The 72,089-nt window shown below is 35.0% G+C and overlaps 3 protein-coding genes across 3 annotated transcripts; all 3 read right to left on the bottom strand.

The window, feature by feature from the left end:
• Positions 1–15,843: 15,843 nt before the first annotated feature.
• LOC149177971 (uncharacterized) lies at positions 15,844–16,437 on the bottom strand. The gene has a single exon (XM_089423508.1). The coding sequence runs from the start codon at positions 16,435–16,437 to the stop codon at positions 15,844–15,846; it is 594 nt and encodes a 197-aa protein (XP_089279634.1).
• A 9,607-nt stretch (positions 16,438–26,044) lies between these two features.
• On the bottom strand, positions 26,045–33,254 carry LOC149177970 (uncharacterized). The gene is made up of 5 exons (XM_089421936.1): positions 33,066–33,254; positions 31,253–31,465; positions 30,890–31,011; positions 30,140–30,344; positions 26,045–29,653 (listed from the first exon to the last, which is right to left on the bottom strand). Exons 1-5 carry the CDS (start codon positions 33,252–33,254, stop codon positions 26,045–26,047), a joined length of 4,338 nt encoding a protein of 1,445 aa, XP_089278062.1.
• An 18,359-nt stretch (positions 33,255–51,613) lies between these two features.
• LOC149177969 (uncharacterized) lies at positions 51,614–52,662 on the bottom strand. The gene has a single exon (XM_089423507.1). The coding sequence runs from the start codon at positions 52,482–52,484 to the stop codon at positions 51,891–51,893; it is 594 nt and encodes a 197-aa protein (XP_089279633.1). The 5' UTR covers positions 52,485–52,662; the 3' UTR covers positions 51,614–51,890.
• Positions 52,663–72,089: the final 19,427 nt, after the last annotated feature.

Raw genomic sequence — 72,089 nt, 5'->3', positions numbered from 1 at the left:
TACCTGCCACAATGTTAAACATAACTTTTCTTTGGCACCATCCCGCCATCGTTTCCTGTCATTGTTGTCATCAACAAGCTTTGGCAACAAGATTAGATATAATATTAATTAATCAATAATCAACCTCTAGAAGTGATCTTTTAACATCTACTCATATGCATGAGCAAGCATGTCATACTAATTAACTACTACTTATGTTCAAGTAAATACTTGTTTTACTTCCACAATGTTTATTCACACTAATGCATAATTCTCTTCAAGAGATCTAACCCCTTAGTTCTACTAAAATGTATAACACAATCATTATATCTTCATACATGTAATAAACTGTTGTTCCTATGCTTATGCACATGTGTTCTTTTCACATAGTTATTTTTCACGAACTCAACATAGTTTCTCTAACATACAAAGAACTTATCTCAATATCACATTGACTATTCTTTGTGCATACAATAGCTTATCATCATAGCCCTTCTTTAATGTATGTATCACATATTCTCTTCTCTAGAATGCTACCATCATTTCATGTAACAAATTACTTAATTCTTTCTTAAAGGAAGTCATTATAATCTCATTTCTCTATCTTCCTATATGTAAGTTTCTCATGCTTCCCTTCCAAGAAATTGATATTGATATCCATATTTATGCTTAAAGAATCAAGAGACAATAACAAGGTTAACTTAACCACTTTCTCTATGTACACACAAAATCATATTTCCAATGTCACAAAGGCTACCCTTTGGGTATGCAACATGTGTTTTTTCCTAACACAATTACTCTTACTTCATTGCACATACTCTTTTCATGAAACAAGTATGGATTCTGGTTCTTATATGAACCCTATTCATATGTGTCTTTTAAGGAAAGAATCTCTATTTTTGTTTTCAAGAGATCTCTCGTAAAAGCCATCATTTTCATACATGAAGTATGCACACTTTTTCTAAAAAGAAACTATATTTATGTGTATATAAAGCATACGCTTTCTTCACGAAAGTTAGAAATGAATATCTATGTGCCTAGAAGCACATCATTAGTTATTTCTATCATGCATGCAATGCATAATTATTTCACAAGAAACTTAGAAATTAGCTAGTATCACAATGCAATTAAGCATATATCCCTTTTTCAAGAAACTTTAATTAAATAGAATTACATATTTTAATTCAAAGAAACCTTGTCCACTTAGGTCGAAGTCAGCGTAACCACTTAGGTCATCATGCAATTCACCCATCAGATTGTCGATGTCGGTATAAATATTAAGACAATATTCAGTGTTGTTGCCCACAACACTGGATTCATTCTCACGCATGGAGAACTCACTGCCTTGAGTCTTGTTCATATTTTCATCGTCACACATTCTCGATCATGTCATCGGGGAGGTAATCGACGAGGTTTTCGACGTTTAACCCCGCCAAGCTTGTTGTCCAGTCCAAGTCGAACGGGGAAACTCTATCTTTGTTGCTCTGTGCATCTTTGTCACCTGCCATTTCCAGCGTTCGCTCGATGTCGACGACAAGGGCTTCAACAGACGGCACAACATCCATTGGCATAAAGAAAATGAAGAACGCGAAAATAAAGCAAAGAAAGAAAATGTGCAACTAGAGCAATTGCATGAGGCTGCGAGTCGAGAAATGGAATGGAAGTCTGGTGATTTATGGGGAATGGAAGGTCACGGGAGTCGAGGAAAAAGCAGGGCTGGTCAGACCCGTTTTAAAGAAGCTAATGAGGTTCAGATTCTAACTCTGAAACCGAACCACACAAATATGTTGAAAATATGTTATCCAACATCCTCATCCGTACTTATTGACCTCGTTGGTAGCTGCACGCTTACCGTTTTCCGCTTTCCTTTCGATGCCCCACACAAACTCAATGCATGATCTTTTAAATGCATGCTCAGGCATCCAAAGTTACCAGATGACAACGAATACATCTAGCAGAATGCTTTCTTACTGCAACCTTCCCTAAACTTTGCAGACATTCATGAGGTGTAGTGTATCCTGGGAGCATAGCTATACATTAATTGAAAAGTGTGATATTTGGAGGAATAAGTTTGTAGAGGCTTCCCTCTATTACTTGAGTTTTTACACATATCAAAAATCAGTTTTGTAACTGATATGTAACTCTTAAAATTACTATACGTAACTGATTAATTTTACCTTGAATTATTATGGTAGGGGTATTACAAACTCTAAACCCTTTTAATATCGAGATTAACGTAAAACTCAAAGATACATGAATCCCCCCAATCTCTCATTTTTAATGGTTACTTTATTGTAGGTGTGGAATATGGGCCACGGAGGAGAAATCTTATCAAAAGGCATACACGATTTGCAAATTGAGAAAATACCGAAGTAAAGTCAATATGCAAGTCAAGTAATTAATTGTGTCCATTCAAGTAAATTACTTTATAAAATATAAATTATTTTAATTTTTAAAAAATGTTTTATTTGGTTAAAGTCAATAGCCTTTTCCATCAATATATTTAATTAAAATAAAATATAATATTAAATATCTTAATATATTATATTAAATTAAAATTAATAAATATTTATTAATATCTTTCAAGTTATTATATAAAGTACGGAAGTGTTAAGTCAGTATCAAGTCAATCAATGAGCCATGTCCATTCAAATAAATTATTTTATTAAATGTAATTTTTTTCACTTTTTTATTTGTTATTGGGTTAAAGTTAACATCCTTTCACATAAATGAACTATATTTATTTAAATATATTTTGTTTTTCATACGTTTTAGTTTGTTAAATTCAACTTATCCTTCGTTTTATTTAGTAAATATTTTTTAAATAATTATTTATTTATATATAATTAGTTTTAATTAAATTAATTTATTTTTAATTAGTTTGTAATTTTTTAAGAACATTTATAAAATCTATTAAATTTTTTAAGAGAATTTATTATTTTTATTTAGTTTTAAATAAATTTACTGAAAAAAAAGATTATTAAAAAAAATAATATTTACAATTGTTTTAGAATTGATTTAGGGTTCATATATCTATGGTTGTTAAAATTATAAAAAATCATAAGAATTAACTAAATTGTAATTTTTTTAATATTATAATTAATGATGAAATATAAAAATAAATAAATTAAATGTATATACATTTAAAGAAAAACACAACAATATTATTAAGTATAAAGATTCACTTCTACTTTATCATGATATTTTTAATCTCTAAATATACTATGTTACAATAACATTGACCAATAGTATGGCTTTTCAATATTACATGCCTAGAAAATTGTAACTTATTTGATGTGAATAGCTTTTTTTTAATTAAAAAACAAAAAAAAACATAATTACTTTGAAGATAAATCTGAACCTTTGATTTTGTTTTATGTATATTATTAAGAAAATTCTAAAATATTCTATAAAAATGAAATCCCTATTATCTACCTAACCACTCTTGAAAATAAAATTATAATTATAAAAATTTTATTTTAAAATAAACAATCTTATAGAAATTAATTCATATATATTCCATCAATAAACCCAAATAATTAAAAACAAAAACAAAAACTGAACCATATAACTTTTACTACCGTGGTTCTTTGAACCGTTATAGCACAGATGATTCCAAATTGATTTTTATTGGTTGCTTTGAAGCTGCTCTTTATATAATGTTTAATGTAAACCTATCTATTCACGAAAGAGTGATAACACGATGCCTCTGACAGTCTGGTAGTGGAAACCCACGGGAAGAGACATAGGTGGTAGTTGGTGTTGTGTGAGAAACTGAGTTGTTAGATGTACATCTGAAAAGAAGCCGTCAACGATCAAAATGGTTGCGGAAATCGCAATGATAGACTTTATACGCAGATGCATAATAGTCAATCCACTGAATGCCCTCTGTCCATGGGAACTAAAGTAAATGCTGGTTGATATGCTAGGTATTTATTTTTTGTCTTTTCTCTCACAGCACGGAGAAAGAGGAAGAAAGTAAAAGCCTGGCATATCAACCAGCATTTACTTTTCTATAGTTTATGAAATAGGAATCGCCCTATGCCCACTATATCACCCTCGTTTGTCCAATATCCCAGCGTTTACTTCTCTATAATCTACTAAATAAAAACCCCCTGTGCCCACTATACATGACCCTCGTTCGTGCAATGTCCACGTTATCTAGACGCTTCCTCCACCATGGTGGTAGGTCCGCACGAAAAGTATATATGGAGCTCGGAGGCAGAAGCATACGGAACTGACAGTTCGTTTCCGAATTTTGTAATGGTTTATAGGTAAAAATTGATTTTTTCTGATTTAATTTGTCCCATTAAAATTAATTGAACTTACAAGTTTGACGGTGAACTTTAAATTATAAAAATTCTTAGGTTTTTCAAAATGTTAATTTCATATATGATCATAAGTGTTTTGGCCATATTCTAATTAATCCACGAAACTAAAAGTTTTTACTTAGAAACAACTCTTTTATAAATAATTATACAGTCGCACATTGTTTTCAATTAGTTAACCAAGTTGTTTCTCATATTTGTGTTTGCTTATCTTGAAATGTAGATATTTTTGTTAATTAAAATAATTATAAATTATAAATTAAAATTTATATAATTTTAATATTTCAAAAACAATGAATATTCCTTAGCCATCAAATTTATTTATTAACAATATATTTTAAATAATTAAAAAACAAATTTATTTGTCTATCTATATATTTCAAATAAATATTAAACCTAAGATTCAACGAAAGATTATATTCCCCTTCCAATAAAAAGCAGAAAAAATATATTTATTATATTAAACGGCAAAAAAAACTGCAACAAAACATTTAAACTCTTTCGTTACAGAGCGGAACTTCCCAATTGCCTGATACCGTAACTACATACCTTTGTTCGTCTACTGAGGGATATAATAATGCTTTTGCAGAATTGCCTTGTAACATATATCAAGACATCATAAGTTGTTTTTACTAAGTTTAATTTTATTTATATTATTTAACTATTAAAATTATTGGGCTTAAAAAAGCTAGAACAAACACTTTAAATTCTTATTTAAAAGACTTTGAACCAGACTATTAAAAGAATAAAAAGAACACTTACAAGTGCTCTTTCACCCTTTTTCCTTGAAGGGAAAAGAGGGCAGAACCTTCACCCTTTTCCCTTAAAGGGAAAAGAGGGCAGAACCTGGGGGGTTGGGGAAGAGTACTGTGTTGCATTCTTCCTTGAGCTCGCAAACATAACCAGTGGGAAAGAAAGTTGAGGTAACAAGTTGTGAGTTATGGGACTTGAGGCTAGATAGAGTCATGATGCCCAAGGTACCCAGTTGTTCCTTATTGGCAAAAGTGGAAGGGCTCGAAAGGGGAACTTGGCCGTAATTTTCAGTTCCAAGGCTGGGTGGTGAGATCTTCTAATTATTTAATGTATACGTAATGAAACACAAATAAGTGATACTAACACAGTAATCGTTATCAATAGAATAGTTTGCATGTTTACTATAAATTGAAATAACATAGTAATAGTGAATGACCTGTTTAATGTAAGTAGATAGTTTGGAAATGGTTTAGCTTAGATAATGATCATTCACTAATTTCTGAGTAAAATATTAAGGCAAATAGATGATACATGCTTTCCTAATGGATATTGATACACATCTAGAGAACTGTACAACTATCAGTTAGCAATCAATGTTGAACTAATAAGAAAAATAACATTACAGATGAATGTCGATTTACCCTGGAAACACATAAGTATATAAACTGTAAAGGAGATGCCTATCAGTTCACTGCTAGAGATAAATAAATAAATTATACGAATTATAAACATATTCATATATAAATATATATGTCTAAATATCAGACCTCCATCATACACAGGAATTTCCTTAAAATTTAGAAAGAAGTCAACTCCGCAAACCCTTCCCCATGATTCCGGTTAATTAAACGATTTCTTTACAGTTCCTTACATACCTAGGGTTTGAGCTGCAAACGAGTTTGTAAAGAATCCATCATAGCCATGTACCCCAGTTTCTTAAAACTAAACCATGAATTCTAATCATATTGATCATAAATATGTACATAAAGCACTTTAAACAAAAATGAATGCCATAGCCTGCACAACGACTGAGAAGAAAATCATGCACAACAAATAACCCTCGATAATCAACCAAATCCCAAAGCTCAGCAACTGACTATACGACAATAAGGTTTTACATAAATAAACACAAAAAAATCATTAATAAGTCTAATGTAATTATATTCTGACGAATCCATTCCAGTCGAAAAACATTTCACAAAATTACAATAAGTTTTGTCATATGCTCAACAGAGAATTGAACTATATTAATTATGGGTGGCTAGTATGAGCATAAATAAACCCAAAACCTTAATTAATATTACAATTCATAGTGTAGAACTCATCTTGGCTGAAGCCGCAACATCAAACAAATTACAACTCTTGAAATCGTCTCTCTCAAAAATTGATTCTCTAAATCAAGGCACAATAAACGAGTTTTCAAACACACCTAGAAGGAGTAGGGAGAAGTGGATATTAGCACTGGAATCGTCCTCCACAATGCACAAACTAAACAAGGGTTTTGAAGCAGACCCTGAGGTAATACCTGCACGACAAGCAACCATGAGAAAAAGACCACCTCCGTAATAACTCGACAACAACACCAACCGTGAAATGTAAGTAGGCTTACCTGTATGTGAGCTGGGAAGCCATTGAAACTACGCCCATAGCTGTATGGAACCGGACCACCTCAGCGAGGAAAGAATTGGAGAATGATTGCAAGAAGACTCAACGACATTATCATAGTGGAACAGATGTTACCTCGGAATGTCGGAGCAATGATCCTTTCTTCAAGACCGCTAAGGACCAGGTCGGGCTCTCCATTGCTGCCCAAAATGCCAATAACCCATTAAACAACTCCAGAACTATCATAACCCAACCTCAGTGGAAGAAACAAGGCATAACAACATAATACGAGCAGAATGGGGATGAGGATGGCACCTGGAGTCTCAGAGGTGAATTGGCCGAAGAGTTTCATAAGTTCGCCATGACAGAGCAGAGCATCGAAGCAAAGACTAACCAAATGAATTATCCCTTCTGCCAAAATAGTCGATAGACCCTTCAGCCAGACTTGAACAATCAAGACCGTCAATCAATGTCGATCGGACAACAAACAGACAACCAACCCAACCTCGAGATAACACCGTTGTAGGTGGCAAGGACTAGCACGTGTAATCCATGCAGGAGGAAACCTCAGGACTCTGCAACTATAATGGAGGGCAGCCTACCTGAGGACGATGAAGGAGCACGGGAAAAATAACGGCAGCGGTGGAATGTACCACGTAGGCTACTAGCATGGTGATCCCTTTTTTACTCCGCAGCTCCAACTCTAACCCAAATCGCAAACGTTAACCCAATTCATTACCATAGCAATCATACCAGTCCACGTTATGATGGACCAAGGGGTAGACAAGGCATAATTTAGTATTGTAATGATTAATGCTTGTTAGATTAACAAAATATTCTTTATATATATATATATATATATATATATATATATATATATATATATATATATATATATATATATATATATATATATATATATATATATATATATATATATACATAGGTAGGATGATACAAATTGTATCAGATCCCAGACTCGCATACTGAGACCTCTGGGTTGTTCTAACAGTCAATTAAGTTGTGATATTCCTATATATATATATGAAGCAAAATAAACTAAGTTTTGACTAATTGTGAACACAAAAGGTGAATTAGCATCAAGGATAAAATGCATAGGAGCCCCAAATCATCGAACCACCAGAGGTGTATTATGTAAAGGCCAACCCAAAATTATGGGCGCAGTTGGGAGAAGAATCAAGGTAGGGTAACGTTGCCTTACTTGAGAAAGTACAACAGTTTCGAGCAAAAATGATGAACCTCAGAATAGATAACGAACGATTAAGACAGGAGTAGGAGAAGATTCTCAAAAGTTTGTCAGATCAGCAAAATCAGAGAGGACCAGATCCAAGTATAGAAAATAGAGAAAAGACCCCAACTGCTCATAATGAGGAAGATCATGTAGAATCCGTAGAAGGTCACAAAGAAGAAGATGAAGGGCATTCAAATAATTTTTTTGACCAAAGAAAACCAAAAATACCAATGATAAAATTACAAGGGGAGCTCAAAAAAAATCAGACCCTCATTGTTTGAAGGAGAGTTAGAAGAAGCAGCAGAAGCTTGGATGATAGACATGCGTAAATACTTCTAGATTTATGAATATATTGAAAAACTTAAAGCAAGGTTGATAGTTTACCAATTACAAGGAAAAGCCACCCTCTGGTGGGAAGAAATTAAAACTGTAAGGAAGATTGATGAAGAACAAGTAACATGGCAAGAATTTCAGAAACACTTTAAAGATAAATATTTAACAGAATGTTATTATGACAAAAAAGAAAAAGAATTCCATGAATTAAGATTTGGAGCCTTGACCATGGATGAATATGTAGCACGCTTTACTTTACTGTTGCCATACGTCCCATATATGTAAGAAGAAAAAGCTAAGATCCAATGGTTTATTATCAATTTGCCCGACTTCATGAAGGAGAAATTAGAATTCAACTATCCCAAAACCATGAACGATGCAGTCTGAAAGGGTCGCATCCATTATCAGCAGATGAAGCAAAAAAATGAAGGATCTAAAGGAGTTGTTGCCAAGAAAATGAGGAATTTTCCACCAAACAGACATAAAAAAACCATGCATCATAGAAACAATCAGTAAAGGGCTTTTGGAGAGTTTGCAAGAAACCCACCAAGAACTCAGACATTCAATGAGAATAGACAACCTGAAGGAATTACCAGAACTGTTACTGAACAACCAGAAAAACCACCACTACAATGTTGGGGATGCGGAGAAGCACATTATTACAAAAACTGCCCACAAAAAGCTCAGAATGAGAAACTTTCTAACATGCAAGAAGCCTCTACGATAGGGGATATCACGAGGAGCATGCCTAGGATTAATGCGACTTTGGACGATCATTAGGCGGAATATCAACCCACCATGATCGAATGCGAAGGTATGATTGTTGTTCAATCTGTTTCTATTTTATTTGATCCAGGCGCTAGCTTGAGTTACATTAGTCCTAAAGTGGTAGAAATATGTCAACTGCAAAGCAGTAAATACAAATAGTCGTGGCTAGTTCAACTAGCTACTGGTACCAAAAGAAAGGTGCCAACCAAAATAGAAAACTGCCCTATAATAGTTTCAGGACAACCTATCTAGGTCAATTTGAATATTCTTCCCCTAAGCTCATATGATGTATTAATAGAGATGGACTGGTTAGAATGTCGCTTGTCCCTGGTAGATTGCAAATAAAAGTCCATAAGTTATCTTACCAAGTCACGACAGTAGAAGGAAATTCAAGGAATTAAGAAAAATATCAAGTTGCACCCTATTACAGCGAATCAACTCGGAAAGTGTATAAGAAAAGGGTGTCAGATTTATGTTGTTCAGGTAGAGTACAACAATGATAAAAATAAAATGACCTCTTTAGAGAATATTCTTGTAATCCATGATTTCTTAGACGTATTCCCTGAATCTATTCCAGGATTACTGCCAAGGCAAGACATTGATTTTACAATTGAACTAATTCCTGGAGTAGCCCCTATTTTGAAAACCCCTTATTGTATGAGTGTTCCAAATTGACTAAACTTAAAATGCAACTATAGGAGCTATTAGATAAAGGATACATATGCCCAAGTGTGTCTCCTTGGGGAGCCCTGGTGCTATTTGTATGCAAAAAGGACGAAACCCTATGATTATGCATTGGCTATCGTCAGCTGAATAAGCTTACCATAAAGAACAAATACCTGTTACCTTGCATTAATGACTTATTTGACCAAGTACATGGAGCTAGTGTGTTCTCAAAAATCTATTTAAGGTCCGGATACCACCAAATTAGAATAAAGGATGAAGACATATGTAAAACCACATTCCGAACTCATTACGGACATTACGAATTCGTGGTACTTCCTCTTGGCCTTACCAATGCACCAGCCGCATTCATGAGCCTAATGAACGGTATTTTCTAGCCCTTTTTGGATAAGTTTGTATTGATTTTTATCAACGATATACTAATATACTCTAAAAACCAAGTGGAACATGAGCAACACTTGAGAACAATATTACAGATTCTACGAGAAAACTAGTTGTATGCAAAGTTCAACAAATGCGATTTTTACAAAGATCAAATCCAGTACCTAGGTCATGTTATATTAGCAGAAGGGATAGCAGTGGATCTAGAGAAAATAAAAACTATTATGGAATGGACCACATCGAAAAATGTGGTCGACATAAGATCCTTCTTAGGCTTGACAGGGTATTACCACCGATTTATAAAGGACTTTTTGAAAATTGTCTTCCCAATGACTTCACTTCAGAAAAAGGGACGAGATGTCCACTGGTCAGCGGAATGCCAACAAAGTTTTAAGCAGCTAAAAAAACTGCTTACAACCGCTCTGGTCAGATCCAGAAAAATCCATTGTAGTATGTACTGATGCAAGTAAAGAAGGCATCGATGGAGTACTAACTCAAGAAGGAAAAATCATTGCTTATGAGTCACGAAAGCTGAAGGATTATGAAAAGATGTGGCTGAATATTTATCCAAGTGCTTAGAGTGCCAATTGGTGAAAACAGAACATCAACATCCTGCGGGTCTGTTGCAACTGTTACCCATTCCGAAATGGAAATGGGAGACCATAACTCTAGATTTTATTATGGGGTTACCTTGTACTAGAAATCAACACGAATCAATCATGGTGGTCGTAGACAAGCTGAGTAAGACTGTTCATTTCATCCCTATAAAATCCACGTATAAAACAGTAGAGATAGCAGAAATATTTATGAGATAAATCTTTCGCCTACACGGGATACCCCGAGTGGTGATCTCTGATAGGGATGTAAAATTTACATCCGCTTTCTGGAAAAACCTCTTTGCAGGACTAGGTAACCAAATCCATTTCATTACTGCTTGCCATTCGTAGATAAATGGTCAGATACAGCGAGTAAATCAAGTTTTGGAGGATATGTTGCGCATGTTTGTAATGCAACAACCACAGAAATGGGAAGATTACCTCCACTTGGTAGAGTTCGCCTACAATAACGGGCATCACGAATCTTTGGGTATGAGTCCGTTTGAGATACTTTACGAGAGAAAGTGTTGGGTACCCATAGATTGGAATAGTCTGGAAAATAAATTAGCATTGGGTCCCAACATGCTAGCAAAAATGGAGGCTACCATTAACAAGGTTCTCCAGAACTTAAAGACAACACAGGATAGGCAAAAAGTGTATGCAAATAAGAGGAGAACTCATAAAGAATTCCAGATGGATGATCACATGTATCTAAAGGTGAAACCTCGGAAGAGCACCTTGCAGTGGAAAGGTTGTGCAAAATTGGCACCACGATACTGTGGGCCTTTCCAAATTTTCGATCGAATTGAGCCTGTGGCATATAAACTAGCACTACCAAGCCACATCCAAGTACACAACATCTTTCATGTGTCCTTGTTAAAAAAGTATATTTATGACCCTCGACATATTATTAACTGGGAGTGTATTCAGGTAATGATAAATGTAAAGAAATATGATTAAAAGATTGTTGTTTTGAAATGTTTTGACAACATAATATGAATGTGTAGGTAGAACCCGAGGGAGAATTTCTAGCAGAGCCTCTTCATATCCTCAATTGGAGAGAAACCACTTTGTGGAGGTGAGCCATCATCCAAGTTAAAGTGCACTGGAAGCACTTTGGCCCAAATGAGGCTACCTGGGAAGAAGAGGAGGTCATGCGAAAAGCTTATCCTGCACTGTTTACGTAGAGAAAGAACACCATGAATGGTGTTCCTCTCGAGGGGAGGGAGCTCTAACATACAACGAGACATCATGAGTTATTTTTACCAAGCTTAATTTCATTTATGTTATCTAACTATTAAAACTATTGGGCTTAAAATAGCCAGAACAAATACTGTTAATTATTATTTAAAAGACTTTGGACTAGATTACTAAAAGAGTCAAAGAAACAGTTGGACAAAATTCTGGGAAAATTTACAACTTCTCCTTCACCCTTTTTCCATAAAGGGAAAAGAGGGCAGAACCCTGAGGGTTGGAGGAGGAGGACTGTGTTGTATTCTTCCTTGAGCTGGCAAACATAACCAGTGGGAAAGAAAGTTAAGGTAACAAGCTATGAGATATGGGACTTGAGGCTGGACAGAGTCTTGACACCCAAGGTACCCAGTTGTTCCTTGTTGGCAGAAGTGGAAGGGCTCGGAGGGGGAACCTGGACGTAATTATCAGTTTTGAGGCTGCGTAGTGAGATCTTCCAATTATTTAATATATACGTAACTAAATATAGATAAGTGATACGGACATGGTAATCATTATCAGTAGAATAGTTTGAATATTTACTGTAAATTGAAATAACATAGTAATAATGAATGACTTATTTATTGTAAGTTGATAGTTTGGAAATGGTTTAGCATAGATAATGGTCATTCAGTAATTTCTGAGTAGAATAATAAGGAAAATAGATGATGCATGCTTTCCTAATGGATACTGATACACATCTAGAGAACTGTACAACTGTCAGTTAGCAATCAATGTTGAACTAATAAGAAAAATAGCATTACAGACGAATGTCGATTTAACTTGGAAACACATAAGTATATAAACTGTAAAGCAGATGCCTATCAGTTTTCTGCTAGAAATAAATAAATAAATGATACGAATTGTAAACATATTCATATAGCAATATATATGTCTAAATATCAGACCTCTGTCATACATAGGAATTTCCTTAAACTATAGAAATAAATCAACTCGGCAGACCCTTCCCCATGCTTTCAGTTAATTAAACGATTTCTTTACAGTTCTTTACATACCTAGGGTTTTAGCCGTAGACAAGTTCATAAAGAACCCATCCATAGCCATGTACCTCGGTTTCCTAAAACTAAACCATGAATTCTAAAAATACTGATCACAAATATGTACATAAAGCACTTTAAACAAAAATGAATGCCATAGCCTGCACAACAACTGGGAAGAAAATCATGCACAACAAATAACCCTCGGTAATCAACCAAATCCCAAAGCTCAGCAATTGATTATACACAATGAGGGTTTACATAAATAAACACCAAAAAATCATTAATAAGTGTGATATGATTATATTCCGTCGAATCCAGTCCAATTGAAAAACATTTCACAAAATTACAAAAATTTCTCTCATATGCTCAACAAATAATTGAACCATATTAATTCTAGGTGGCTATTATGAGCATAAATAAACCCAAAACCTTAATTAATATTATAATTCATAGTCTAGAACTCATCTTGGTCGAAGCCACAACATCAAACAAATTACAACTCTTGAAACCGTCTGTCTCAGAGAGTGATGCTCTAAACCAAGGCACAATAAACGAGTTTTCCAACACACGTGGAAGGAGTAGGAAGAAGTGGAGATTAGCACTGGAATTGTCCTCAACAATGCACAAACTAAACAAGGGTTTCGAACTAGACCCTGAGGTAACAGCTTCACAACAAGAAACCATGAGCAAAAGACAACCTCTGTAATAACTTGACAACAACATCAACCATGAAATGTAAGTAGGCTTACCTGTATGTGAGCTGGGAAGCCATTGAAGCTACGACTAGACCTGTATGGAACCACCTCAGCAAGGAAAGAATTGGAATATAATTGCAAGAATACTCAACGACATTATCACAGTGGAACATATGTTACCTCGAAATGTCGGAGCAATGATCCTTTTTTCAAGACCACTAAGGACCATCTCGGGCTCTGCATCACTGCCCAAAATACCAATAACCCGTTAAACAACTCCAAAACTGTCATAACCCAACCTAAGTGGAAGGAACAACACATAACAACATAATACGAGTAGAATAGGGACAAGGATGGCACGTGGAGTCCCAGAGGAAAATTGGCCAAAGAGTTTCATAAGTTCGCCATGATAGAGCAAAGCGCCAAAGCAAAGACTAACCAAATGAATTATCCCTTCCACAAAAACAGTTAATAAACCCCTCAGCTAGGCTTGAACAATCAAAACCATCAATCAACGTTGATCGGATGACAAACAAACAACCAACCCAACCTCGGGATCCATCCACGGTAAGTTAGGTAAGGGCATTAACACCATTGCAGGTGGCAAGGACGAGCACACACAATCTAGGCAAGAGGACACCTTGGGGCTCTGCGACTGTAATGGAAGGCAGCCTACCCGAGGATGATGAAGGAGCGCGAAAACAATACTGGCAATGATGGAATGTACCACATAGGCTGCCAACGTGGGGATCCCTTTCCGACTCCACAGCTCCAACGCTAACCCAAATCACAAACATTAACCCAATTCATTACCCAATCATACCAGTCCACATTATGATGGACCAAAAGGTAGACAAGGCATTAGTATTATAATCATTAATGCTTGTTAGATTATAATAATTAATGCTAGTTAGATTAACCAATTTTTTTTTTTAATATACACATAGGTAGGGTGTTACATGCCCACCCATGTCCGTCTACGGTAGACGATCCACACCGAAGGGAAATGAATAAACTCGTAAATTTGTAATATGAAAAATAGATCTTTAAAAGATAGGGATATGAATAAACTCGTAAATTTGTAACATGAAAAAGAGATATTTAAAAGAGAGTCAATGAATATAAATGATATTACAAAGTTAGTCCAAGATACAATATAAAATGGGTATAAATGGAAAAAAGTGGGGTAGATTTGTTGAATTAAGTTATATTTTATTAAAATAAAAAATGAAAAGTGAGAAATTACTGATAAAGAGAAAGACTAAAAAACTTATAGGGATGTGTAGAATTTAGAATTTTCCCACTTTAAAATTTATCATTTTTTTAAATAAATTTGAATTGCATTGAAATTAATATTATTATATAGTTAAAAATTATATATATTATAATTAATTTTAAAAAAATTATTAAATAAAAATTTCACCAATAAAACTTATCAGATAATAAACAATTTTACTTCGTCTATCAAATTTTGAATGAAATTCAATTGAATCATGGATACATAATTCAAGCATCAATATTTACCTACATTCTTATGAAAATTTGTTAGTTACCGAATTAACTAACATTTTTATTTATTAATATGAAATAATATATAATGCTTTATCAAAATGATCGAAAAAAAATAATACAATGAAATGAGACGTAGTTATAATGTGAGATTTGACATTATAAGGAAATCGAAAAGAAGTAAGCAATTAAGAAATATGGTTTGCCTGCGAATTGTCAAAAATAATACCACAAAAATATAATACAATGAAATGAGTTGTATTTATAATGTGAGGTTTGACATTATAAGGAAATCGGGAAGAAGTAAGCAATTAAGAAATATGGTTTCCGCGCAAGTTGTATGTTTGAAAAGAATATATAATCCTTATAGTTTAAATGTTGGAAAATAATACATAATGAAAAAATTTCTGTTAAAAGAAAAAAATCGATTATCATTAAAAGTGAAAAAAATAAATAATGTATTAAGTGAAAAAAATAAATAATGTATTAAAAAAACAAATAAAATATATTTAAATAGAAGAAGATTATCATTCAAAGTGAAAAAAAATAATTTAATAAAAAAATATATATTTAAATAGGAAGTAAATTATCCTCGAGGAAACAATTATGAAATTAAAAAGAATAATCATTTTTAGTTTGTAGAGTTTCCAGTGTGGGTCAACTCCATCTGAAACTGGAACTTCAATTCCCAAAATTCTCAAAAAATGTTCTGAGGGATCTTCCGCGATTTTAAGGTTTGCGAACGCGTGGGGATTCCTTGATCGTCTCCAGCACTGGTTTCCAATACCTAAAACCGCGTATCTTGTGCTGCCTCAACCCCAAACCCAACTCTGTCGGTTTGTCTTCATCTTCATTTAACTCCAACTTTGGCACCACAAACCCATCTTTCAATTTTGTTTGCAATTGATTTGTCTTCTCGGCACTGTCATTGTTTGAAGAAAATTCAGATAAATGGCGAGTGCCAACGGCTGGAAAGATTCTAGAGGTACAGGAGTGCTTTCTATGGATAGAGTTGCATTGGGTTGCTAACAAATTAAACGAGGCCATGTCAGAAGACGATAGTACACACCGCAAATGTTTTTGCATTGGGAGAAGAACATAGACGCCCCCCAACGCCAAATCCTCCTCAGGACGGAGGGCTGCGATGCGACGCCCTGCTTGGAGATCGCTGAAATTGCATACGAATTGTTGAGGATTCTCCACCATCAGCTCTCCCACTGTAATTGCCTCCCCAAATTTTTGAATGCCACCATCGCTGCACCGTATAACTTTCGCTGCCGCGGTGGTTCTGAACGATTTAGCACAGCATAGATGATTCCCCATTGATTCCTATTCCTTGATTTCAAGCTTTAGTTAATCCACTGTTCTCTACTTATCGTTATCTTTATTTCCACTTAGCGTCCGCCTCACTGAAGATAATACTAACGAATTAATGTCCGAAAGAGCGATAACAGGAAGCCTGTGAGAGTATGCGAGGGGAAACCCTGAAGATAGGGGATGATGGGTAGTTGGTGTGATCTGAAAAGATGAGGATGAGGTCTATCCTTGTAATATAATAACACATTTAGGAAGAAGCCGTCCACAATCGAAATGGTTGCGGAAAACGCAATGAAAGACTCAAAAAATGGCCAGCAAAAATTGCACATTACAAATATTATATATAGATTATTCAAAAATTTTGTTGGATTTAAGTAGTGTTGATATTTACTTCCAGATTCGGGACAGTTTCCAAACTTATGGTACAGAAAAATTAGAAGCTAAATACCGAAACGCGTAGAAGATGATGCATGACATGCTATTTTATCGTGCCGTCTTTGACGAAGTCTGCGTGTCAAGTTGTCACCAAGATTTCTATTTGCAATGGGTTGTACACGAAAGTCAATTTATCGAGAGGATCAACAATATTGCAGTGATTTCGTTGCACGTTTTTCACCGTTCCACTAAAACTAAAATCGGGAAAAACAAAATTGTGCACACATTTTGCATTGGGTAGTAATTGTATTGCACGTTTTAATAACGAAACGGGTAGAAGATGATCCCATGGCATGCTATTTTATGTGCCGTCTTTGTCGGAGTCTGCGTATGTCGGAGTCTGCGTACAATGGGTTGTACACTACAGTCAATTTACCGAGAGGGTCAACAATATTGCAGTGATTTCGTTGCACGTTTTTCACCGTTCCACTAAAACTAAAACTAAAACCGGGAAAAACAAATTGTGCACACATTTTGCATTTGGGAGTGATTGTTTTTTAAGTACGAAAAAATTATCTAGGTTAAAAACAGTAATGAAAATAAACTGTTCTCATAAGCCTTGTGGTATCCACAATATGACTATAGGGAGTAGAAAATATTCTACATACATACAACTGAACTGTATATTACAATTTGCGAAAATTGTGCAACTAAATTTTTTCTGGCATAATTGCCAATATATCACAGAATTTCAAAGAGATGCTATAATTTCGAGATATGTCTCTGGACATTTACATATTCTAGAAATCACCACCATACAGTACGCATTCCTCATGTGTTTTCTTTACAGCAGCTGAAACAAAAATTGTACATAATTTTAAACAAAAACAAAAAGAAACAAGGTTTTCTATGAACTTATCTGCATTGGAATTCTGCTCTTTTTATAATCCCGGCAACTTTAGACTTTCTACTACTATCCCGTATCATTCCATTTTGATCATGATATACATATCTTCTTCTGTGGCTATTAATCCTTTCTTCGATAAATCATTTGCTATTTTGTTATGTGTTCTGTTGATGTGCTGAATGGATAAATTCTGAAAAAAATTCTATATATTGTTTATCTATATCATCCAGCTTGAAAAACGTGTTGGATATTGTTCTTTCCATTTACATAATCTATTAAACATTTAGTAATGATTATATTGCACGTCTTTTGCTCTTCGCATACAACCGGCAGAAAATTGTGAACATATTTACCATTTTGATGCATTTAGTGTTCTGCGATCCAGCTTCATTGGTAGGAGTGAGTGTTCCCTAAGTACATAAATCGTTGGAAGTGACGATTATTAAAGTATAACAATGTTACTTAACTACTCCATAAATTGTAAAAGTGAAGATTATTAAAGTGTAGCGACATTTTTTGTTTTTGTTAAATTACATTGGAAAAAAAATTGAAATTGTTCATTTTTTCCTCGATATATTTCTAAATAAATTTTGTGTGACTGAACTTCTTATGAATTTGCTAAATAGAATTATTTACAACGTTGTATAATACTGATGAGCCAAAGCGGTTAAATCAGCTATCTTGAAAAGTAGATGTATTCTCATATGTAGAACTCAATTTAATTTGAATATTTTATTTTGTTTTCTAAGATGCTTAATGATGATGTTTAGTTATATCGAAGTCTTTTTAATTTTTAAAGTTGTTTATTTATTTTTATTAAAGCAAGTTTTTTCGAATGATAAAAAGGTTATATTTTAATAGCTTGAGTTCTTTTTTTTAAAGTTATATTTTTAAAATAAAATCATATATATATAAAATCTAGTGTATGATAGTTCTGAGGGTTAGTTCAATTGGTTGAGTATGTCTAGTTAAGTATTCTTACTATTGGGAGATTACTGGTTTAATTCTCTCTATACCTTTTAAGGTTAGGCTCCGTGTTTGAATCAAGGAGAAGTGATCTCTTTAGGTAGATTTACTTAGAACAATACTCCATGAATGTAACAAGTGAACAAGAACCACATATCAAAAAAAATGCATGATGCAGAAAAAACATGGAAGGTTGAATCAAACCACTTACAATGTTGTCAAGAAGAAGTTAGAACTTGGAACACTCAATCGAGCCATTTACAATGTTATCATGAAGAAGTTAGAAACATAAAATGTTATACAATGTTATCATGAAGAAGTTAGAAACATAAAATGTTATACATAAAGAGTTTAAAATAAAACTGATCAAGAAAATTGAATAGAAAAGTGTTACATCAACCATGTAATATTAAATGTCACTAAACATTGCACACAAAGATAAGTGTTATAGCTAAAACCATAAATATAGATGTAAAGTTGTAAATGAAATAGAATAAAATAAAAGTCAAAGAAAATCCATATGCTTGTGCATTTACTCATCATAAATGTGTATACATCTATAAAATAAAATTTTGTTTTGGTCATTAACATATGCTTTTCTAATCACAAAACACAATATGTTTAATTGAAAGGAATACTTTTCTATCTGTATTTATTTTCATCTATTATTTTTAATCTATGAATATGCGAAATAATGTTGAAAGGATAGGACATCTTTTTTTTACCTCAACATTGTTATTAATTTCAACTTTCATTTTTTTTGTTTTTATTATTTATCAAGAACATTGATTTTCTACTAAACTATTCATATAAACGAAAATTAGCTTCTCTTCACTCCACTAGAATTCCAAATTTATTAAACAGTTTCTAAAGTTTTATTTGAGGTACTACATGAAAGGATTCACAGAAATCAACAAAGAAAAGATATATTACTATCACCTTTTCGTTAAGCTTTCTCGAACAACTCTAAGAGTTACTAGGTGGTAAATGGCTGAATGAATAGGAAAAACATAATTGACATAATACTATGATATTTTTTTCATGGAAATAAAATTTATAAAGGATTAGGAATATGAAAATAAATTGACTCTTGGGTAATGAACCGAATAGTAATTTAAGTTGTATAAATCCAATTGTACTCTAATAGAAAAAACATTCAATTTAGGACTAACCTTTCATAGTTTTATCAAAGGAATATTAACTCCTTTATTGTCTCCTCCAAATTGAAATGGGCCATGTTATTTTTGAGCTTCGTAGTTGGTATCTCATCTTTGACATCAAGGAAAATTTTAAGGATAGAAAATTTTCTTGAAGTTTAGAAACATTGGCGAATCTCACTAATCCCTAATATGCAAACTATAAAATGTTTATTGATATAAATGTAAAATTATTCAAATTTATAATGGTTTTATATATAACCTCTATATAATGTTGGCGATTTTTAAGGTAAAATAATTTTGTATTCTAAAATTTGGGCGAATCGTCTTTTATAAAATTGGAAATTAGCGAATCTTTTTTGTGGAAAAATCATGGAAAATTAGCCCACTGGGCGAACATTAGCCCCTAAAATTTTCCATGTTTGACATCATATCACTAAGTATTGTTTATCTCTTCATCATGCATCTATTACAAATTACTTGACCACTTGAGTATCCCCATGAGTCTATTAAGAGTCCTTGTCCTCTTCTTCATCATTGAGATGTTCAAAATACTACTCTTCCCTATTTCACATCATGCTCTACTCCCTTGTTACCTTCTTCCTTAAACTCATTGTTCTCCAATACCCATTGTTCATGCAATAAATACATGTATATTTCCTCTCTACTAAAGGCTTCCTTGCTCATTAAATGAAATCCCAATTCCCCTTCGTCTTATGCCATATGATCAAAGCCTTAGTGGTTGTTAAGTCTCTGGTGTACAAAAGTATGAAATGTTGGGTGACGAGATGCATAGAGGTATCATAAGTTCATTGTGGGAGAGGTTCAATGATTTTTTGCCAACGAATGATTTTGATTTGATCTCATGTCCAAACTTAAACTCTTGACCTTAACTTGAAGTAGCGAGAGAATCATGATGCCAATGGGATCAATTTGTCATTTTCATGATTCTACAGAATATAGTTGTTGGGTTCTTTACATAGAATGTTGTCATGATAATTGGAATTGAGTACAGTATAGAAATGTGGCACCCATCATAGGGTCCATCAAGCTATCCCAAAAAAAAAAAAAAAATTGATTATTGTTACTACATTCAATAGTTTTACAAGTTTTTTTTATGATTTCTCTTGTCCACAATGGAGATTGATTTTCCATTTATAAATTTTAATATTTGAATTTCTTATGTGCAATTATGCTAGTCCTCATTCTCATGAGGATGTTGCAACATACTAGAAAAGAACCAATAATACATTCTCTCATATCCATTATAGATACAGTTCTAATTGTTAAGGAGAACCACAACGAATGTTCCCAAAAGACCAAGAACATCCTCATTCTAAATAACTTATAACAATGGTAGCTACAAAGGAGAAGCTTCCACTAAAAAGGAAAATTATAACACACCTACCAAGCGTACATTAGATAAGGAACTAGCCATATGGAAGTATAAGGACAATAAACCTTATGCCTTTTACTACATTAATAAATGAATAGGGGAGCCATCATACAATTTTTATTACATATTCTTATGCTCCATTAAGTAGGATGAAAGACCTGTATGACTCAAAAACATAATTAGATATTATACAATTGATGGTCAAACTCTTCAACTTTAAGTTGTAATATGATGATCCCTTGTCTCTAGCTTATGAAATTAGAGCCATCATGCATGACATAGATGTCATTGGAATGAATGTATACATTCCTCTCATAGCCTTAATCTATGCCCTCTACCCATACTCTCGTTGCCTTGAATCCCTGCAAGATAGTGACCAACTCACATCCATCACAATTGACTCTTTGGTTGAGAAAATTAAAGAACAATAGAAAGATTTTGGGAAGATGAAGATAGTAGCTAAACCTCTTAAACAAATAATGTTTTTTGGTAAGAAAGGGAAGTATTAATCACATCATTCTTCTAGAGAGAGTGACATTAAAAGAGGAGGTGGAAGAAATAATTACAAAGGTTGGGGTGTAAAAACCATTAAGGAATAAGATCTACTTTTCATTACATTCATTTTGGTAAAGATGGACATGGTACATCAACATGCACAATCCCCTAGGAGAAGATCAAAGACAAATAAGAACATAAAGAAGATAAGGTAAAACACTAAATCAAGAAAAATGTAAATCACTTGAATATACTCATTATATTGTTTACCATTGCAATATTGGAGTAGCTAAAGATTTGTTTCACATTTCATTAACCTCTTAGAGGGATGCATGGTTGCTTCAAACATGACCAACATGTCACATGGCCTTTTGAAGAGACTTATTTGAAGACTTCAATGATAATGTTGATGGAAAACTGTATTTTGTAGATAAATTGAGTATTATACCCTCAATATTTGGAATCGTTAGGATTAAAATCACTAAGAGCGAAATTTAAAATTTTCATTGTTCTATCGAATTGAATGCCTCAAAATTCATATAATTGTTGTGAATTTTGATTCAGAGTAAGAAGAAAATTTGTGGAAGATTATGTTGTTGTCGTAAAGATATTTTTTACTTAAAAATTAGTTTCGTATAACTTGTCAATTTCCCATTAAATGAAATTCTTTGCCTTGCAAATTTTCACACATCTTAAGAGGTATGTGTGTATTCATGTAGCACAATTTTGTCTAAAATGTGTAGTTTTAATATATATGTGTGTGAGCATGATCTACACAAAGAGAAATAAGTAATGCATATTAAAAAAAGTAATTTATGCAAAATTATCTATATATATACATATATTCGAAGTTGGCAAAGTAATATTTAAATTGCGTTTTGGAGACGCGTGTTTTCAACTATTTAAACAAATTCAAAAACCAAGAGTACCCTTTTGAAGAGGACTCGTAAATGAAGATACTGGTATTTTTTGAAATTTTTTCGTAAGTGTATATTTTATGTTATTTCTTTTTTAGTCAGCCCCTTCAAAATTGTTTAAAAAAATTCAAGCATCATGTTTAAATGAAATTAGATGATAAATATCATATGAATTCAAAAATTTCAAACTCGTTTGCCATTGGATAGAGGATTCCTCCACGAATCCAACATGATCAACTCCGCCACTTAAGGAAAACTTTTTCCTTAAGTCTGTTAGGGTACAAAATGGTGTTTTAGGGAAATTTGCATAAGGGGAGCTAAAACCCTACTTTTTAGGACCTTAGTAACTCGATCAAGTGCTTAAAATGATCAATAACATGCTTTTGATATAAACTCAAATAACTTGATCAAGGATTTAAGAAACCCTTGATCAAGCCCTTAACATGGTTAAAAAGAGGCTCAAATGAGCTTATAACTCAATTGATTCATTACAAACACATCTAACTATCAACCGAACACCAAAAATATTGATGGGATTGATGAAAAAGGCTACAGACCTCTGAAGCCTGATGAACTTATATAGTGAAGGTACCCTGAGACATTCTAGCTATACATTTTTAATTCTAGCTCTTGGTTTGGTCCAATTTCTTCTACTTCATATGCGATAGGTCTCCAGATGGATCAACACTTTGGTGGTTTCAGTAAGCCTAAGGGGCTATGACTTTCCTCTACGACACTTGGTGGGCCACTAATGTATGTCAAGCCCTCTCTCTCTTTTGGTTCCTTTCCATGCCTAGATAGAAAGCTTGAGTAATGAGGGAGCAACATACTACCAAGAGAGAGGTCATTCCCTAGCTCAAACTCAAGTTAAATTTCAACTCATTATCTTACCCATCAACCAGTGTACGAAGAAACCACACAGGTGGAAAAGGAACTCTCTAATGAGCACTGCAATTTTGTAGACACGTGGTAGATTAGGTTTCTGATGCTCGTTATATTAAGGGGCAAGTACAATTAATACATGTATAGAGGATACATCTACTAACCCCTCAAGTTTCTCTTAGGAAGAGTGCTTTCAAATCGAAATGAGATCAAGGAAGACATCATATTTTCTGAACTAAATGACTTTTGATGGCAATGGACCATAGGCTTGTGAAAATTGAATGGAAAATCGTACTCCTCTTGATCATGATTGTTCTCTTGATAATAATAAGGATCCCATCCACAATGAAGCTATCAATTTAGACAAATAGGTTTCTATGTTTTTTTGTCTCTCTACTTTTAGTTCCCTGTTATGTATTTTTGTTTTAGTTCTCACGAGAACAAGAGATAGCCAAATAGCTAAATCTCCTAGTTTATTTCTAGAAACTAAAACCTCCATCTTTTCTTTTGATATTTTGAAACAATTAATATTCTATGTCTGATTTAGTTTCCTTATAACAGACCAACACAATTTTTTTTAGTTGCCTATATAAATTTATGAAAATACCAAAGACAAAAATTTACTCCACCAAAGAAATATAAATATATTTAAACATTAAAAAATATATTTTAAATAATAAAAAATAATAATCTTATAAAAAAACTATCATCCACTAAAAACTAAAATATAAAATCTGAAACAACTAAAATTTAATTTAATTAAAGTAAATATGATATATAATTATATATTTGTAATTTGTAATTTTAAGTATGACATGAAATTAAATTGTAAACTAAATTGGATCATGTACGAATGAATTTAACACAACGGCAAAATATGTGAATGAATTTATGTATGATTGTAATTTTTTTTTTTTTTGTAAGCAAAGGCGTGATTCTGCATTTCTATTACTGTAACATAGGAAACATATACATATGGGCCGGTCTCAACCCGCCCCGAAGGGAAACCGGGTTTCTTGACCACCTGAAATTCTTAACAGCCATCCAAAAATAAAATACCATCAGTCTTTCTACCCATGCTATATATCCATTTATCCAAAAATAGAGTACCAACAGTCTTTCTCCCCATGCTATATATCCATCTACTCTTCCTACAGTCAAACTAAGTATCATTTGAGTCATGCATAACAAGTATATCTAAATAAAACTGAAAGCAAAAAAACCTCTTTTCAGCTGCTCCATCTTCTGCTAAGTCCGTGTCTCCAGATTGGCTTCGTTCTCAGTCTTAACACCCATGCCACTAGCTTGAAGAAACTTCAGGATCTCATCCATCTTCCTATCTTGCATCATTAAGGTGACTTGAAGATTTTTCAGCTCCTTCTTCATGACAGGTATACCCTGAGCCAATTCTACCATTTCCATGGCTACCTGTTCAAGTGCTTTAGCTAATAATCTTTTCATGCCCCAATAGACATGCAAAGATTGTTTGTATAATGTCATCCTCCCTCTTGTATGTCCTGGATCAGGCAAATATGACTCCCAATCCTCCATTTCTGACCCTGAATGTTCCTGCATTGCTTCCTCTTCCAAATGTTCAATAATTCTTCGAATGTTTGGGTGAGTGTTTTGATGATAAGCCTCTTCTGCCTCCTGCAATTTCTTTTTCATATCTCTCTTACCTCGCTTCCTACCTCTGGCCTCACTAACCGTCTCTTCCTCAAACTCAGCTCTTGCAGTCCTGCCCCCTCTTCCTCCTCGCCCGCTCAGACTCCCTCTGCCCCGCTGGCTGACAAATTCCTTCTTCTGCCCGCGCATTCCCCGTCTCCTCCCCCGGCGGCCACCCACCTGTCGCTCCCTCGCTTCCTCATACTCCTCATCTTCTTCCCGGTCTTCATCCTCATTCCTCTGTCCCTTTCCCCGCCTATCTTTACTTTCTTGTCCACGCCGGGGTTCTTCGTCCACAAGATAGTCCCTTATGTCAAAATCCGTCTCTGAATCATCTGAAATATTAAGCATAATTTTCCTGATGGTCTCCTCTACCTGGTTCTTGCCTTTCGCCTCTCGACTGGCCTCCTTGCTCCTCGTCCAGCGCCCTACATCCCTATCCTGACCCTCCGCCATTTCCTCGTCCCCCGTTAGCACCGAAAACCTCTCACTGCTCTTCCCCGCCCTACAGTTCCCAATTAATCCCCAACTCCGATTCATTCGCATGCATGCAAAGCTGAATGCATTGCCAATCGGCCACCTTGGTTTCCTATAGCTTCGTTGCAACCCAAATTCGTCATTACTCCGCAATCCATTTGTGTTTTCATAATTGGATTCAATCGCCATCACTCTGACAGGGTGTCCTCTCGTCCTCGGTTCCCAGTCCCATTTCCTTCTTGGAATGATCAATGGGGCCTTGGGTTTATTACTCCAACCGCTCTGAGTATTAATACCATACGCGCGAACCTGCAAACTCTCTCCTCCATCATGAGCTATGGTACGTGTATCCCTCCTTGTCATAATCCGTAGGTGGTTATGTATTCCCCGCTAGCACATTCGCATCATGTAAATCCCGGTTTAATATATCGTTTAACTCTGTCCACCGCGGATCGTCTTTTACCGACCTCCAACTACTATCGATCCGCCTATCCACGCCTCCACTTCCCCAATTCGCCATAAGGTCCGCTGCCCTGTTTCCATCTCGTAATACATGGTTAATAATCGTGTATTCAATCCCCCGCAGCAATCCTTCAATGTCTTGTATTATTCCTGCGGTCCTCCAGCTTCTTGCAACATGGTCCCAGCACTTGCCATCCCTTAGTTTTCTCAACATGTCTACCACAATCCTGGAGTCTCCGACAATTTCCAGATTCAAATATCTATTTCTAACCGCGATACGCAGTCCCTGGTAAACAGCCCACAGCTCCGCCTCATTATTCGTCATGTCTCCCCCAAAATCAGCATATATCCATCTTGTAGACCCACTACTATCCCTAAAAATGCCTCCCAGACCTGCTTGTCCGGGGTTACCTTTCGATGCCCCATCAAAACTTAATTTAATCCTTCCTTCTCCAGGCAAACTAAAATGATTGGGACTCTGCACTCCACCTAGGGGTCGTTTCCTTGTATTCGGGTAGATCATTGTTATATCCAAATTAAGTTTCGATACTATTTGCTGCTCTTCCGGATTCAACTTCCAGTCCTGTTCATCCCAAACTTCAGATAACACTGTTTCCTTGATTGACCTACATACTGCCTCCCAAATGCTCGATTCCTGACTCCTTTTATCTTGAAAAATTCTGCGATTACGCTCTTTCCAAGTTTCCCAAACTGTAAACCCCACTGCCAGAGTCCATATCCTTCTTACCACCTTACTTTGGAAATTCCCTTTTCCCCATTGAAGCAAAGTATTCCTATGATTCTCCGGATCCCTGTTTGTTTTACCAAATAATATCCTGATCTCCTCCCACAACCCTCGAATAAATAGGCATTTGTTCATTATATGCTCCTGAGTCTCAGTTTCCTTATTACAAAGATAACATTTTGATGGCCCATTCATACCTCTCTTCTGAATATTATCCCACGTCAGTATCCTCCCTCTACACACCAGCCAAACAAAATACGTTACTTTTGGCCACCACTTACTTTGCCAAATCCTTTTCCATTCCACTGGATCCTCCTCTCTTTCCTCCCTTGTTGCCCAATAATATGCTTCTTTGACTGTAAACAGACCCTTCATCGCCTTCCCCCATCTAAGAATATCCTTACCATCTCTAATTTTAATTTTTCTGGAATCTAATTCCTTAATATACAGCTGGCCAACCTCTTGACTTATAGTGTCATCGAAATCTTCTGGTCTTTTCCAAACTCTCCATAAGTCATTCTCTGCTCCATCCTTCCAATAATCCCTGACATACTGCAGTCCTGCTCTTTGCGCCCCTTGTTGGACTATATGCAGATTGGGGATACGATTCATGTGATCCCGCTGTTGCCATCCTTCCTCCCAAAACCATGCTACTCTTCCATCTCGGATTTCCCAGAAGGCAAGGTTCCTAACAAGCTCCCGATTAGTACTAGCTAGCTCCCACATTGGTGACCCCCTTGGAACTTCATCAATTCGTAAACGCCCTTCAATGGAATCAGGCATTCCATATTTCCTATTCCATATATTTTTCCATACATCTATACCCCCCTGTACCCAGCGCCACCATAACTTCGCCCCTAAAACCTTATTGACAATTTCAGGATCCCGTACACCCAATCCCCCTTCCTCTTTCCGTTTTATTACATTCTTCCAGGAGACCAAAGTCCATTTCTTCTGCTGTTTAGGGCCCCCCCAAAGAAATTTACCCATTATTTCTCTCATTTTAGAAAAGATCCCTTTTGGAGCTGCCATAAGTGATAAGGAGTATATGGGAATAGCTGATAAAACCGATTTCAACAGAACAATTTTACTGGCTATATTCAATAGTCTAAACGACCAGTTAGCTAGTCGTTTTCTTAACTTTTCCAATAGATTCTGCCAATTTTTGATACGATTAGGGTTCATATCTAGTTGAATGCCCAGATACTTTGTGGGTAATACTCCCTGCCTGAAACCTAGGACTCGGGTTAAATGTATTTTAACAACCTCAGGTGAATTGAAAATAAATGTACAGGACTTATCGTTATTGATCTCCATACCTGATGCGCTCCCAAAGAGTTCAAGAACCCTCTTAAAACTTCGGACCTCCCTCAACGAAGCTTCACCGAATAGCATCAGATCATCAACAAACTGTTGATGTGTGATAATCAAATTGTTTCCCCATAACCTAATTCCTTTTATTCGCCCCTCGCTGACTTCTTTTTTAATGATTCGGCTCAATCCTTCCATAGCCAAAATAAATAAAAATGGTGAGATTGGGTCCCCCTGTCGAATACCCCTGGTGGCCTTGAATATATCTGTAGGAATACCATTCACCAAGATTGAAAAATTAGGTGTAGATATCATGCTGACAATCCACGCTATCCATCTGTTCTCAAAACCAAAAGCACGCAAAACCTCTCTAAGATATTCCCAACTCAGCCGATCGTATGCCTTAGATAAATCCAATTTCATTAACATCCCTTTCTGCTTTCTTCTCTTCAACGAATGAATAACCTCCTGAGAGACCACAATGCCATCCAATATTTGCCGGCCTTCCACAAAGCCAGTTTGTTCAGGTGCTATTAGATTGGATAATAGAGGTTTCAGCCGCTTTACTATAAGTGTGGAGATGATCTTATAAATAACATTACACAGTGCTATGGGTCGAAATCCCTGTGGTTCCTCCGATGTATTACTTTTAGGAATCAAAGTCAAAAAAGTCGAGTTGATCCCAGGCCATATCCGCTGTCTCAGACGTGATTCTTCCACTGCCTCCAATATCTCATTCCCCAGAAAATGCCAACTAGCCTGAAAGAATTCCACTGTATACCCATCCGGCCCTGGGGCTTTATTTGTACTCATACCCATCACAACTTCACTCAATTCTTCCATGGTTATTGCCCTCATTAATGATTTATTTTGTTCCTCAGTTACTATTCGTGGAATCTCACTGCAAATCTTATTAATAGCTTCTCCTCGGGTCCTTTGGTTTTCTGTTAATATCCCTTTAAAATAATCTACCAAAGTTTTCTCTATATCCTTCTGTTCAATTACTCTTTCCCCCTCAGCATTTTTGATTGAGAAAATTCTGTTTCGTTGCCTGCGTTGGATCATGGCCTGATGAAAGAATTTAGTATTCCTTTCTCCTTCCCTGAGCCATCTTATCCGTGATTTTTGCCTCCACAATATCTCCTCCTGCTTTCTTCTCTCTTCTAACTGGCTTATAAGTCTGCCTTCCTCCCTACTTTTTTCTTCATCCCTACCTTCTATGATAATCTTTTGTTGGAGGTCCTCCATCTCACCTTCTAATTTCAATTTTGCTTCAAAGATATTCCCGAATTCTTTCCTATTCCACTCTTTTATTGTCTTTTTAAGTTCTTTGAGCTTCAACTGTACCGTATGCATCTTTCCATTGCCCCTGCAGTCACTCCGACTCCACCAGTCCTCTACTTTCTTTATGAATTGTGGATCTCTAAGCCAAAAGGATTCAAAACGAAAAGGCTTCCTCCCTTTCACCTGCTTAATATCGATATCCAATCTTATGGGCCAGTGATCAGACCCAAGACAGGGGAGAATTTTTGCTTCAATAAATACATCCCGGTTCAAAATTTGCTCTGACAATAAAAATCTATCAAGCCTCGAGGCAATTTGATTCTGCCCCCCTCTGCGATTGTTCCAGGTAAAAATCCCATTTGTTGTATGGATGTCAACCAGCCTCAGGTCTCGAATCATATCATTTAAGTCTTCCATAGTCTGATCCTCCCTCCTTACTCCCCCTCGCTTTTCTCCTAAATTCCTTATGATGTTAAAATCCCCTCCAACTATCCATGGGATATACGGGATAAAACTTCTCATGGTATATATATTTCTCAAAAAATCGTGCCTTTCTCTATAATTATGGGGTCCATATACACCTGTAAATAAGATTCTTTCTCCCATCCCCACTAATCGAAATACACCTGAAAGGATTCTAGGTAAGCTAAACCAATGATCAAAAATTACCTCTTCCGGGTTCCACAAAATAGCTAGACCCCCTGCTGTTGCTACTGCATCCAAGGCCATAACCTCATATCCAATTTTCAAATTGTTTATCAATGCTTCCAACTGCTGACTCTCCATTTTTGTTTCCTGAATGACCACAATGTTTGGCTTCTCTCTCCGTATTCTGTCCTGCAAATACCTCTGTTTCCCTTTACTATTTAACCCCCTAATATTCCAACTTAACACAATCATTTATAACTTTTTAGGTGTTTGTAAAAATACCTCAGACAGAGGTATTACCCTTCCTGAATTCACAAGAGTCTCCCCCACTGCTTGAATTGATTCGTTTAATGTTCGTCTCCCTTTTTATTGTAAAATTGAATGGTAAAGTAAATTAAATTATATAATACAAATTTGGATAGTAGAGTTGACCCTTTTTGTTTTTAATTTTGAACTGCGTATTGTATATTTTCTTTATCAAATCCGAGAAAATGTCACGCTGTGATCCCAGACCATCAATGCCATAATTGTACACGAATAGATAGGATTGCATCCTTTTCTACAGGGTTCTCGAAAGCTTATGATTTATTAAGTAAATTCATTTTTTAAATGCTTATTTTCTTATGCACATTTGTTTTCATATTCAGTGAAACATATCTCGACAATGTACATAGTTTATTAGTCCCTGCCATCTGGCAATGGGCAGGGACTATAGTAATCGGAAAGCCTTGCTTTAGCATTAGTTCAACTCTGTTATACGGTGATTATTACAAAGTTCTCAATCGCGCTGTGCCGGGATAACCAAAGTCTTCGAAGTTATTCTGCTTTGCCATCTTATTTGGCCTCTTCCCGAGGCGGAAGAGGCTGGAGCATAGCCTATTTTGCTTTAGGCCCTGTTCATTATTACTAACCGTCAACGGTTTCATGTTAATGTTGACATTAGTTTGTATTATCGGCACAATCGTTTGCAGGTTAGGCTAAAAACATGGTTATATCATATTTGCGCTTCACATTCAGAAATTTAAAAATTTAGCTTACAAGTAATGCTAGCATTAAATCAAAAAATCAAATGTCAATCATAGTATATCTCTTTAGTATACTAGAGAACAAGCATCTCGCTGTCTCTTCATGTACAACTGCCATGGCTTCGTCGACAACGGCTATGGTTTCGACAACTGCTATGGCTTTTTCCAAGTGTCTTGATCCATTGAAGTTCTGACCTTTAGAAAACGAAGCATGCAATTGCAGGAGTGGGAGCAACGGAGGAGTGGCAGAAATGCAGAGAGCGTTGGTTCCTATACCACGTTGTTTTGGAGAATGAAGTTGTGTCGCTCCTTTCATTTGCACCTGCACCACAGAACACAAGGGATAAAACTTATGCACCACAGAAGACAAGGTATAAAACTTATCGGTATCGTTGAATTTCACCAGGTTCATAGAATTAATTTTTCCCCACAGAAAATCTGGGATGAATAGAATGAGTGTTCTTTGCATAAAATTCAAAAATGATACGACTTTGTTTATCATGCTATGAAGTTACTAGAATTCGTTTATCATGCAGTCACAACATTCGTTTCATAAAAATGACAGAGGTGGCACGCGGTATCCTTCCACATATCAGGCGACAAAGCATATTTCTTAGGCTACAGCTTCTACGGAGCTCAGGACACGCGACAGGATTTTCCTGCGTGCACAGTACAGTGACTGGCATAGGACCACTTTACCTGGGTCGCGCCATGGGACAATACTCGCGTATTGTCTATGCTTATTCCTACTTCGACGACATAATTGCAGGGTGGGACGACTGGGAGCAAACCAGTAAAGAAGGGTGCGTATGAATTAGACAAGTATTTACGTTTTTTTAGTGATTACCGACTCACATACATGATAAACACCTAATCTAATTCATACATCTAATGGTTTGTTTAGTTAATTCATCTGGTTTTGATGATAAATTATACTACTTGGTTTATAAATGTTCGCAGAAATTTTATTTTTTTCAAAGTTGTGAATTTATTAATATATTCAAAATATATTTTAAATAATAAAAAATTATATTTACAGATTTTCATTAAAAAATTATTTTATCTATTAGTTATATTAAGCGGCCAATAATTATTGTATTGGGTAATTGCAGAACTGTAGCTCTATTAAATTCTTAATTTTACTGGGTGAAAGAGTTGTATCCTCTATTTTTCATGTGAATGTAATTTTTTGTGTTTTGAAATCATAATTTGAAGTATATTTTGACGTGATGCCCAATTTATTTTTACCGCACAACCATTATATCTCATTATATTTTTGTTCTTCTCTCATGTGTGTAAATTTGTTTGAGTTTTAACTCTCTGTTAGTACTGCAAGTCACAATGTGAATTAATCTCTGCGACTCTTATGTGAAAGAAATTCGTCGGCCTCGACTTTCAATTTACATCGATTCAAACTTTGCTTTTTAGAACAAAAAATGTGAATTTTCTGTAATATCAAGGAATTTCTCTATTTAAGTGAGTCCACACCCGCATAATTTTATTTCAGACAGGATGTAAAAGCATAAACTCTGTAATTTATCAGGAATAAATATAAGTCTAATATATTTCATTGTTTATATTAGGATATTATAATATATTGTATTTTTTTTAAGTTTTTGCTGATCCTCGATGAATTAAACTTGTTAATTTGAAACAGGTGAATTAAAAATTTCTGTCGCAGCTTGGTATGGGGTAAGAGGAACCATTTAAGGCAGAAGCAAGAGCAAGGGAAGCATACAAGTAAACAACAAAGGCTAAAGCAACTTTATTCGCAGGGTTGATTTATAAGCTATCGTTTCATCCGTTTACCCCTATGCGAAGCAAGCAACAAAAGAAGACAGAAGAAATTTAAACAAGGACCAGATTTTTTCTCTATTTCGTTCATGCTACTTACTATTTTTCTAGACGATGCAAGGCCAAACTGGATGCCTGTCAAAGTCGACTGCGGGAACCGAGCAACTTCTTCCAAGCAAGAAACAAAGTAAACTTCCCGGCTGGTCTTTCCTTTTGCAGGGACCAGTGCTGCTCATTTCCCTCCTCTGCTGCCGAATGACATCTATGGGGAACTCGTGCACAGCTTTTACTGCGCAGCGGAACCCAGTGTTGAGCATCCTAATCCTATTTATATTCCATACCAATCAGATCGGCGCAGTGGAGCGCCGAGCGCTGAGCTCGGTTGCTACATCGAAAGCCTGCGTGAACTCCGAAACAGAAAGGCAACTTTGCATATATTATCAAACGCGAAACGCTGCAGAATGTCCTGAAAATCCAATCCTCTGCCCGTCTGGCTGGCCTCATCAAGAATTGGCAGGAGTCGATCCGTGACCTCTTCGACGACTCGCAAAACAAATTCCCCCAGAGAGCGAGTGTTGAACTCGTAGCTGGTAACCTTGCGCTGCAATTTCCACGCATTCTCGTCGGAATTAACGATCCCCTTCCCCAACAGATCGTGCAGGATGGCCGTAAAGGGCTTCCCCTTTAGATAATTGTTGAATTGGGTCTTCAGTATATACTTAATATTCTCAGGATTCGCCGTCACAACAGTCCGAACAGTGCCTAGTTGCTCGAGCAGAATGGTCTACGTGGGGAATTCTGCGAACATTTCTGCGTACCATTGAAGAAAGCGGCCTAACCCGTGACTAGATATGATATCGGGCCGAAAACAAGCCTGGGACAAGACAGAATTCTACAGAAAACGTAAACCATGAGTACCAGCGGCAGCAACACCCCAAGCGACAGATTAACAATAGTGCTACGTGTCAGTTAGCATACTATTTGGCCTCCCCTAAACATCGCAGTGTGTCATTTGGGCAGAGATGGAGGGTGACGGAAACCGTTGAGAGCTAAATCTTTGTGAATAATGGCATGTTTGGACTTTAGGGTTGTAGTTCTTTTTGGTACAAAACATAGGCAACACCCTTGGTTAATTAGGAATTATTTTCCATAATTTTTAGGATTTAAAAAAATAACGATAAATTGATTTTAGAAATTATTTTCAATAACTTGTACGATTAAAAGCATAATGATAATGATAATTTGTATTATATAATAGGTAGATTAAAATTTGGTTTTATGCTTGAGATTGAGGTTAATGTTATTTATTAAGATGTTACTTTTACATATATAATTTAGATTGGAATTTCAATTATAATTAGTACAAAATATTGATTTACTTTTTAATGCGCTCTTGCTTTAAAACATTTATCTACTTTTGATTATACCTTTACTGAGTGTCCAAATGACATTGGAATCACTGAGATTGAGGTTAATGTTATTTATTAAGATGTTACTTTTACATATATATAATTTAGGTTGGAATTTCAATTATAAAATATTGATTTGCTTGTTAATGCGCTTTTGCTTTAAAACACTATCTACTTTTGATTATACCTTTACTCTGTGTCCAAATGACATTGGAAGTAGACTGTTTTTTTTTCTTTTAATCGTACTGCTACTTCCTTAGCATCGAAAAGATTTTGGAAGTTGAACCCAACGTTCAGGAAATTGTACTTCATATTGTATCTTATTTAATCAAATAAGAATTCATGCTTGTTCTTTTATTTTGGTTTGCACATTTCAACGATGGCATCAAAGCCAGTCTTATTAGAAACGCGTAAAATCTACCCTTCCCCCTCTCTAAGTTTGTCAGATCTGCTTTCTGAGATCACCCCGCTCGACTCGAACTCGTAACTCGGCCAAAAACGAGTGCTTTTACGTTTATACTCCTACGTGATTTTGCTTTTCCCTCAAGTCATGCTTTTCTTCAAGTCGTGCTTGTCATCTTTATCCACTGAGCTCCGCGAGCCCCCCGATAAGCAAGCCCTCCTAGTTTCACAATTGCTAAGAATAAGTATGCATAAATGACAATTAGTAGGCGTAAGTGAAGAGAAGCAGGCATAAATGAATATTAGGACAGTAAGAAAAGTAGGCAAAATAACATTACAGAAGGAACCCACCGGAGAAAACACATTCTAGATGCAGGAACTCACCGAATCAATCTGTGTACGATTGAGGATGGCAGTTGGTGATACGGAATGCATGGAAAGAGTGGGCATCACACAATCAATGCTGTCTCCGGTTATATAGGGAATTTAGCACATTGTTGACATGGGATGCTCTTCTCATAATCTATATATATATATATATATATATGGAATCGATGTTTATAAAAGGGGGGGGCTTATCAATAGTATAGATGGTAGGGCTTTAAATGAGGGTAGGCAATCGGCATAAAAAAAGAAATATCAATGGGTCCGGCTTGGGCCTCGCCCTTGAGACATCAATCTTCGGTTCAAAATCAAAATAGAATGAGTTGTTATCAGCGTTATACCTGTGACTTAGAATGGATATGTATGGCTTTGCTTTCCTTCCATATTTCGCTTTGAAAGCACGCACGCAGATTAATAAACCTGTTTATCTGATCACATAACCTTCATAGCTGTTTTAAATAAATTTATATAGACTCTTCGTAACAAGAGCTGCAGGCAGCCGGAATTCCTGCCGGACATGAAAAAAATTAATAAAACATAATGTGTAGCTTGTTCCTCTATCCACTTAGCTGTTGCAGCTGTTTGGAGCGCTGATGATAAAATGCATACTGCTATATACCAGTATAAAAGGGCTGCATCTAAATCCTTGTTTTAAAACTTAAAAGATACGAATCTTTGTGATGCGAAAGAACATAAATCCCATGCTTATATTTCTATTACTATTAGAAGCTTCCGGAATTCCAAGACAGTCATCTTGGTTCAAGCATTTAAAAGAACGCTGGGGGTGCTGATGCACTTGTTGGATCTACCTAGGTTGGCCATGAATAAAGAGAATATGGTGCAATAAGAATAGTTCGGCCTAGTTCATGCTCTGGATGGAGATCCGCTACATAAGGCCAAGTGGATGCCAGAGCTGCTAGGCTAAGAGACTCTGCTCGGTTACTCTGGGTGGTCTGGTGCGCCTAGTGATCATGTTCATATACGCAATATATGCATATCTACCTGGTTGTTCATATATGATGTGACATAGAGATGTGGAATCTCTGGATTTCCATGGAGACGTTGCATTAGTTGATCTGGAGATCCCGCGTTGAACGTGGTCTGGTGCCGGTCGATGCCAGAGCTGCTAGGTTCAGCTCCACTTGGACCTACTCGACTGGGCTCCTGGGAATCTAAGTCCTGGCAATGCTATGCAATGCTATGGCAGCAGGTTCACTCGCATGGATAAGTTTGCACCTATGTAGAGGTTCCTAGACAATATAGCCATCATCATCTCTACGTCTCACAAGCTCGCATATCTACTTGGCTCCTACCTAGAATCTAGTTCCACTAGCTCTATAAGACATTTTCACATAGGATATATGAACTATAGGAACTGTATGAATCTATAGCTTTGTTGTACGTGGATCATGAAACGTACCTATTCGAACGAAGCCTTGCATCCCTCCCTCGATGATAGTAGCTGGGTGGACTATTGGATACGGAACATAGAACTACCAGGCGAGGGAGATAAACCTGGGATCGGGTCTTGAACTATCTTTGCATTTACTAGACTCGACCCAGTCAAAATATTGAGCCAGTCAAGGCAGGGACTTGCTGCGATGCAGCTTCCCTTGTTTTAATATACACGGAAATTCACTACTAATGTACAAAGATATTTTATTATACAAATTCCATGGAGCTGTAGAAATTAATATAGTTAAAAATATAGGTATATTATTATATTACAGGGATACACATATTTAGAAATTAAATGTAGCTAAAAATAAATGTATATCATTATATTACTTAAATTACAGGGATACACATATATATTCGAAAATTAAATATAGTTAAAAATAAAGGTATATTATTATATTACTTAAGTTACAGGGATACACATATTTATAGTGTTTGAGAGATTTAGCCAATTTCAAATATGAATAGGGAGGTTGAGATATTCTATCAACATCTATTTATAAATCTACAACTAATTTTAAATTACACGTGGAAGAATTATCTTCCAACACTTTCCCTTAATTCTTACATGCACAATTACAACACATTATAATAAAAATAAAAATCATCTTTGTCTCACTAGGCTTCATCAGCAACTCTACCCACTCTGCAAGCTCTTTCTTTCTCCACATCTCCGAGTTTACCTTACAAATTATTTAAAGTACACCTGATTGAAACCATCAATGATCAACTTTTCAATGTCAACAATATTGACAACTTGGCTCGTCGGGGCTTCACGATAAAAGTTGTCAAGTGATGAACCATCCTATAGACCAATCACCATCTGTCGGATATTCTGTTTTCGGCTATCCATCAGTGGCTAGGCAGACGGTCTGAATATTGAATGTGTTCAAAAACTAATATAACAACTTGATATATTTCACAGACGGTCTGAATATTGAATGTGTTCAAAAACTAATCTAACAACTTGATATATTTCACACATGGATGTCATTCTGTACCCTGTAGTTGTTGTTTACGGTTTCTGAGTCCCCAGAACAAAAAACCATAACAATATAAACATAATCTAACTAGTGACATGTCCAATGGTTTCCAAGTGAATTTGAATTATGCAACACTGTACAATAATCGATTATGCACCAAGTATAACTTAGATACAACATACATCATTGATAGCTTAAAAGAGTTTGAGCGGTTCTACATTGATCTCATCTTTCACTACCATAATCTGAGAAGTCCTCAAAGCTTTCTTTTGGCAAGTCTTCAACAGTAACTAAGCTAGTAGATTCTTTTAATTTCCCATTTAATAACACGAATCTTATAATGCAATGTTGTGTGACCAAGTTTTTGGCAATAAAAACATTTCACTGACTTCTTGTTTTTATGGAGCTTGCCCTGGGGAAATAGTGTTATATCAGGGTGTAAGTTATCTTATGTATCACCTATTTTTATTCTCTTTTCTTCTGCCAAAAGATTTGTTACCATTTCATCTAATGATTTGGAAGAAAATTGACTAAGGTTATTGGAAGGTAAACTGTTTAACAAAATAGCTTTACCATCTTCATCCTGTATTTTCGTTCCAGTCTCCCCCAACTATCTTATGAGTGATTTTAAATCATTTATATGTGTAGCCAATGATACTCCCTCATGCATCTTAAATTTGAATAACTGTAATTTCAAAGTGAATTTTTCATTCACAACCTTTTTCCCAAATATTTGACTTAACCTTTCTCAGAAGATTTTTCTAGGTCTATAAGATGAAGTTATCAGTGTGACAAAGAAAGACCTATAATAGATTTAGCTTTCTTTTCATTTCTCAACCAATGTACTAATTGTTTTGGATCTTGAGGTGTTGATTCCTGTCCTTTTATTAAAGCCCACAAATTTTTATGCATTAAATTCGTTTGAACTTTTCCCTTCCATATATAAAAATTTGATCCATTAAATTTCTCAACCATTATTTGCTCCATCTTTTTATTTAAAATAAGAGAGTGAACAATTACTCTATAATTGTTAGATTCTAATCCTAGCCCACACACAACACTTGAATCACTAGCTCACAGTATTGTGTTCTTCTATTTCCTTCTCCAACGAATAACAAATACTTCCTTTGGGATATCACTTCCACTTGCGAGTTGTTTGGAGGAGTGATCAACTTTGAGGTTGGCGGAGAGATCGAACTGAGTTGAGAAAATACATTACTGCTGCTCATTTGACCCTCAAGGTAACTCATATTATATATCTCCTCAAACTAGACAACCGAGCAGACAATCAATCAAATCTTGCTGGTTTCTAGTGATCAAATGCTTCTTCATCTGCAGTGACTAAAAAAATAACGACCCAATGCTTCAACGACTCAGATTTCCATGGTTTCCTGGATCACAGACATAAGCTTGGACGTGGGTTGTCCCTTGTTCCGTTCCCAATTGTCAAGCTTGAAAGTCACCCTGCCACTGCAAGAGGATGGAGGATGGTGTTGTAGGAAAGGACGGTGAGACCTCTGCCACTCTAGTACACTCTCCAAGAGGACAGTTCCTCACACTAGATACATTGGATACCCTTCCCCACTCAGATCTAGCCCATTTAAAATTCAGTGCCAGATAAAATTCAACTCCAATCCTCTCATTCTCTTGGGTTCTGGTGAAAGGAGTAAACTCAGAACTATTGACTTTGATAATAAGTTACAAACAAAGGTATACACACAAAGTATAATTTTATTACATTACTTAAATTACACCTATTACATTACTCAAATTACACAGATACATCATATATTTATGGTGTTTATGAGATTTAATCAATTCTAAATATGAATAAAAAAGTTGAAATATTCTTTTAATATCCATCTACAAATCTATAATTAATTATAAATTATATATAAAATAATTATCTTCCAACATTTTGGCGATGATTCTATAATCCTTGTATCCATGGAACAACGGGAGCGAGCAGCTAGGGTTCAGAGAATTGCAGAGGCTGTTTCTAATGGAGGGCGACAGAGGAGGGAGCTCCTCTCCCTCCTACAAGGATGCGGTATCCAACAAAGCTAAATCACTAGTGATAAACAACAAAGGCTTGACTGAGGAAAGAAGCAGGAACAACGAGAAGGGAACAGAGGGGACCAAGACCAAGGTAAATAGTAGCACAAAGGACAAGGAGGAAGAAGACAAAAATCAGGGTTCAAAAGTCTAAAAGCAATAGGGACCTTGTAGGCCTAAAGCAAAAATCACTCCCAGAGCAATATTAAATGATCCTGCTCTGCAGGCGCATAGGGAACACATGGGTAACTACGCCATCATTTGTAAATTTATGGGGCTATGGCCCACTGAAAAAGCTTTACAAATGTGGATCAAGTATCACTGGAAACCCAAAAGAAGCATTGACCTACATCTCGGGTCAAAGGGATTCTTCTCGAGTCAAAGGGATTCTTCACAGTGGTGTTCTCAAACATCGAAGATAAAGATAGAATATTCGAAGGTGGACCCTACTTTTATGCAGCAGCTGGTATCTATATGAGGCCTTGGATGATGAACTTCGTCCTAGAGCGGGAGACCTTCACTTCAGTTCCAGTATGGGTAAGGCTCTATTCTTTACCTCTTGATTATTGGCAAACTGAATCTCTAGCAGCCATTGGCAATAAACTAGGGTGTTTTGTCAAAATTTCTGAGGCCACAAGGAGAGGGAAATACACCTCTTTTGCAAGAATATGTGTGGAAATGGATCTATCAGAAGCTCTTCTGGATGAAGTTATTTTGGAAGTTTTTGATAAGGAGTGGGTGCAGACAGTGGACTACGAGCATATCCCATTAAGATGTCATAGATGCCATGAGCATGGACATCTATTCAGGGATTGCCCTCTCAGTAAAGAAGACAATAAAGGGAAACCCAATACAATGAAGGATACATAAAGCTTTCAGAAAGTGGCAAGTAGAAGAAAAGGGGGAAAAAGGGGATAAAGCAACAATAGAACAAGGGGCAGAAGGTCAGTCAGAACAAGTTTCAAGTGCTAGAAGATAATGAAGAAAACATGAAGGAAAATCAATCTCAAGAGGAAGATCCTAATGAAAAAGAAAAGGAAGAAAACAATAAACAATTTCATGATATGGGCAATCAAAATGAGACTGGTATGAGTGAATCAGAAATGGAAATGGACCAGGAAATGACCCAAAGTGAAATAGATCTGAAAGATCATGAACTACAGGAAATTCTAGACAAGGAAAACCTGGATCTGGAAGGATTCTTGAGGCAGGGAACCAAGGGAGGAATCGATTCACTACCTCAAGAAGAATGCACCAGAATACAACAGTTATTTTTGTGGAAAACACAAGAAAGAGAGTTGGATAAAGGTAAAAATATTCACAAGCAGGAGCACAGAGGTGTGAAAACTATGAAATCAACTCCAGGATTAGCAACTAGAAATCTAGGAAAGAAAAGGGGTCGGAAGAAGCAAAATGAGCTCTTGATGGAGTGTGGAAATCTAATGATAGATTCGGGTAAGATGAAAGACCTAACCAGTTACTCATTCACAAACCTTTAATTATGAAGTTCATATCTTGGAATATCAAAGGTCTAGGTAGTAAAAGAAAACAAAGAATGCTAAGTAACAGAATGAAACTAGCAACACCAGATATTATCTTTATTCAGGAAACAAAATGTTCCATTCAAAAATTAAAGAAAATCCATAGCAAATGGCTGGATAGATTTGAGTTTCTCGAAGTGAAAGCAGAAAAAATAGTGGGAGGCATCCTCACTCTATGGAATCCCCAAAAAGTGAACATATTAGATGCAAAGGCATCAAGAAATATTTATCTTTAATTATTCAAGCAGTGGGAGTTGTGGATATTTTCCTGGTTACAAATGTTTATGGTCCTCAAAGAATAGATGAGAAACTCAGACTCTTAAACTCCTTGGCAGAGCTCAGAAGCAGACATGAGGAAATACCTTGGGTCTTGGGAGGAGATTTCAACATGATTAAATCCCTTTCGGAAAAAAAAGGAGGCACCAGATTGTTAAGTAAAGACTCGGAATTGTTCCAAACCTTCACAGATGATATGAATCTGGTTGACTCAGCAACACATAATGGCCTTTTTACTTGGAACAACAGAAGAGGAGGTGAGGCTCAGGTCGCCTCCAAGCTAGACAGATTTTTGGTCTCAGAGGAGCTTATGCTAGCAAATAGAGAAATAACAACTAGAATTCTCCCCTTTGGAGGCTCAGACCACTGGCCGATTCAATTAGAGATCAAGGGGTTTGATTCTCCTAGGAATAGACCCTTCAGGTTTGAGAATATCTGGCTCTCCCACCCAGATTTCATCAGCAACATTGAAAAATGGTGGACCGAAGATTTGCAGATCCAGGGCACTAATATGTTCATCCTACACAAAAGACTTCAGCATATTAAATTCAAACTTAAAGAATGGAATAAGAAGGAGTTTGGTAACATTTTTGTGGACAAAAAGACAGTGGAAACCAAACTACAGGAACTTAATCAAGCACTGATCACAGATGGTTTTGATAAAGTCAAAAGTCAGCAAGCTGATAAACACCATCAAGAATGGGAAAAATTATGTAAACAAGAGGAAATCTTTTGGAGACAAAAGTCTCGAATTCAATGGCTCAAAGAGGGTGAACGTAATACTAAATTCTTTCATAGATCCACCATAGCCAATAGAGCACACAACAGAATCTCTTCGATATTGAATAACAATGGGGAGCTCCAAACCTCTCATAATAATATCGAAGACGTGTTGGTACAACATTTTAGAGGCATCCCTAAGGAAGACAATCCAGACAGAGAGCAATGCATTAAAGAAATTACAAAAAATATCCCTAAGCTGGTGTCAAGAGAGGATAATGTTAACCTGAACAAACCAGTGACCGAAGAGGAAATCAATGAGGTTATTAATGACATGCAGGATGGAAAAGCTCTAGGGCCAGATGGTTTCAATGTAGACTTTTTCAAGGCCTACTAGAACATTGTCAAGCAGGATATACTGAATGTTGTGGAGGATTCCAGAAGAAGCAGGACTATTCTGAAAGCACTCAAAACCTCCTTCATCTCCCTGATCCCCAAATAGGATGCAGCCCTGACTGCTGACAAGTTCAGACCCATTGCTTTATGTAATGTGGTATACAAGATTATATCCAAAGTTTTGGCTAGCAGACTCAAACCTCTTCTTCCTTCTTTAATTTCAGGGGAACAATCTGGTTATGTGGAAGGCAAACAAATCCTTAATAATATTATTCTAGCCCACGAGGTAGTGCACACGCTAACCAGCAAGAAACAAGATGGTATGATCATGCAATTATATATTGCCAAAGACTATGACAAGGTAAACTGGAGCTATATCAAAAAGGTCCTTTCTGCTTTTGGGTTCGATCACAACTAGATCAGATGGGTCATCGCTCTGGTAACCTCTTCCAGCTTTTCTATTTTAGTGAATGGCTCACCCTCTGAAATCTTCACTTCTTCTAGAAGCCTCAGGAAAGGTGACCCACTCTCTCCCTTTCTTTATCCTAATGATGGAAGGACTGGGCAGGTCCATTAAGCAGGCTAAAGTCTTGGGAAAGATCAAGGGCCTTCAATTAACGGAGAACGGCCAGACCATGACTCACCAACAATTTGTGGATGATACAACGCTGCATGGAATTCCTACAGTTAAAGAAGCTTCAGCGTACAAACATATCCTGGATGACTTTGCCTTGGCTACAGGTATGGAAGTAAATCTCTCCAAATCAAAAATATTTTTCTTAAATACTAACGTTGCAATTCAGAGAAATATCTCCCGTATTCTGGCTTTCAGAGAGATTCCCTCCCTTCGAAGTATTTGGGAATTCCCCTTACAGCCAAACCCTTGCACAAAAGTATTTGGGAACCAGTGCTCAACAAGATGCAAGACAAAGTCAAAAAGTGGACTATCATATCGTTGAACCTGGCTGGTAGGTTGATACTAACAAAAGTCATCCTTCAGTCAATCCTGGTTTTCCTTTTATCAGCCCTCCCAGCTCCCAAAGGTGTCTTACAACAATTCAGGAATATCCAGAGAGACTTCCTTTGGGGCAAGGAAGAAACAAGGAAGAAATGGGCCCTTGTTTCATGGGATAAAATCTGTAAACCCAAGAGTCATGGGGGTCTAGGCTTAGATGATCAGGAAATTCTGAGTAAAGTTTTAGGAGCCAAACTCTGGTGGAGATGGATTAAAGAACCAGAAGCTCAATGGGCTAAAACCTGGAAAGAAAAATATGCAAGTTCATGGCAAACAAAGGATCTTATTAGAATGTCTGGAAACATAAAGGGCTCTTACATCTGGAATAAAGCCTGGGAAAACAGAAGCCTAGTACAAGACAACAGTTTCTGGGAAATCAGAGCAGGAGATCTAGCTCTCTTTTGGGAGGAAAAATGGAAACAAGAACCAATTCTGTTAAGCGAGGACTTTAGAAGCCTCAAGCAGGAAACAGATTCCCAGGGATTAACAAAAGTTAAAGATTTATGGACTCTTCCTCACAACTCCGGGAAGTGGAGAAACTGGAGAAACATAGACTATAGAGATGACAACCCCATAAAAATAAAAGCAGAGGCAATCATGAACATGCTAAAACAAAGGAATATCTTGGTAACAGAGGGGAAGGATCAGTTAAGATGTGGACTAAATAAAGAAGGCTCCTTTAATCTTAAGGAAGCAAAAAGAATCATCCTGAACCTAGATTCCAATGATTCAACGAATCCCTGACAACTACTTTGGAGGCACCAAGGGTGGACGAAGATCAAGATTTTCATGTGGTTAGTTCATCACAAATTTTTTTTTGACTTGGGACAACATAAGGAAAAGAGGGGTCATTGGGCCTTCTATATGTTAGCTATGTGAAGCTCAAGAGGAAACAATGGAGCATATTCTCAACAGTTGCACCTATACTTCCTGGCTGTGGGATACTTTTGCCAACATTTTTCAACAGACAGATAGAGATAGAGGAAGCATCACTAACACCCTAATCAAGTGGAGAAGGAACTTTTCAGAGAATTAGATCCTTAATTTGGCTTGGGTGTTTACGCCAAGCTTCATTATCTGGAATGTTTGGAAAGAACAGAATAAAAGAATTTTCAAGGATGAAAAGACTATTCCTCTCCACCTGTTGGATCTGATCTTGAAGCAGATTAAGGAGACAGTTAGCACCTCTGTTTGTAATTATCCCAAGAACCCTCCCATAGAAAATGAGATGAGAACTCTCAGACAACTAAGAATGCATGAGATCATTCCCAATGGACTCAGTAGAAAGGAAGGATATCTAGAAACGAAAAAGGATTTATGGTATCCTCCACCGAAAGGTTATCTAGAATGTAATATTGATGGTGCTTCAAAAGGCAACCCTGGAATAGCAGGATATGGAGGGGTATTAAGAAATGAAGAAGGAGTCATAATCTTCATATTCCACTACCACTTAGGTAAAGCCACAAACAATATGGTTGAATTAATGGCTTTAGAACAATGTCTAGAACTGCTGAGTCTAAATCATAGCTCAAATGTCATTGTAGAATCAGACTCAGAGATCTCCATAAAATTTGTTAAAAGAATCAGTTGGGGAGCAGTGCCGGAAAGAGTCTCAAAACATTGGAGACTCATACAAGTGTATCAAAGAATTCAAAAACATCTCCTGAGTCTACGAACTGTGAGTTTCAGCCATGTTAGAAGAAAAGCCAACAAACTAGCGAATACTCTAGCTAACCAAGGGGTGATTAATTCAGAGTGTAAATTTGAGATGAAGTGGCAGGAGATGCCTTAGGGCAGAGTAAAAGCTCTATGCGAAGAACAAGCGGTAGAAGATAGAGAAATTTTTAAATATTGGGCCAGCATAAAAGGCACGGAATGAAGAAGTCTAAAATAAGTTCGATCTCAGCTTTCGGGTTGGAACCTGGAAGAATGGCAAGCTCAATGCAATCTTATAATGCCCTGATGTTAATGGATCAATCCCCTTTCCTTTCAGATTGCTCCAAAGGGTTCATTACACAATTAGTGCCAGTCTCTGTAGCAAGTATTGACGGGGGCTTGTGCGGAATAGGGAGGTACAATTTTTCCAGCGTAGGCTATTCCTCTCCAATCTTCTCATGGGTCGAAAAACCAGGCTCAAGCGGTAACCGATTGATCGCGCGGCTTAGAAATGGTAAGTGGTTTTGGTATGTTGGGAGCGATTCCATTAGGCTCCTGACGCGTGGCAAGGGTACAGTTCTGAAACCACCCTCCATCGCGAGTTATGGTTCGCACGTCTTGGCCGAGCGATATTTTGCCGAATTGTCTAATTTCGCAATGCGAATTAACGGTCAGACATGAAAGCGCTGTTTTGTGGGGCCACCGGTCTTATCAGGCTTTTCGTGACTAAGAAGTAGTGGGTTAGAGGAACTTTATAGTAGGTTTATGAACTTTATAATTCAACCTAACGTTTTATTGGAAAGATTATCAATGCATGTTGTGAAGGGATGGGTCATTACTAGGACAACACGCCCTTGGTTTTCCTCAGTCCATGACGGGTTCATGGCTTTTGAATATTCTGTAAATTTATTGGTGGTTTAATCAAATAGAAAAAAAGACTCTTGCTTAAGCAAAAAAAGTAAAAAATCTTACAACATTTTCAGTAATATATATATTTTCTTTAACAAATTAATTATAGACCAACCATATATATAAAATTTCCCATCTTAAATGAATACTCTCCCATCAGAAAGCCGTGTGTATATATATATATGGAGGGGGCATTTCCTCACTTTACTCACCATTCACGAAATTGAAAGTCAACTAGTGAGTATCATACATAGACACCTGTAGAGCTTAATATGGAGATATTAGTGCTTATTGCATCACCTTATCTTGATATCTAAAGTTAAAACATAACTCTAAACCCTTTTAATATAGGGTTTAAAATAAAACTCAAAGAGACATGAATCCCCACAATCTGTCATTTTTAATGGTGCCTTTATTGTAGGTGTGGAATATAGGCCACGGAGGAGAAATCTTATCAAAAGGCATAGACAATTTGCAAATTAAGAAAGTACCCAAATAATGTCAATATGCAAGTCAATCAATCAACCGTGTCCATTCAAATGAATTATTTTCTAAAACATAAATGAATTATTTTAATTCTTTAAAAATGTTTTAATGTTTTATTTGGTTAAAGTCAATAGCCTTTTCCATCAATATATTAAATTAAATTAAAGTAAATTTAGTATTAAATATCTTAATATATTAAATTAAATTAAATTTAATAAATATTTATCAATATCTTTCAAGCTATTATATATCTGAACATGGAAAAGTACCGAAGTGTTAGGTCAGTATCAAGTCAATCAATGAGCCATGTCCATTCAAATAAATTATTCTATAAAATGTATTTCTTTTTCACCTTTTTAATTGTCTATTTGGCTAAAGTCAATATCCTACAACTATATTTTTTTAAATATATATTGTTTTTCATACTTTGTTAAATTCAACTTATCATTCGTTTTATTCAGTTAAATATTTTTTAAATAATTATATTTATTTATAGATAATTAGTTTTAATTAAATTAATTTGTTATTGATTAGTTTACAATTTTCTTTAAAATATTTATAAAATTTATTATTTTCTTAATTTTTGTACTAGAATTTATTATGTTATTTAGTTTTAAATGAATTAACTAAAAATAAAAAATTATTAAACAATAATATTTACAAATGTTTTAGAATTGATTTAAATTCATATATTTATGGTTACTAAAATTTTAAAAAATCATAAAAATTAATTAAATTATAATCTTTTTAATATTATTATTAATGATAAAAAAATCGTTCATATATATATATATATTAAAAAAAACACAACAATGTTATTAAGTATAAAGATTCACCTCCTTTTTATCATGATATTTTTAATTTTTAAATATGCTATGTTACTACCTACCAATACTATGGGTTCTCAATACAACATGTTCGGAATTGTAACTTTTTCCATAAAAGAATTTGTCTTATTAACTTTTTTTTTAAAATAATAAATTTAAGAAAATTCTAAAATATTATATAGAGATTAAATCCTTACCATCTACTAATCATTTTTTAAAATTATTAAAATTATAAAAGCTTTATTTTAAAATAGACAAACCTATAAAAATTAATTTATATATATAAAATCAATAAACACAAATAATTAAAAAAAATAAAAATAAAAACAAAAACGGAACCGTAGATCTTTCGGTGCTGAGGTTGTTCGGACAGTTATAGCACGGATGATTCCAAATTGATTTTTATTGGTTGCTTTGAAGCCGCTCTTTATATAATGTTTAATGTAAACCTATCTATTCACGAAAGAGTGAGAACACGATGCCTCTGAGAGTGTGGTAGTGGAAACCCAGGGGAAGAGACATGGGTGGGAGTTGGTGTTGTGTGAGAAACTGAGTTGTTAGATGTACATATGAAAAGAAGCCGTCAACAGTCGAGATGGTTGCGGAAATCGCAATGAAAGACTCTATACGCGGATGCAAATGAGTCAATCCACCCGGTGCCCTGTGCCCACTATACCTCATCCTCGTTCGTCCAATGTCCACGTTATCTGGACGCTTCCTCCACCATGGAGGTAGGTCCACACAAAAACTATATATGGAGCTCGGATGACCGTCCGTTCCGAATTTTCTAATGTTTTATGGGCAAGAATTTGTTCAGTAGGGATTAATTAAAATTATATGAGATTAATTGAAATCACAAATTTTACAAAGAAATTTTAAACAATAAATTTTTTTGAAATTTTTAATTCAATATATAACTCTAATTATTATGAACAATTCCAATTTACTCACAAAACTTTAAAAATGTTACTTAAAAAGAACTCATTTACTCCTTTATAAGTAACTATATAGACACACATTGTTTTCAATTTGGTTCCCCCAATTGTTTCTTATATTTATTTGTGTTTGTTTACATGGGGAATATACATATTTTTGTAAATTTATATAAAAATTATATTTTAAATAATTGAAAAATAAATTTATATATCTATTTATAAATTTAAAATATAATTGTAGTAACTAAATATTAAACTTAAGTTTCAACGAAATATTATATTCCCATTCCAATAAAAAGCAGAAAAAATATGTATTATATTAAGCGGCCAAAAAATAAAAAACTGAAACAAAACATTTAAACTCGAGCAGAACAGTATGTTGTTTTGCCCAATTGCCTAATACCGTCACTACATACCCTTGTCCGTCTACTGAAGGATATAATAATGAATTTCCAGAATTGCCTACCCATGTCCCTCTACGCTGGATGATCCACCCAAGGGAAATGAATAAAGTCGTAAATTTGTAACATGAAAAGGAGACATTTAAAATATAGTCAATCAAAATAAAAACATTATAAAGTTGGTCCAAGATCCAATATAAAAAGGGTATAAAATGGGTAGATTCGTTGAACTAAGTTATATTTTATTAAAATAAGAAATAAAAAATGAGAAAGCAATCAGTAATCGATAAAGAGAAAGACTAAAAAACTTATAGGGATGTGTAGAATTTAGAATCTTCTATTTTTAAAATTGATCATTTTTTAAAAATAAATTCAGATTAAATTTGAAGTACATTGAACTTAATATTATTATATAATTAAAAATTATTGATAAAAAATTATATATATTATAATTAATTAAAAAAACAATTATTAAATAAAAGTTTAAAATTAAAACTTATCGCATAATAAAAAATTATACTTGCATTGAAACTAATATTATTATTTAATTAAAAATTATTGATAAACCATAATATTATATATATTATAATTAATTTGAAAGAAACCAGTATTAAATGAAAGTTTCACAAATAAAATTTATCCGACAATAAATAACTTTAGTTGCTATTTCAAATTTTGAATGAAATTCAATTGAATCATGGATACATAATTCAAGCATCAATATTTACATATATGCTTATGAAAATTTGGCGGTTACCCAATGAAATGAGAAATAAGAAATATGGTTTGCCCGCAAGTTGTATCTTATTCATAATTTCGTAGATTAAAATTATTATTTTTATAAATATAATTTTAAATTATATTATATAATTTTATTTTAAATTTAAAAATAGAAATAGTTTTTTTTTTCAGCAAAATTAAAAGTTAATTATATATATATATATATAAAAATTAAATTTACTTAAATATCAAAAATATTTACTATAATATTGCAATAAAACATTTTGTATGAGTATCATCTTAAAGGTTTTTATAAAATTGAAAATTAAATGTCTGAACTTAATATATTATGTTTATTTTTTTTTCATTAAATAAATATTCAGAGAAGATGTCATATTCAGGGTAGATTCGAACTAATGACTTTTTTTTCTCATAGAATATTTGAATAGAAGACCAATATGCTATCAATCCAAAACTTAATGATAAATAAATCACATACTTATTATTAATTATTTATATTTATATTTTCAATTTTTTATAAATATTTTAAACACTATTTAATTTTTTATTGGAAAGGAATAAGAAAAGTTAAACCTCTAATAAAAAAAATTATTCATAGTATATATATATGTATATGTATATATATATATATAATAATAATAATAATAATAATAATAATTTATTTAGAAATTGGATTGAAATATTTGTATTTATATTTTTTAAATGGTATATTTATAAATAGAAGATTTTTTTAATTTTTTTTAAAGGTGGATTGCATAAAAATTTTTTAAAGGGAAAAATGAATTGTTTAAAAATTAATAGAAAAGAAATAAAAAGTTAAATTATATTTAAAAATCATCATTAACTTATAAGATATTTTATTATTTTTAGAATTATTGTAAATGGGTTTGAAAATAATATAATCAATTTTGTATCTTTCTTGAGAAAATTTTTTGGTAAGAAGAGAATTTCAAACTTCATTTTCAAATGAGAGTTAGAAATGGTTGTATGAGAAAGTAAATTGTTGACATTGTGATTAATGATGGTAGGTAAAAAATAGTTAATTAAAATATAGAAGCCAACTAAGATCAATCATTTTATGCTTTGAATACTTTGATATTTATGTTAACTATTGACAAGTAAGTGCTTTGAATACTTTGGTATTTATGTTAACTATTGACAAGTCCCCAAGTAATGGGATGCATTAATTTGATTTGAATAGCGGTGGACTTTATCCTTTAAATTCAAAATGTTGGTTTTGTGATGAACTTGTTTAATTTTGATATGTAATTAATAATTATTAAATATTTTTCTTTCTAATTTGAGATGACAAAGATTATGAACAACAAAGATACTTACTCGATTATTCTATATTTAAAAGAAGTTAACTCTCAAAGGTGCTATACCAGATTTTTATTACAAATTCACTCGATAACATAGTGTTAAGAAATTATGGGTAAACCCTAGAAACTCTATTTAAATTTTGAAAACAATTTTCAAGTAATACAATTTTGGTTTTTGAAAAAATTAAAATATAAAAATAAAAATTATTTTTAAAATAATTGTGATTTTGCTAATTTTATATGATTATGAAAGTTGTTATTATGCCTTTTTAGATTTTAAAAGATATTTAAGTAATATTAATTTTTTTTCATAATTTATAATTTTAAAATTAAAAATTAATATTAATCCAATTTTCTTCTTGAGACTAGATTAAATGTTATATAATGATAATATAATTGACATCACTAAGTTGTTTGCATAAAAGTGTTAATTCTTAATTAATTATTAAATTTTAGAGTGAATTATTATTATTTGAATTCTAAATTTTAAATAATAAATTGTGAAATATTTTGAAATATTTAATATTTTAATATTGTTTTGGTGCCTACTATCTTTATTATTAAAAATAATTATAATTTAAATGTTTGAAAAAAATACATAATCTCTATAATTTAAATGTTGGAAAAGAATACATAATTAGATATTACGGTTAAGGGAAAAAACGATTATCATTAAAAATGGAAAAAAAAATTAACTTATTAAAAGAACAAATAAAATATATTTAAATCGAAAGGATTATCATTCAAAGTGAAAAACAATAATTAAATAAAATAAATTATATTTAAATAGGGGTTAAATTATCCATTGAGGAAACAATTATGAAATTAAAAAGAATAATCATTTTTAGTTTGTAGAGATTCCAGTGTGGACCAACTCCATTCCCAAAACCTTGCAATGTCTGGGAGCTTGGTTTGGATAGGTCGTTAGTTGCATGGAGGCAATCTTCACAAATTCTAATGTTAATGTTAAATGGACTGAAACTGGAACTTCAATTCCCAAAATTCCCAAAACATGTTGTGAGGGATCTTCCGCGATTTTAGGGCTTGCGAGCACGCGGGGATTCCTTTATCGTCTCCAGCAATGGTTTCCAATACCTAAAACCGCGTACCCTGTGCTGACTCAACCCCAAACCCAACCCTGTCGGTTGGTCTTCATCTTCATTTAACTCCAACTTTGGCACCACAAACCCATCTTTCAATTTTGTTTGCAATTGATTTGTCTTCTCGGCACTGCCATTGTTTAAAGAAAATTCACATAAAGGGCCACTGCCAACGGCTGGAAAGACTCTAGAGTTACAGGAGTGCTCTCTAAGGGCCGAGTTGCATTGGGATGCTAACAAATTAAGCGAGGCCATGTCAGAAGACGATAGTACACACCGCAAATATTTTTGCATTGGGAGAAGAGCATAGACGCCACCCAACGCCAAATCCTCCTCAGGACGGAGGGCTGCGATGCGACGCCCTGCTTGGAGATCACTGAAATTGCACACGAATTGTTGGGGATTGTCCACCATCAGCTCTCCCACCTTAATTGCCTCCGCAAATTTTTGAATGCCACCATCGCTCCACCGTATAACTTTCGCTGCCGCGGTGGTTCTGCACGATTTAGCACAGCATAGATGATTCCCCATTGATTCTTATTTCTTGATTTCAAGGTTTAGTTAATCCACTGTTCTCTCGATCTCTTTATTTCCACTTAGCGTCCGCCTCACTGAAGATAATAATAACGAATTAATGTGCGAAAGAGCGATAACAAGAAGGCTCTGAGATTATGCGAGGGGAAATCCTGGCAATAGGGATGATGGGTAGTTGGTGTGATCTGAGAAGATGAGGATGAGGTGTATCCTTGTAATATAAGAACGCATTTAGGAAGAAGCCGTCCACAATCGAAATGGTTGCGGAAAATGCAATGAAAGACTCCAAACGCGGTTGCCGTCTTTGACGAAGTCTGCGTGCCAAGTTGTAACCAAGATTTCTATTTACAATGGATTGTACACGAAAGCCAATTTATCGAGAAGGTCAACGATATTGCAGTGATTTCGTTGCACGTTTTTCACCGTTCCACTATAGACAACTATAAGTGCTATAACTAAAACCAGGAATACAGATGTAAATGAAATAGACAAAAATAAAAGTAAAAAAAAATCCATTGCATGTGCATTTACTCATCATAAATGTGTATACTTCTCTCATAAAAAATTTGTTTTAGCCACTAAGATATGTTTTTCCAATAACAAAAAATAATATGCTTAATTGAAAGGAATAAATTTCTATGTGTATTCATTTTCATTCATTCTTTCTAATCTATGAATATGCAAAATAATGTTGAAAGGAGGGGACATCCTTGTCTTACCTCAATAGTGTCATTAATTTCAACCTTTATTTTTTTGTTTTTATCATTTATAGGGAACATTGATTTTCTACTAACCTATTCATATAAATGAAAATTAGCTTCTCTTCACTCCACTAGAATTCCTATTTTATGAATCACTTTCTGAAGTTTTATTTGAGGTACTACATGAAAGGGTTCATCTAAATTAACAAAGAAAATATATTACTATAACCTTTTCGCTAATCTTTCTCAGACCTCGGTAACAACTCTAAGAGTTACTAGGTGGTAAATGGTTGAATGACTAGGCCAAAACATAATGGACATAACCCTATGATATCTCTTTCGTGGAAATAAAATTTATAAAGCTTAGGAATATGAGATAAATCAACTCTTGGATAATGAAGTGAATAGTCACTTAAGTTGTATAAATATAATTGTAATCTAATACTAAAAAAAAATAATTTAGGAGTGACCTCTCATAGTTTTAACAAAGGAATATTAACTCCTTTATTCTCTCCTCGAACTTAAAATGGACCATGTTAGTTTTGAGCTCTATAATTGGTATCTGAGATTTGCTATCACTATCACTAAGAGTTGTTTATCTCTTCATCCTACATCCATTACAAGTTACTCGGCCACTTGAGTATCCCTATGAGTCCATTAAGATTCTGTGTCCTCTTCTTCATCATTGAGAAGTTCAAAATACTACTCTTCCCTATTTAAAATCATTTTCTACTCCCTTGTTGCCTTCTTCCTTAACCTCATTATACTCCAATACCCATTGTTGATGCAATAAATACAAGTCTATTTCCTCTCTACTAAATGCCTCCTTGATTATCAAATCAAATCCTAGTCCCCCTTCATATTATCCCATATTATCACAGTCTTATTGGTTGTTAAGTTTGTGGTCTGTAAAAGTATGAAATGTTGGGTGATGAGATGCATAAAAGTATCATAGGTTCATTGTGGGAGAGGTTCAATGATTTTCTGCCAATGAATGATTTTGGTTTGATTTCATGCCCAAATTCAAACTCTTGACCTTAAATTGAAGGAGCAAGAGAATCATGATGCCAATGAGATCAATTAGTCATTTTCATGATTCTACACAATATAGTTGCTAGGTTATTTCCAAAGATTATTGTCGTGATAATTGGAATTGAGAATATGTAGCACCCACCATAGCGTCTATCAAACTATTCCTCAGTAAAAAGATGATTGATTTGTACTACTACATTTAATTGTTTGACAATTTTTTATTATGATTTCTCTCTCCCATGATGGAGATTGATTTCCCATTTTACAATATTTTCCATTTATAAATTTCAATACTTGGATTTATTATGTTCAATTATGCTAGTCCTTAGTCTCATGAGGATCTTGTAGCAACCTATAACAAGAACCAATAATGCATTCTCTCATATCCATTATACGTTTGGTTCTAAATATTAAGAAGAAATACAAATAATGTTACCAAAATACCAAGCACACACTCATTTGCAATAACTTGTCACAATAGTATCTACATAAGAGAAGCTTCCACTAGAAAGGAAAAGTATAACTGTCAGGTCCCTACAATACTAGTGATTCCCCAATTACTATTTTCATTGTATGCCTTATTTTTATTTTTACGCCCCTATTGTCCCCATATTGTTATTATTGTGCCCCATAGAAGCCCACTATTGTTATTTTTGTGCCTTTATATTATTATTGTTAGGTCGGCTTTGATTATATTGCAACCTTTTAGACTCCTATATATAGAAAGGAGGTTTTGTCATTTGGATCATCTAAGAATTTTTCATTTGTGTAATGTAAAGGAGGTTTCCGCCTCAAAGAGGGTGAACTCTAAGGCGTTTATCTCTCTTTTCTATCTTTTTGTGAGTTGGTTTCATAACATTTGGTATCATAGTTGATTATCTCTCCCAGTTTCCCTGTGATACCCCTTAATTCAACTTCCTTTCCTTCTGAAGAAAATTTCATGAAAAGTTCTTGAAAATTAAAAGCTATTGTACCCAAGGATTGTAACCATTGGACTACTAGTACAACATCAACACCACCCATTGAAATGGAAAGCATTGGGATATTCAATACATATTCTCCCATGGATAGCTTGATATTATGACACTTTCTTGAGCAATTTATGGTTCCTCCACTTGCAACCATCACTTGACACTATGGTGGTAGATATAGGAAGCAATTCAATTCCTTGGCTATCTTACAATGAATGAAATTATGGGTACTACTCAAATCAATCAACACTATTACCTTTCTCTTCTTAATATGCCCTTCTATCTTGATAGTTTGAGGAGTGGTAATTCCAGCCAATGCATTACAAGATATGGTCAGATTCATTTCTTCGTTCTCTAGGGTTTTTTCCTAGTGTATATCCTCTTCTTTTGACATTTCTTCCTCTTCTTCATGCGTCATGCTAGAGCTTTCAGGTTGCTTACAATAATCTTTGGGTTTCCATGTAGTTTTTGAATTGTTTCCATAAATGCAGTCGAAATTGTACTACATTAACACACCTACCAAGCATACATCGGACAAGGAGCTATCCATATGGAAGCATAAGGACAATAAACCTTATGCCTTTATTACTACATTAATAAATGAAGAGGAGAGCCATCATACAATTTTTATTACATGTTCTTATGCTCCATTAAGTAAGATGAAAGACCTATATGGCTCAAACACATAATTAGATAGTATACAATTGATGGTCAAACTCCTCAACTTTGAGTTGTAATATGATGATCCCTTGGATCTAGCTTTTGAAATTAGATCCATCATGGATGACATAGATGTCATTAGAATGATGGTATACATTCCTCTCATAGCCTTAATATATTCCCTCTACCTGTACTCTTACTATCTTCAATCCCTACAAGATAGTGACCAACTCACATCCATGACAATTGACTATTTGGTAGAGAAAATTGAAGAACAAAATAAATATTTTGGGAAGAGGAAGATAGTATCTCAACCTCTAAAAGAAATAATGTTTCTTGGTAAGAAATGGAAGTATCAATCACATCATTGTTCTAGAGAAAGTGGCACCAAAAGAGGGTGTGGAAGTAATAATTACAAAGTTTGGGGTGTAAAAACCATCAAGGACTAACATCTAATCTTCATTACATTCATTTTAGTATATATGGACATGGTACATCAACATACACAATCCTCTAGGAGAATATAAAAGCCAGACAAGAACATAAAGAAGATAACGGTAAAGCACTAAGTCAAGAAAAAAGTAAATCACTTAAATCTACTCATTATATTTTTTACCATTTCAATATTGGAGTAGCTAAAGATTTCTTTCACATTTGATTAACTTCTTAGAAGGATGCATGGTTGCTTTAAACATGAACAACATGGGGTGTGGAAGTAATAATTACAATGTTTGGGGTGTAAAAACCATCAAGGAGTAAGATATAATCTTCATTATATTCATTTAGTAAAGATAGACATGGTATATCAACATACACAATCCTCTAGGAGAATATAAAAGAAAAACAAGAACATAAAGAAGATAAAGGTAAAACACTAAATCAAGAAAAAGGTAAATCACTTGAATCTACTCATTATATTTTTTACCATTTCAATATTGGAGTAGCTAAAGATTTGTTTCACATTTGATTAACTATGTAGAAGGATGCATGGTTGCTTGAAACATGACCAACATGTCACCTGGCCTTTTGAAGAGACTTCTTTGAAGACTTAATGTATTTTGTAGATAAACTGAGTATTAAACCATCAAGATTTGGAACCATTAGGATTACAAATCCCTAAGGGTGAATTCATGAAGATGGGTTACACAACTAACCACCAACTAAACAGAAACAATATTGATGAAAAAATTTACAACCCTAGGTGCTCGATCAAGCTCATGCTTCCACCTCAAAAAAGTAAAACAAAACAATTTTGAATTTGCATGCATAGAGAAATAACAACAAACAATCATTCATAGAAAAATAACAGAACGTGGAAATTACACAACAACTCACAACAAACATGGGAAATTGGAGATTTTGAACTCGGAGATGGGTAATTGGAGATTTTCAACATTCACTTTTTATTAGTTATGATTTCATAACCTTCTACCCATTATACTTCTTTTCAAGAAAACACTTTCTTGAACATGCATAAACAAAATTAAAAATATTCTTTACTTTTACATGCATCAGCAAATACGAAAACCATAATTATCAATAACATGCAACACCTTAATTTTAAACGAGAGACATACAAAACTTCTTGATCCAGATGAAAAGAAACAGAACAAGATCACTTTATAGAATATGTATTACAATTTTTAGATTTGTCTCCCTCTCAACCAGATTTGAGAGAACTTATTTATAACTTCCTTGAAGCACCACTGTGAACCAACCAATTGTCATAAGAATCTGCAGGAGAGGAACTAGAAAGAGCATAAACAAGAAAGAACTTTGATTTTGGTTATAGTTTCAGTAGAAAATAGGACAACAAATAAAATATTCTTATTTCAGCAGCATGTAGGAACAACAAATAAGATTTCAACAGCAAGGAAGGAGTAGCAAATAAGAATTCAGGAGCAATAAATAAGGGGAAATAAGTGATATTTCAGCAACAACTAAGAAGAGATATTCCAACAGAAAATGAGGAGCAAGTATAAGGAACAAAAAGAGATATTACAATAGAAAGAGAGTTGCAAATGGAGCAGATAGAAAGATATATTGAAGAAAAAAGAGAGCTAGAAATGGATCTTGTCATCAACAAAGCTCCAATACCATGTTGAAATTTTGATGTTCTATGTTATTACAATCACTTAAATTCAGAACTTCTTTATGTTCTAAAATAAGATAAGTAATTTTAGATAGAACATAAACCATATAAACCATATGCACAATGGAAGACAACCAAGAAATCAATGAGACACAAAAGGTAGGTCAATGACTAGGGCAGAACCCACAAGGGGAAAACCTAACTAGATTCTTTTTCTATTAGAAATCAATTGTTCAACAAAGATATAAAGTACAATGAGAGAATTAATAAGTTCACCCAAATATGAAGAATATCTCTAATAGTAGTAGCTTATGTAAACAATGAATCACTTTGGCTCTCCAAGATATGTTCTTGCTCTTCAAGACTCTCTCTTAATCTTCCTTTAGACTCTCCAAGATATTCTCTTGTTCTTCAAGATTCTCTCTCTATCTCTCTCAATCTTCATTTAGACTCTCCAACTCTTTCTTTCTCAACTTTGAATTCTCCTTTTACAAGCACAAATAAGTGTATTAAGTGAGGATGAGAGGCACAAATATATAGGAAGAGGAAGGAGGTGGAATTCATGAGGGAGTAACACCTATGACTTGAGGAGTTGTTACATATGCCAAAATAAGAGTGTAACTTATGCCATAAAGGAGAGGAGTGTAACTTATGCATATAGGAGAGACATGTAACTTAGGCATTAAAGATGTGTAAGAGGAATCTTTTTTTGATGAGTCATTAAAGTTTGTAAGAGGGTATAAGAGGTGTGTAAGAGAATTAAAGAGAAAGAGAGTAACATATGCATTAATTGAAGGGATTTATATATGACATGATTGAGTCCCATGATTGAGAGACTTGGATTTCTTTTTAATAATAATACAATAACATCATAAGAATAATAACAATAATAATTTTAATGATAAGAGAATTAAAGAGAAAGAGGAATGAATGTATTAAGAGAAAGAGAGTAACATATGCATTAATTGAGGGGATTTATAATGACATGATTGAGTCCCATGATTGAGAGACTTGGATTTCTTCTTAATAATAATACAATAATATCACAAGAATAATAACAATAATAACATTAATGACAATATTGATGATTATGTCGAAATTAAACTATTAGGATTGATTGATGATCAAAAGGGGTTTTCCATCAACAATACTTGATTAAGAAATGCAAGGTGATTTACTATTTTTGGAAAGTCATACTTGAGACTTTCTATATTTAAATTTTATAATTTTAGACTTTTTATTTTTAGAAATTCATCAATTTCCAACAAAATCCATGTTATTTGCCTTTGTTGTGCCAGCCCAGTGTGGAGGATATGTGTAGGTGCTAGATGTAATGTAAGAAAGATTGTAAGTCAACATTTAAAAAATAAATAAATAAAAAATAATTTTATTTAATTTTATAACAATTTTAAAATTCAATCTAAAAGTTAAGGAGTATCGGGGAGTTGTATTGGTGTAAAAAATTATGTAACCATATTTAAACTTAATTAATAAGCAAATAAAAACTTAATGCTTACAATAAACTTGTAATATAACAAGATTCATAACAATGGATATTCATCTCATTTTACCATGAATATTATTAGATTATAAATAGAATTTAATAGGCTTTGTTACAATACCATGGGTCAACACCAGGGCTTATCATGAATACCAGATGCGCAAAAGCCATAACTCATTTCAAATTCAAAATATTTTAGTTTGGTTTTTTAATAATATTTTTTAAATTAAATATAAAAAGAAAAAGGTATGGATTTATTTAATAAGCCATAAAAACTTAATACTTACAACATCACATGATTCATAACCATGGACATTCAACCCATTTTTCCATGGATATTATTAACTTATAAATAGGCTTTGTAAATAAACATTGTTGCGATAGGATGGGTTGGGATGGGTCAATACCATGGCTTATCATCAATACTGGAAGCCAAAAAACCATAACTCATTAATATTTTATAATTATTTTGTTTTAATTGTGTCCAATATTTTCTTTTAATTGTGCCGAGAGTAGCTCTAGCCTAGTATGCAAGAGATGTTATAATGTCATGTCCTGTAAACATTTTGGCTATATCGAAATAAAATAAAATAAAAATAACTCCATGTTAAAATAATAAAATAAAAATAACTCCATGTTAAAATAAAAATGCTACGTTATTATTTTTTATAGGGTATTTAAGGTAAATTTGAAATAAAATAAAAAAGTGTTTTTAAGTGCGACTTTTTGAAAAGTTTTCTTGTTTATTTTCCCATTTAATTTGTCTAAAATTCGACAACGGTTCATTGAAAACACAAAGTTTTATGGGTGAAACCTGCACAATTGAAATGCAATAGGGTTTAAAAACCAGTTTAAACAACACAAATCAAGATTTCATAATTTTTTCCAGCCAAAAATCCACCACGAAAAGTCCAAAAAGTTTCACTTAAAAGAAAACTCCAAATAAAAATAACCTTATATTTTAATATAGGAAAGTTATTATTATTTTTTATTAATTTTTGTTGGGTAGTTAAGGAAAACCCAACTTGGTCAAGCTAGCAATGGTTTTTGACCTCCGGGTTTGTGAAAATACATGGTATTTCCCATGGTATTCATGTGGACTATAACCTATTTAAAGGGGGGAATCAAACCAGCCTAGATACATCTTAACTTCGGATCTACAAGTGTTAAGAGGGATCAAATCACTTGAGATGAAAACATCTTAAGTTGCAAAAAGATTTGATCCCTTTGGCCACTTGGTAGATCCAGAGTAAAGATGGATCTATATTTCTATTGTAACAAAGTGAGGTTAACAAGTGGTGCAATTTTACAGACACCAAGGTGCTAGCGGAGGTGGCATATTAGGTTCCTGATGCTGGTCATACCAGGGATGACTACAATCAATGCATGTATAGAAGATATATCTACTAACACCTTAATTTTCTCTTGGAGAAAGTGCTCGTAGTTCGAAATGAGATCAAGGAAGGAAACATATTGTCTTTGAACCAAATGCAATAACTTCTGATGGCAATAGACCACAGGCTTGCAAAAATTAAATGGCCAATGGTACCTCCTCTTGATCATGGTTGTTCTCTTGACAGTGAGCCCATCCACATTGAAGCTATCAATTTAGACAAATAGACATGCATGTTTATATGTATCTCTACTTTTAGTTTCCTTTTATGTATTCTTGTCTTAATTTCCAAGAGAAAAAAGGATAACCAAATAGCTAAATCTTGTAAATAGATAAAAACTCTCTTTTCTTTTGATATTTTGAAACAATTAATGTTCTATGTCTTCCTTTATGGCAGACCAACACAAACTTCTTTAGTTGTCTGTAACACGCCTATTTGCATAATGATTACCGAGATCATTAAGTGAATCTTTTACTAAAAGACATTTTAAATGTTATTATATTTTGATGAGAAATATTAACTGATATAGGCTAAAGGGCCAAGAAATATAGATGGTAATTACCTAGATTATAGGTAGTAATACTTTAACAAAAATAAAACTGTTTTGTTTATTTAAAAGAAATAGTTGCCAAGAAACAATTACCCTCTGCCTGAGAAGGGTAATATAGAGAGGGAAGAAGAGCAGAAAATGGTCCTAGAGCTGGGTGGAACAAACCAGTGGGAAATTTTCTCAATACAGTCGACTAGAGAGTACAGAGATGGTGGCTGGACAGGAGTCCTAAGGCCCATAGTACTGATTGTAACTAGACTAGATCCAGCGTAAAAGATAGAAGGTGCTCGGGGGAGAGTCTGGACATGATTTCCAGACTCGTGGCTGGGAGGAGAGACCTTTCAAATACATTTACATTACAGGTTTTTGAGATAACTGAGATATCAAACTTTTGAGGAATTTATTGCTGAATTATAGATATTGTTCTGTAGAAAGAATGTAAAAATGTAATGTACAATAGACATGCATATCTATTTTACAGGTTAACAGTTACTGAATAGTAGCTATTAGCATTTGAAGTTCAGGTAATTACATAAGGTAGAAGCTAACTGTTGCATGAATATCCAGGGGTGATTCGTTACCCAGTAAAGACAAGACAGTTACACCTATAGTCAAATTACATAACTATCGCATGAATGAAATAAATATAAAGTCTAGAGTAATATTAAGTGTAGAATACTGACATAAATTCCCCTTCTCGAACGCATTCATTTGCTTATAATCTATCATTGCAACATTATAGCCTCTCGACAAAATATGTGAAGGCTATTACTATTAATGAAAAACAGAAAATAGTATCCATTAATCACCGTAGTATGGTAGCATCGAAAGACAACATCATGAATAATACACATATATATATCAAAACCCGATAACATTGTAGGAGTCTATTATAGAAATTAACACTGTTAAATAATCTAGTCGCCTTCATATCAGGATGCCCTCATATAGCAAAGCAAATGAGAAATGCAGTAACTCTTTCCATAACTTAGTAAGACAAAAATATTACAGGAGTATATTATTGTTTTAACATAATAGACAAGGAAAAGATTGAAGCCATCAGGACAGCCAAATTAATGGCATTCTCAGCCTCCTCACAAACATAATGAAAAAAGTCATTACAGTCATCCTTTATCATAAGCAGAATCAGGCTCAAAGGCCTTTAAAACCATTACAAATTACATTTCAAAACTACAGAAAATTCGACAGTTGTAGCTGGTCGAACAACCTTGAAAAATATAGATGCTTAATCAATACTACCCTACTATGCCATCAGGGAAAACCCTCATATTAAACCCTCAAATATCTTAATTTTGAATGGAGACCAAAGGCTTAGCTCCAAGATGAAAAAGAATGTAAACTTCATAAGCTCTTACGAAATCAAGGGTCGCGGTCCCAAGCAATAAACCTTTCGGTAGATGGCATACCTGCGTTCAAAGATTATGAGTTATTTACTGTTGGCAAAGGCAATAAATCTGCTATTCAATCATAGAGACAAAATCGTAACTGAGATGGGTTCTTACCTGAGTTTAGGATGTGGCCTCGACAAGTTGCCAACCTGCAAAGGCATGATGAACATTCAGCATCATAACCAAATTTAAAGATAAGACAGCTAGAAATACAAACTCTTTAGAAACGTGACTGGGTTTAGGCTTTCAATAAGAAAACTTGCTATATAATCTTAAAATACTTGTTGCAGATGGTCCTATACGCATTCTACCTTCCTCCATGTCTAAAACTATATAAGTCTCCCTTGAACAACATCAAGAAAGCTTTAGGATGAGAGTAAAGCAGTTACCCAAACTCACAACAAACTTCCAACCCCAGCAATCAAAGTTTCAGGTTGCAGAGTTGAAAGGTATACCTACTCTGACGAGTATATCGGTCTCCTCTCTCATCACCTCTCACAGAGAACAAAAGGCAAAGCCCTCGTAGAGCAGAGCGACGCAGTGGAGCGACAACAACAATGAGACCTCAGGGTTTCGGCACCAAGAGTTAGTTAGGTTAAACCCTAGCTCATCTCTATTGTCTGATGGCAAATGGAGAATCAATGACGAACAACCACGACAAATGGAAGGATCAGACGGAGTTAATGTTCCACAGGATGGATGGTCACCGCGTGGAGCTACGAACGAGGGCCTATACAACAGAGAAAGCCATGGCATTGTGTGCTTAGTTAGCCAGGAGAATCCCCGGCCGGATCTCCCTACCTATCAAATAAATTAACATTTGATCGCATTTAAGTTTTGTACTCATTGTCATGGAATTGTATATTGTTGTGGATACGAACTCATTTATTATTATTATATATAATGTTTCATAGTTGTGAGTCCATGGTTATATGCCAATTTATTTTTTTTTATGGTTTTTCTAAAGTTTAAATTAGAAATGAATTTTAGATGTTACAAATGGTATTAAAGCTCAGGTTCATACACTGAGACTCTTTGGGAACAACTATGTACTAGAACCTCGTGCTAGTGTTTTTTTTGTCTTTTAACTAAATAAACTTATGTGTGAATACATATATAAATAGAAAATATCACCTCAGGAAAAGAAAAGAAAGTTCATCAACCACCTAAATTGCCCAGAATAACTTATGTGAACACTAATCCATATATTTAGATACAGCTGGTCGAGGAATCCTGGCAAGCTAATGCAATGTTACTTGAAACTATGTAGCAATTGCATGCAGAAATGACCAATTTGAGGACAGATAATGAATGATTGCGCTTAGAATAGGAAAGAATTCTAAGGAGTTTGTCCAATTGACAAAATCAGTGCCACCCAGACCCTAGTGCAGAAGATTGGGAAAAGACCCCAACCGCTCAACATGGAGAAGAAAATGTTGAGTCAGCTGAAAGACATAGAGAGGATGAAGAGGGACGTTTAGATAATGTCTCTGACCAGCGTAAAACCAAGAAACAAAAGTCAGAACTACAAGGAGAATTTAAGAAAATTAAGCCCTCACTCTTTGAGGGAGAATCTGAAGAGGCTGCGGAGGCTTGGTTAATCGATATGGGCAAGTACTTTCAGATTTATGAGTACACTGACAAACTGAAGGCACGATTGGTAATTTATCAGTTAAGGGAAAAGATGACTCTCTGGTGGGAGGAAATCAAGACAATAAAGAAAATTGATGAAGAACAGGTTACATGGAATGAATTTCAAAAACATTTCAAGGACAAATATCTAACTAAGCACTATTATGATGAAAAAGTGAAAGAATTCCACGAGTTAATATTGGGAACCTTAACCATGGATGAATACGTGACCAGATTCACGTCCTTACTATGCTTCGTGCCTTACATGCAAGAAGAAAAGGGCAAAATTCAATGTTTCATTAGCAGTTTACCAAACTTTATGAAGGAAAAACAGGAATTTGACTACACCAAGACAATGGACGATGCTGTGCGAAAGGCCCGCATTTTCTATCAACAAATGAAACAAAAAAATGAAGGGCCAAAAGGGGGATTAAACAAGAAAGGTAGAAGTCTGATTCCTAACAGACACCCAAAATTTGCTAACCATAGGAATGTGCAGCAAAAGACATTCAACAAGTTTCCAACCAAAAATCAACCCAGAACTGCATACTCTGAAAACAAACCAGCAAAGGGAGTCACAAAATCTGTCAATGATCAGCAATCAAAACTGCCGCTACAATGTTGGGGATGTGGAGAACCCCATTATTACAAAAATTTTCCACAACGAGCTAGAACAGAACAGTTATCAAATATGCAAGAAGCATTTATAGTTGGGGAAGGGGCGAGGAGCATACCCAGAAATAACGTTGCCTTTGATGATCATCACGCCGAATTCCAACCCACAATGATTGAATGTGAAGGTATGATCGCTAAGCAACCTGTCTATGTTTTATTTGATCCAAGTGCTAGCTTAAGCTATGTCATTCCTAAAGTGGTTGAAAAGTGTGAGTTAGTGAGTAGAAAATTTTCAAAACCTTGGTTAGTTCAACTAGCCACTGGTACAAAGACAGGGGTTAATGCCAAGACAAAATGTTTTCCCATAACCATTTCTAGGAAGCCTATTTATGTTGATCTTAATATACTTCCTTTGGGTTCTTATGATATCTTAATTGGAATCGACTGGTTGGAAAAATGTTGGTCCCTAGTAGACTGTAAACAGAAAACTGTAAGTTTTATTTCAGAATCAGGTCAAAGAAAGGAACTGCAAGGAACAAAAACCACCAGCAAGCTACGTCCTATTACTGCTAGTCAGTTAGGAAAATGCATTAGAAAAGGGTGTCAAATATATGTTGTGCAAGTGGGATTTACAAACTCTAAAAATAAAATGACTTCGCTAGAAAGTATTCCTGTAATTCAGGACTTTGTGGATGTTTTTCCAAAAAACATTCCTGGTTTACCACCAAAGCGAGATATTGACTTCACCATTGAGTTAATTCTAGGTGCAACCCCCATATCGAGAGCTCCTTATCGCATGAGCATACTTGAATTAATAGAACTCAAAATTCAGTTATAAGAGCTTCTAGATAAAAAATACATTGTCCTATTGTATCCCCTTGGGGAGCTCCCGTATTATTTGTATGGAAAAAATATGGGATCCTCAGATTGTGCATCTATTACCGACAACTAAACAAACTAACCGTCAAGAATAAGTATCCTTTACCATGTATCAACAATCTATTTTATCAAGTGCAAGGGGCTAAAGTGTTCTCTAAAATCAATCTAAGATCCCGATACCATCAAATAAGAATAAAAGATGAAGATATTTACAAAACAGCCTTCTGCACTCGCTATGGTTACTACGAGTTCCTGCTATTGTTGTTTGGCCTCACAAATGCCCCAACTACCTTTATGAGTCTGGTGCATCATATTTTCTAGCCTTACTTGGAATAATTTGTGTTGATTTTCATAGATGATATTTTAATATACTCTAAGAACCATGAGGAGAATAAATAACACCTGAAAATAGTATTGCAAACATTAAGGGATAATCAGTTGTATGCCAAATTTAGCAAGTGTGACTTCTTCAAGAATCAAATTCAGTGTTTGGGTTACGTTATATCAGTAGAAGGCATTCTAGTAGATCCGAAGAAGATCAAAACAATCACAGAATGGAAAGCCCCAAAGAATGTCACTGATATCAGATCATTCTTGGGATTAGCCGGATACTATCGTAGATTCATTAAGGGGTTTTCAAAGATCACCTTTCCAATGACCTCCTTACAGAAAAAGGGTCGTGCTTTCCACTGGACAGCTGAATGTCAACAAAGCTTTGAAAAATTAAAGCATCTTCTCACCACCGCACTAGTACTAAAAGTATAAGATCCGAGAAAGTCTTTTGTGGTTTGCACGGATGCAAACAACGAGGGTGTTTGTGGGGTGCTGACATAGGAAGGAAAATTGATTGCTTATGAATCTTGAAAGTTGAAGGAGTATGAGAAATGATATTTAGCTTATGACCTTGAATTAACAGCAGTATTGCACGCACTTAAAATGTGGCAACATTACCTATTGGGGAAGAGATTTTTTCTGCTAACAGATCTTAGAAGTATTACCAATTTCTTCAATTTGTCTAGCTTGAATGCTCAACAGGTGATATGTACAACTCTCTTAAGTGAATTTGACGTTGAGATGAAGCATTTAAAGGGGGAGGAAAACCTTGTGGCTGACGCACTGGGCAGAAAATTATAGTGTATTTATGACGTCCGAATGAGCCAAGTAAGCTCAAATATTCCTGAAATCATAAAGGAAGCAACCAACAGAGATCTGGAGTATATTCTTTGGAAATAAAAAAAAAAGAAGCTGTACTGAAAAAGGAAAATTTAGAATCTGGTATAAATCACGATAATCTCCTTATTTTTAAAGATATAATTTACATTCCAAACCAAAATTTGATTAAACTATTAATATTATATGAGTTTCATAAGAAACCATGTGCGGGCCACCCAGGGTATCACAAAATTTTTTCAGCCATTAAAAATGGGTACTTTTGTCCTGAATTGAGGAACGATATCACAGAATATTTGTCCAAATGTTTGGAGTGCCAACTGGTGAAAGAGGAATACCAACATCCCGTTGGATTGTTACAACCATTTCCCATTCCAGAATGGAAATGGAAGACCATATCCTTAGAGTTCATCACCGGTCTACCCCGCACAAGGAATAAACATGATTTAATTATGGTGGTGGTAGAAAAATTGAGTAAAACAACTCACTTCATACTTGTGAAATCCACATTTAAAACCGTGGAAATCGCATAAATATTTATGAAGGAGATATTTCACTTACACAGGATACCAAGTTAGTGATTTCAGATAGGGATATGAAATTTACATCCACCTTCTGGAAGACTCTCTTTGCAGGATTAGGTACTCAAATCCAGTTTAATACTACCTACCATCCTCAAATAGGTGGGCAGACTGAACGGTTAAATCAGGTGTTAGAATACATGCTACATATGTTCGTGATGCAGCAACCACACAAGTGGGAGGACTACCTCCATCTAGTGGAATTTGCATATAATAATGGAAATCCTGAATCATTAGGCATGAGCTCTTTCAAGGTGTTGTATGGAAGAAAATGTAGAGTACCCATAGATTGGAATAATCTGGTGAATAAGCTAGCGCTGGGTCCTAATGTGCTAGCAAAAATGGAGGAGGTTGTTAAGAAAGTACGACAAAATTTGAGGGCAGCTCAGGATAGACAGAAGGTGTATGCAGATATAAAGATGACTTACAAGGAATTTCAACCGGGAGATCACATTTACCGGAGGGTGAAGCCCTGGAAAAGTTCCTTGCAGTGGTGGGGTTGTGCTAAATTAGAACCCCGATGCTACGACCCTCTTCAACTCTAGGAAAGAATTGGACGGTGGCCTATAAGCTTGCGCTAGCAAGCCACATTCTAGTCCACAATGTATTTTGTGTATCTTTACTAAAGAAATATGTGTATAACCCCCAACACATTATTGATTGGGAAAACATTCAGGTACAAAGGTTTAATGTGTATAAGACTGGATATATATATATATATATATATATATATTACGAAATTAATTGAATTTTTTTTTGTGGCGAGGGTTGAACCGGAAGGATAGTTCTTAGTAGAACCTCTTTGTACTCTCGATCAGTGGGAAACCAACTTGCGAAAGTGAGCCATCACCCAGGTTAAAGTGCAATGGAAGAAATTTGGCCCAAAAGAGGCCACTTGGTGATCAGAATTGGATCCATAGAAGATTTTCAAAGAACCATGAATGTATTAGGTCGGGATAAATCTCTAAAGAATTCCAAAACAGCGATCAAAAACACCCCTGAACCAGTGGAAATGGTAGCCAGCGTGGAAGGATGAGGACCTCGGTCAAAGTGCGCTGACTGAGGCCCATGGAGACTGTGCAGGAGGCCAAATTAGCCCCTAGGAGCCCCGGACCAGGAAAAGGAGGTGGAATTTGATGCAAACAGGGCCGTGAAGGAGGAAGGCTCAGCACACGGACGCATGGGGAGCCGGAGAACCGCGGCGGGGGGGAAGCAAAAAGTGCTAAAGGACAAAGGCGGGACCCACACTTTGGAAACCGGTGGTATTGATTGGGGCGCCCTCAAACAGTAAGAGGTTTTGGACGAGAGCAGAGCGATTCCATTCATCGATTGACGCGTGGCAAGCGAAGGTGAGAGAAAACCATCATTGATCGCGTGCTATCAGTCGAGCAATTCAATAGCACAAAACGTGCATATGGCATTGGATTTAGAGGCCCCAGATTGGACAGCTGAGATTGCGCCTCATGGAGGAAGCAGAATCGATGAAGGAATACACCACGATTTGTAAAGATTTGGAATCTGTTTGACCGCCACGATGGAGGAAAGACTTCATCCACGACATAACTGAAGAAACGAACCGACGAAGCAGGCTAGTGCCGTTTAGAGGAGGACATGTGGCCACTCCCTGAGCGCTGATGATGACGCCGAACAGGGAACTCCAAGCGCAGCTGCAGAAGATGAATCAACAGAGGCAGAAAAGGAACCGAATAGTCTTGGAACGGATGACCTCAAAGCCATGAATAGATACAGAATACACAGTTAGTCAAAGTTGAGAGATGGAGAAGTGGAACAAAACCCAGAGAGGAGGACTGAACACAGAGAGACAAAAACTAGAGAAGAAGGCAGTAAAGCAAAGCAAAAAGAGACAGAGGGCTGAGCTGACCAATGGCAGCATCGAGCACCAGAGAGCTTGAAGATTCAAGCCATCCCATAGAGGATCTGTCTAGGATGAGCACCACATTGGGCTCTTGCCATTGTAGACCAGAAGGTCACAGAGCTGGCAAAAGAAGAAGAGTCTATGCACTCTAGTGGCTTGGGGAATCTAGGAACCACCCTGCCAAGAAAATTTGCTTCAGGAGAACTCACTTTGAGTCCCTGCATTGTAATTCTCCACTTAAAGACACAATAAAACAAGGCCACCACTGAACGCTGAACCGAAGATGTAGCCGTGGAGAATAGGGTGAACTCCTTATTAATTTCTTGTGTCTTTGTGTTTTCTTACTATATTTCTTTGTTGTCTTTCCATTTAAATGTCTGTGTATTGGCAATCTGATTGATCTGTTTCTTAAATAACACAAAACACACACCAGCACATGCGTCTGTAATACCTTTATTCAATAAATCTTTAACTGATGTCACTCATAGGGTGAATATCAGATCAAGTGGCATCAGAGCTCTAAGCTGTAAGGTTAGACAAGCTTGTGTTGGTTTAGCTGTGAATGTTCACTAGATCAAAGCTCAAATTAGGAGAAGGAGAGTTGGTGGAAACTAATCCTAAAATTGGGAGAGTCTATCCTCGGAAGACAATGTCAGAGGAAGGTTCTGTGGGGCTAGACCCTCAATTCGTAGAGAGTTTCCTAGCTATAAAGTCTATGGTCGAAGAAATGTACAGAGACTTTAGAAAGCATAAGGTGTAGGATTCATCAGTCTCTAAACAAGATAAACAAGAAGATGAGTCTCACTTCCATGACCACTCCAAAGGAAAGGGGAAAGAGGAAAGCTTTCTCACACCTCCTAATAGCCCTGTGCATAATAAGAAATCATCCTTGATTAAGCTAGATGTTAAATTTGTTTTTCCTATATATGATGGAGAGCTAAGTGCTAAAAAGTTGGACAATTGGATTAGACAAATTGATGTGTATTGTAGGGTACATAACATAGACTCAGACAAGAGTAAGATTCAGCTGGCAAGACTACACTTAGGAGGCACTGCCTTGGTTTGGGGGAAGGCAGAACCCAAGCTAATATGAAAAGACATGGTAAGACCATCTCTGTCTGGAGCGAATTTGTTGCTGCAATCAAAAAATAGTTCTATCCATTGGCCTACATGAAACAAGCCATGATGAGTTGGCAAACTCTTCGACAGTTAAAGGGGCAAAGTGTGCAAGGGTATACTCAAGAATTCAGAAAGAGAGCATTGATGTTGGGTATCTCATTAGACTCACCAGAGACTCTTTTGAAGTACATTGGTGGTCTACATAGCTACATGAGGCATACCATCCTCATGTTTAATCCCACTAGTATAGATGAGGTATCTGTACAAGCTACTCATCTAGAAGCTAGAGGAAAGAATGGAAATCCAGAAGTTGGGGGACCATCCCAACCCACTGTAAGCAAGAGCAAAGAGAAAAGAAAGCAGAAATGGAAAGCAAGGAAGGCTAACACTGCACAGAAAGCCAAAGCTTCATGAACTCACTATAAAAAGGATGGGCATGATGATGAGCATTGTTGGATTCTGCATCTGGAGCTAAGACTTAAGAAGTCCAAGGGCAAGAAGAAGATGACTGCTGCAGCGACTCAGAAAGATTTGGAGTTAGACTCGGGAGCTGAAACAACTATAGGAGCCACAGGTATAAAAGGTAAGAATTCTGAAGCATCTACTAGTAATTCTGCTTAATATGTTATTGATAAAGAAAATGAGAGAAAAAGACATGAGCTTTTCCATATTCGAGTTATTTCCAAAAATCAAAAGATTGATACTTTGTTTGATAGTGGCTCACAAGTAAATCTAATTTCTGAAGAAATTGTAAAGAAATTGGGATTAGCAACTACACCTCCAAGAAACCATACCCATTAGGATGGTTGAATGATAAAGCACAACCACAAGTGACTAGATAGTGCAAACTCAAGTTTTCTTTTGGGTCAGCATTTGTAGATGAGGTTGAGTTAGACATAATTCCTTTGGATATATGTGGAATTGTTTTAGGAAGTCCTTACTTGTATGATAGAAAGGCTATTTTCTATAGAGCTTAGAACAAGTATCTACTTGTTAAAGATGGAATCACATACTTTGTAAGAGCTCATGAACTCAAGAATAATTATACTCTCATAAACTCAAGGCAGATGAAAAGAATGATTAATTCATGCAAAAAATTCTTACTGATGGTTGTAAAGGAAAAGAAACCTAATAAAACCAATGTATTTGAGGGCTGTAATGCCGAACAACAAGCTGATATAGAAAAATTTGTTTCAGAGTATGAGGTCTTGTTTCAAGAACCTAAAGGTCTGCCACCCAAAAAGAGAATAGTACATGATATTATTTTGCAGCAAGATGTTCCATTGCCTAACATTGGGATGTATAGGTTTTCTGCTTTAAAGAATGTTGAAATCAAGAAGCAGGTGCAGGAGTTGCTCGAGAAAGGGTTCATCAGGCCTAGCACATCACCATGTGGATCACCAATCGTTTTGGTGAGAAA

This window comes from Pinus tabuliformis, chromosome 4_1 (assembly GCF_031772625.1).
Source record: "Pinus tabuliformis cultivar Carrire ecotype Pingquan chromosome 4_1, CPIR1, whole genome shotgun sequence".
In the NCBI taxonomy this organism is placed as follows: Eukaryota; Viridiplantae; Streptophyta; class Pinopsida; order Pinales; family Pinaceae; genus Pinus; species Pinus tabuliformis.
The sequence above is the reverse complement of the archived record's forward strand: the minus strand, read 5'-3'. Positions and strand labels throughout refer to the sequence as shown.

What these genes read in the sequence shown, in the direction of transcription:
- LOC149177969 (XM_089423507.1), bottom strand. Translation starts at nt 52,484, where the DNA reads ATGGGGAATCATCTATGCTGTGCTAAATCGTGCAGAACCACCGCGGCA.
- LOC149177971 (XM_089423508.1), bottom strand. Translation starts at nt 16,437, where the DNA reads ATGGGGAATCATCTATGCTGTGCTAAATCGTTCAGAACCACCGCGGCA.
- LOC149177970 (XM_089421936.1), bottom strand. Translation starts at nt 33,254, where the DNA reads ATGCTCAACACTGGGTTCCGCTGCGCAGTAAAAGCTGTGCACGAGTTC. An exon ending in ACAGCGCGATTGAGAACTTT is followed by an intron (nt 30,345 to 30,889) that starts GTAATAATCACC and finishes TTGGAATATTAG; the next exon opens with GGGGTTAAATAGTAAAGGGA. An exon ending in TTTTGTGGAACCCGGAAGAG is followed by an intron (nt 29,654 to 30,139) that starts GTAATTTTTGAT and finishes GATATTAAGCAG; the next exon opens with GTGAAAGGGAGGAAGCCTTT.